At 41.5% G+C, this 72,089-nt stretch overlaps 1 protein-coding gene across 1 annotated transcript; it reads right to left on the bottom strand.

The window, feature by feature from the left end:
- Positions 1–34,688: 34,688 nt before the first annotated feature.
- Positions 34,689–61,256, bottom strand: TMEM47 (transmembrane protein 47). Its single transcript, XM_030020385.2, has 3 exons — positions 60,741–61,256; positions 47,026–47,166; positions 34,689–38,473 (listed from the first exon to the last, which is right to left on the bottom strand). Exons 1-3 carry the CDS (start codon positions 60,964–60,966, stop codon positions 38,295–38,297), a joined length of 546 nt encoding a protein of 181 aa, XP_029876245.1. The 5' UTR covers positions 60,967–61,256; the 3' UTR covers positions 34,689–38,294.
- Positions 61,257–72,089: the final 10,833 nt, after the last annotated feature.

The following is a 72,089-nucleotide window of genomic DNA, read 5'->3' as shown; positions in this document are numbered from 1 at the left end:
AAAGGGTTCATGCTGGGATATTGATCATTGTATAATCAAAGGGAAGACCCCAGTACGTTTATTTTTGGCAAGGATCACACCTTCATTTGTTGCCCAAGGAGCACTTTCCTCTCGTTTCCAGCCAAGCCAGCTCCGTTCAGCCGGGAGCTGCGGGGATGGGCTGCAACGGACGGTTTTGGCGTGCCACACCGGCCACCACTGTGTCCCCTGGCCGCTCCGTGACGGTGGCTGCAGCCCCGTCCCATCAGCGCTGCCCTCCATCCCTCCGTCCCACCGCCCGCCCATCGGCAAGCGCGCCAGACCCGTTTTGCTGGCACCACGACCTCCGGCAGCCCGGAGCCCGTCCACCGCAGCGTTACCAAACGGGCAAGCCCAGCCTAGCGCCGTGCGTGGGGGCACACGGGCTCCTGACAAAAGCTAAATACTGGGGCTAATGTGGGTGCAAGACGTCCTGGCGTGATTCAGGCGGCGCTGACCACAGCTGCGCTTTCTCCAACGCTGACAGCAGACTGAAAGGGTTTCCTTACCCGGCCGTCTCGGTTGCCAACCAGAGCTTTCTTATCCCAACCAGCCTGCTTTGAGCCACAAGCAACCTGCTTTCACAGGTAATTTAATTCCGAAAAGGGTGAGTTCTACTCTACTAAATAAAAATAGGAAGTAAATAGGAACTGTACCTCTCAGGGTCCACATGAGTCATTAGTTCATTGCTTAGCTCGGTTTTGGATGCTTACTTTAGCTTCCTCACATCTCAAGCTTAGCTTAGTTCAGTTTATTTCTTACCTCATTGATTCTTTGGTTAACATAACTTCACTTTGCAGATATTTTCTAGCACACTGAGGCATAAGAAGTGGTTCATTGCAATCGAATATGATTACCTACAGCAGACAGGATGGTAGGTCCTGAAAATATGTGTTTGCTTGTTTTTTAAGGGATTGAATTAAAGAATCATAGAATAGCCAAGACTGGAAGTGACTTCAAAAGATATCTGGTCCAACTTTTTATGGAGAAGGGAGCCTAGATGAGATTATCTAGCACCTTGTCCAGTTGTATCTTGAAAACCTCCACCATGTCCCAGCAGGGGTTGTTCCAGTGAATGATTGTTCTCACTGAAAAAAGTTCTTTCTTATACCAAGATGAAACCTATCCCAGTGCAACTTGTACCCATTGCCCCTTGTCCTCTCCATGTGGCTCCTTGTGAAGAGAGAGCCTCCATTCTCTTTGTAGATGCCCTTTAAGTACTAGAAAACTCTGATAAGGTTCCCCCTGAGCCTTCTCTTCTCCAGGGTGAAAAGATCAAACTCCTTCAGTCTTTCCTTACAGGGCAGGTTCTCCAGCCCTTTGATCATCTTTGTGGCCCCCCTTTGGACCCCCTCCAGTCTGTCCACATCTTTTTTGAATAGTGGGAACCAGAACTGGACACGGTACTCCAGGTGCAGCCTGACAAGTGCCGAGCAGAGGGGGACGATCGCATCTCTATCCCTGCTGGTAGTGCCCCTGCGGATGCAGCCCAGGATCTGTTTTGCCTTCCTTGGTGCAGCAGCGCACTGCTGGCTCACGTTCAGCTTCTTCTCCCCCAGGTCCCTTTCAGCAAGGCTGCTCCCCGGCCACATCAAACCCTCGCCTGTACTGGGCTCTGGGGTTATGTCGTCCCGCGTGGAGGACCTTGCGCTTGTCTTCGTTGAACTTCACGCAGTTCTTGCTGGCCCGCTCTTCCAGCCTCTCCAGGTCTCTCTGCAGTAGGAGGCTTTGCCCTGACAACAGAGAGGCTGCTCTGGATTCCAGTGCTAGAAGCAGGGAGCCGAGCTGGGATCCAGCCCCGCAGGGTAATATGGTTTTTTGGGGTAACTCTTGTTTTACATTGTGGTTAAGTAGCAAGATGAACTGTTCATGCCCTGCCTCGATGAGCCCTGCTGGGGTGCGGTATGTTTGCAGCCTCAGTCCACATAATGGAAAAGAGATTAATTTATCAAGCAAATGGCCACAGTGTAAATCAATGCCTGTATTATTTCAATTCCTTTCACAGTCTGGGACCTACAAAGGGAGGGTCTCTAAAGTATTGTGCTTTGTGGATCTCTCTTTGACAGTAGGTGTTTTGCAGGAAAGTTAAGGGTTAAGTCACCTTGCCTCTGCCTTATCTGAAGCATAAACAACACCTAAAAGAAAGGAGATCTGACATACCTGCTGCAAATAAAATAATTCTGTCACAACACTGCCCATCTTAAAACTTCTCTGCTCCTTCCAAATCATAGCAGGATCCAAAAGGAAACAAGTTTCAGACTCTGTAAAATTAAATTCATGACCTGTTTAATGGCATATAAAACTTATCAGATTTATGCTTTAAGTCAGAGTATAGAAAGAATAATGAACCTACAGTGAAACACACCATCCTCAGAAATAGTAAGATTCTTACTTGTCCTAAAAACTGGCAGGGTGTCATCTCATTTTTCCATTCTGGTAGAAGCAGGCAGAGGATTAAAACAAGGAGAAAAACAATCTTAAGTAAAACCGATATGACTCAGGTCTCAAACCAGAGACAGATCAGTTATCTTGTGACACCATGCTGGAAAGGCTGGTAAATAGAAACATGTTAAACCACTGTTTAGTGCATGAACCTTGGGCTTGCAAAAACTGTCAGTCTCCAAAAATTTCTGTCTCAGCCTAGTATCTTCCTCAGAATATCATTTATGCTATGCTTATCTTTGTTAGGCTTAGGAAAGCCAACAAATAGCTTAAAAGAAAATTTACAGGGCATCAAGGTAATCAATATAATTCATCATCAGTTTATGTACATGTACCCCTTTCATCCCAACTGGGAAGGCTAAATTCTTCTTCGTTAGTCAAATGGTTTGCAAGCGCTGACATCCTGTTTGCTGTTCAAGTCAGTTCAGATGCAGCCCTGAATTTTAGGATTAAATGTGTCCATTACAGAGGTTGCTGTGGCAACAGCTATGCTTTAAAACTGAAATGCTAGTTTCATTATAGCCTCCCTTTTCATTTTCTGGTTGTAGCCAGTAACCATTTCATCAGGCTGAATGTTTGGAATATGCCCAGAAGACTGATTTAATTTCAGTAGTTTACATAGCATCCCTCCAAGCATCCCTGAATTCTGTGCTTTGTTTTGAATATAATGCAATATACCCCTGGCCTGTGCATACCGACTTCATTTGTATTATATATTTTGATACAATGTTTCATGTAGAGTCCAAAATTTAAGCTCAGCTTGTTTTATAGATCTCAGTTCAAGCAGAAAGCTTGAAAAACTTTGGAAAAGAAACAAAACCAAACAGTTCTGAACGTATTTTTCTTCTGACTGTAATGTCCTGGCTGTTTCAGAGGCCCGTGAGAAAATCAGACAGGTAGCTACTGCTTGGACTTCAAACCTCGCCGATTACCTCTGCCTCCCGTTTCAGCGCTTTTGCTGCTTGAAAATCTCTTTGCGTTACTGGCACTCATACCATTAACGGTTCTCCTTTCCCTCCCAAATCACCTAAACGCAAACAACTTCCTTCGATTTCCACCTGCTAAGTCAAGCAGTTTCTCCAGGGTGGCTAGCTGGGAAACGCGACATTTAGTAGAGTTTAGCGGCATTTCAAACTAGCAAAATCTCGATGATGAAAATTGCAGCAACTCCCCCAGACCTTCCAAGTAAAGGCTGGCACAGGCAGTCCGTAGCGTGCCAGCAGGATTTGGTTATAACTATTCCTGTGTACATTTAGCTGTTTCCATTCGTTCTTTTCCTTTCCCCGTCTTCTTCCCTCCCTCTCCTACGGAAATCTGCCAAATACCGCAGCTCGCCGGCTGCCAGGAAGGCACGGCTAGCGCAGGCTGGTGAGCCCCAACCATCCCGGCCAGCTCTGCCACGGGCTGCTGCAGCTACCGGCAGCGTTCCCAGGGCCGACAAGGTGATGCGAAGATTTGTCACCTATCTAACAGGAGAGAGGCAGTGGCTCCAACACCTCGAGAGCCGAGCCGGCTCCGTAGGTGAGCTCCTGAGACCTCTCTGCCAGGACTCGTCTGCTGCCAGTACTCCTGTGGTCAAGACCTGGGAAGAGGGAGTGCCGATGACATTCCTTACCGTGTCCCCCCGAGCAACGTTCATGTCATTAATTCTTTGTCAATGCGAGGAACATTAAGAAAAATAATCCCACCCAGCCTCATTAATTTGCCAATCTTTGTATGAAATTATTAATCATACTCATTCCAAGTGCCTTTTATTTCAGATTGGACGTTATTTTTAAAACGCTCACATTCTGCTGATAAAAATATTACATTGTGTTTCTTCAAGATGACTGGTTCAGCAAATCTACGAATAACTTCTTAATGAAGTGATAGTTTTTTAATATGTCTTAATCTAAGCTGTGCTAACATTTCAGCGTGAGAAGAATTAATTCAGGAACTTCAGATACGGTTTTCATTTAAACAAGATGAAGTGAATGATCCAAGATTCATGCATCAACACGGTTTTCTACCTAAAGAAGAATTTTGCAAGATCAGATTTCACAATAGTAAGTTTCTATTTTATTGTTTATTTATGTTGAAGAAACAGAAGCTATCCATTAAAAGGATATATTCGCATTTTTTGTCAGGAGCTTGTTCACAATGTTCTCACTCTTCCGTTTCCTTCCCCTGAACAATGCTCTAGACGTTGCTGATACACAGCTATGGCATTCACAGGCATATTAAAGTTATTTACAAAATTGTTGGAGGCAGAGAAAGCCTGGAGTACAGGCCCCAGAATATATTGCCTTTAGAAACTCCAGTTATAAAGTCATTTCCTCTAGTTTAATCAGAGCCCTGAAATGTTTCGAATGGCATTGTATAAACAAAGCAAAATATTAAACAACATCCTCCCTGTTTCCCTCAGCAAGTGAATAACTGCGTATTTCCCAAGGGAGAAAAGCTCCGTAAGACCTGAAAGAAAATGAAGTTAAAGGATTACAGTATGACCTTGAAAGAATAACTGCAATCAGGGTATTGCCACATTTCATTTCAGCTTCAATTAAACACACCTTGAAAACTGAAAAAATAAGCTTTGTGCCTCACAGCTGAGTGCTTGCAACTTAAAAATACTGTTGCATCCCACTTTGACCTGTTCAATGGAAATATTATCACCACAGTCTATTAATTCAGATATCTGATCTGTATTGTGAGAGGAAAAACAGTTTCCTTTTTCCTTGTAAGATGGTTTTATCAGATGATAGAAGAAATGTCAAGGGAAGAAAAGAAAACTCTACAGATAAATAGAAAGAACCTTCCAGGAAAGCTCATGTGTAAAAATAGTTTTGGGAAACAGCAAACCTCACAGGTTTCAGCTCTGTTCGGTGGATCCAGCCTGACACACACTCTCTCATCAATGCAAACAAAAGAAAAAAAAAAACAGCAACAAAAATATTTAGCTCAGGTGTGAGCCATCAGTTCAATTTCTATGCAGCCAGTATGGTTCCAAAGCCATTTCTCTCATCAAGGAAATCCTGAGCATGTTGCTTTCATATTCTCGAGCGTAATTCTCATGTGTGTCAAAAATAGAAGGGAACTGGCCACATGGTGCAGCACAGCTGATACTAATGCAGCCTCTTAATGTTTATTTTTTTTTTTTTATTAAAGGAAAATCTGCCAGAAGATTACAAGGAAAATTGTAAAGGGAGGTTATCCTTTGCCAAAATGTATCTCCTCTTGTAGCGGCTGTGAATAAATTTACAACGGTGAAGTGGGAAAACAAAGGCAAAATATAAAAATACAATTCCTTGCTATTGTTGGAATTCCCTGCATTTCTTGTTCATGGCAGAGATAATCTTCTTTTAATACACAAAAATTAAATTAAGTATACTGTTAGAAACAGGTAAACAAATCAGTGTCAATAAAGAAAGCCCCAGCTTCAAGACCACTGATCTCAGTCAGTAAGCTTGATTTCAGGCAGTAGGCTTTTGTTCTCACCAGGAGTCAGTGAGGAGGTTGCAGTACACATAAAAGATAAACAAGCTAGGATGCAAGACCAGAGCTTTCTGACGACACACAATTTTCACCCACAATTACTACTGCGATTGCTGACAATTATTATTATTATTATTGCTCATGTCCTCAGAGATGAGCTGTATATTTACTCATATACGTCCCACCTAAGGATGTGTAAATGCAATGCAAGTATGCATATACTACCTTATTAAATGGTGTTTTCTGTTTGGGGGAATAGTAAACAGTCACCTTTTACAGTTCTCCTTCAAAAAAAAAGTATTTAAGAGAGGGCAATTATGCTTTTCTTTTTAGGAAAAACTGCCAAGTCCCTAATCCAAGATGAGCTGGATGTGAAGAAGTATAGTTTGTACAATTTCATACACAGACATCAATAGTATGAACCTACTTACTGCTTTCCTTACAGCCAGCTGAAAGGACTCCATGGTAAAGATGTCCTGTAATGCTTCTTGCGGGGTTTTATGACTGCCTTAAAGAAAGCGAGCAGGCACGCAACCTAAACACAGATGCTTTTTCAAAGGGAACAACTCTGAATGGCTTCTTCTGAACATGAGTAGGCACTCAAGAAACAGAAAGAGTAATCTGTGTTGCAGACTCCTGACTCAGATAACCCTGGACAGTTAAGTAAATGTTAACATTCTTTTATATCATTTAAAGAAAAATTATCTAGGATTCTACAGAGAAAAGCTCACCTTCCCCACTCCAGCTATCCATTCACATCTACAGAGACACCAGTGAGTCACACAGCAATTCCCTACATCATGCAGAGCGCCTCACAAAACCATTTAGCCCGGTTACAGGCAAAATGTTTTCTTCCTGCTGTCTAGAGAGAGGATAACTTATTTCAATATATTTGCACACATACAAGGCCTTTTCTGTGCTGTCATCTTCCCAAAAGCTTCTGCCCAGTGACACTTAACAAGCAAAGCATCGTAGAGTGACTGCCTGCGCATTCACAAACCGGTAACAGAGAACATCGTTAAGTGGTATTTACTAAGATAAACCTTTGTTTATGGTTTCAAGGAAACTTATTGTGTGTATGTCAAAGTTGTCTACGTCCTCACAGCTGTTTACTGGGCTTGGAACAGCAATGTGTTGGACGGATGTGAGCAGGGCTACCCTTCTTCTTAGTATTAACGAGCTGCCTTAGAAGTTATGCAGTGATGGGTGACTCACTCAGCACTTAGATGTCACAGGTGGGATGCGTCAGATTAAATGTAGAGCTTTACAGCTGAGCTTTTAGGCCATGAATTCTCAAGTAAATGTCTAAAGTAAGTGACAGCAATTGGCCCCCAAAAGCGTCACTTCTTTCCTTTGACTAAAAAGAGAATCTACTTTGTAAACCTCTAAAATAAGTAAGATGAATCCTGACCGATTGCAGTAAGGGTATGTTTCTTTTTATCATCTCACACTTGTCTTTACACTTGCAGATGACCTGAGTGTGATGCTTAGCTGCCTCTCAATACCTTTGTTTGAGTACTGGAGGCAGAGTAACTTCATTAGCCTTGCCCTCTACCAAAGGTAATTAGCCCAGGTGGTTCAAAACCACAAACTACAAACATAGCCCTTAGGTGAGCAGATTCAGTGGCTATTTCAGAATCTCTGAGGCAACTAAGAATTTCATAGATGCGGTCTTGAAGCCTCTTTAAATCCTTCTAGTTACTGCCAGAGTAAAATATTAACTTTTAATACAGTTACCTGAAAGGGGTGAGGGGAAGAAGTAGCTGCTTTTAATAAAACACTAAACAAGGAACCAATTTTTATTAATGTTTTGTGTGTGAAAATTATGATAGCATTGAAATGATCTTCTGCCTGCCTTTGAGGATAATAAAAAGCAGTACAACAATTGCAGAGTACTTGAGGTATTCTCTCTCTGCTCTGTGATTTTTCATTTCACAGACACTTATGAATTACCACAGTTATTTCACAGCTTCAGTACCTCTCCTCAACAACATTACAGAAGGAATATAATTTCTAACCCCTCTGGTATCATGGTGGGTGTGCACTTAGAGAGAAGGGGGTTCTAGGTATTCCTTAATATAGTGGTATAGGGTTAACCTGAAATACAAAAGAGTTTGAGAAAATATTGGTATGCGATAATGCAGCACAACAGTAGAGGTTGTCTTTCTCATCAGAAGTGGGCAAGTGTCAGACTCTCACCCAGAAATACAATAAAAAGATTTCTTCTCAAGTTAACCCAGACTACTAGGTTGCTACAGCAGTCTTTTGATGCAATTCTCAGCTAGAATAAATGGGCAGGATCTACCGCAATCCACACCTCCTGGTTTTTGCTCTCAGCAGTGGACCTGGCCCTCGTTTCTGGATTAATGTTATATTGTGTAATCAAATATTTTGTATCAGGTAATCCTTTACCCAAAGGGAATGTATAAATCTCACACCATAGCAATGCCATAAGGAGAAAACAAATTTTCCCATAACATCTCAAGCAGAACACCAGCATACCCGCACTAAGAGCAGGAGGGAGTTCACAGCAGGATAAGATACATAAAAAGGAGGAGTATTGCTAGGACTAGATTTCTGCCCAGGATTCACTTCTGCTAAATGAATGTATTGTAGCAAAACAGAAAGAAAGACTCGCTTATGTATTTGTAGGAATTTCTTTTTAATCTGTAGCGAGGGAGTCAATGGTCAAGTACCTTTCCACCAGCCTACATAAGGGGTTTTGGTAGCTCTGAAATTAGAGACTGACTGAGGTGAGAGAAGGGAAAGAGATCTATTCACCGGTGCTGGTTAAATGAAGACCCAAGAGCATGCTCTAGCTCACACGATGGAGTTTGTTTGTGGAGCTGCTCTTTTATTAGGTTGGATATCAATAAAACAAAACACATTCTGACTCAGAAGCCTCCCTAATGCTTGGAAGCTGGTTTCTCGGATGAATCCAATATTCATGAAAACATAACCGACACTGTGGCTTATGAAGTTTGCATTTTCAAAATGTTTAAATGGCTTTTCTTTCTTCTGGTGGACCAGATTTACAGACTTTTTCCTTCAGCTTCACTGCATTGTTCCTGTTACCAGTAATGGAACAGATCTTTAGTTAAATCCTTTTAAGAAGGTCTTTTCTTAGTCAGTTTTCTGTTAAATTTAGCATAGATGCTTTAAGGTAGCCATTTCCTTTGAAGGTCAGCAAAAATATTCCTAAATCTTTACTTTCTACAGGGCTCACAGTAATTATATTGAAGTTCTTATTTGGTAAGAAATAGTTGTGGGAATTTGATAGCTTAGGGCATACTCTTAGGTCTTCATTTAACCAACACTAGTTAATATACCTCCTGCTCCCACCACCTCAGACAACCTCTGATTTCAGCGCTACAAAAGACCCTAAGTAGATTGGTGAAAATATACTTGATCGTTGACTCACTGGCCACAAAGATACTGTTTGTAGCAGAAACTGTTTGTAGATGACTGGTAGGATGATACTTTTGAAAAAGACACCTGGAACTTCACAGCTGTGGGGGAAAAAAAAAAATCCACACAAGTCAGGGAAACTTTCAGCAATATACAGATGCATTAAATGAGCCTAGTTGTATACAGCCAAAATAAGTATTTTTCAGCTGCCTTGTTTTGAAACAGGTTTTACTTAAAAGTCATCAGGACAGACATTCCTAAATCTTTAAAAGAATGAGAAGTTAAAAAATTACAAAACCTAAAAGAAAGGCAAGAAATACCTAAAGCAAACAGTAAAATTGATGGAGCAATTAAAGCTTTCTGCCTATGTCAAATTATAGGCCAAGTTGAGACAATAAGATCTTGTTTGTAATATGGAAAAATGGGCACCCTGGAGCAAAGAAAATGGATTTTAGTTAGTTAATTGGAGCAAACATTCCCATATAGCATTCTTTGTTTTCTGTGATTTCTTTATGAAAAGATTCTGGAGCTAAAGATCTCCATATAGCATATCAAATTCAACTTTAGTAGGTATTGCCTGAGAATGGACCACTTGAGAAACATTTACCTCACATTTGATTGAAGCTTGGGAGAACTTTTGTTCATTAAAAGCTCAATTAATTTAGTAAAATATGACTTTTGCTTCAAAAGCACAACTACTTGTACTGGAATGAACAAGTTGTCAATTAAGTCCTTATACCTTTGTTAGTATAATGGTAGATTATGTTTTAGTTTTCTGACAAAGTGATATTTTCAATAAACATGGAAACAATCATACTAAGTACTATGAGAACATAATTCTGGAGAAAATTAGTTAATAAGTAATTATCAGAGCTAATTTTCTTTCCCGAACATGAACTCCACATATATTTATATTTACAAAAAGACAGCTGATTTGTACCAAAGCCTGAAAATTTTGAAAGCACGTGTCTTTTGATGATGCAGCTTCCTTCCATATCTAAGGTCTGATGATTTCCTACTGGGAAAGACTGGATCATGCCGATTCCCCCAAACACTTTGCTAGAACTGGAGGTACAGCAAATGTGAAGCAATTTTCATATTAAAACAAAGACCATGGAAAAGGGACAGGGTAGGGAGCACTCATACCTCTCCTCCTCCTCCACACCAACATCGCTTTCAGAGCTTCTCAAAGAAAGAACACCACACAAAAAAATGTCATCAGGGAAGCCACTGTGAACAGCTGGCAAACTAAAAAGCAACTATCATATGAATTATGGACTCTAGCTAAATCTCTACCACCAACCACTAGCAGAGAAACAACCAACTGAGTAACAGATACAGAGAGGGGGAAAAAACAAAGTGCAGTCTGGTTTTCTGCTTGTTTTTCCTACCATCAATGTGCATATGGGAACCACCTTTTTAGCAGTCTCCTAAAAGAAAACACCAAATTGTGAGCGCTAAGGTAGACTCTGTGCCATATTTAGTGCATTTAAATTACAGAAGCAAAGACGTCTGGGCTGTCGCTAGCTGATATTTTGTTCAACAGAAAGCTGAACACAAGAACATCTGCTGTCTAGAAACTGGCATCAGTCAGAGAACCTTGCAGACATGCAAGGACATGCAAATGACAGATAAGGCAAAGGGGGAAAAATTATGGTGGGAATTGGCACCACTTTGTGGCACTGACATTGCAGATTTTAGGGTAAGAAGCAGCAGTCTGCTGCAGCAGCCAAACAGATCCATTTTTCTCCATTTGGATAAAGTCACCCCCAAATGGCCACAATCCCATTGGAAACAGGTGATGTGCCAGAACACAGGGAGATAAAGGGCAACAAGTTTGTCATATTTGCTTGCAGGTAACCTCAGGCAGGCAAGAAGCAGAGCAAATTAGAGAGGGACATCTGGGGACACAGCAACGGCAGGTCCCAGGTGTCAACACTTCACAGTAATGGTTGTTGGTGTCCTGGAGCAGTTGGCAGTCTCAGGCGAGTCGCACAGTGTCACCTACTGCTTCTTTCGGTTTTCTTCACAATAGCTGGTCGCACCAGATCCGGTCATCGTTACTACTACCGCTACGTAGGCATGGCTGCGAAAAGGGTGAGTGCTCAGCAGGTGAGAACAATTCTTGTGCCGAGTTCAAGTCAGATACCAAACCCACAAAACAGACTCCCTGCTTCGGAATAATTTCTGCGCAATGTGTGGCTCACTTCAAGTCCGTGTCAACATCAGCTTCCAAAATTACCAAAATTACCAACAACAGCCAACAGTAACTGTTTGCAAAACTAGATGCAGTGGTTTGGGGACAGTAAAACTGAAATGTTCTTTGAAACTAAATAATGTAAACTTGACATGTTATAAATTGAACAATTCAGTGCTGTGACAAAAGTCTAATGTAAAGAGGGGGAAAGTTTGCTCTTTTCTTTCTCCCCCACTAGACTGGATTGCCAGTCTTGCTCTTGTTTTGTGCCCCTAATGCCCTAAGCAGGGCAGGTGAACAAAAGAGTGAAGTATCTGCAGCAGATAAAAGTTGGCTTGTAGGATGGTTTCAGGCTTAAGTGAATTATTTATCAGTGACTCAGCACATTCTTCTATGAGAAGGAATAGTGCAGCAATTACAATGGGTACTGGCTTATTTTTGCATCCAGGAAAAAACGTCTGATTAAGATAAGCAGTTAGAAACAAAGTTACCGCTTACCTCCAAAGCTATAAATAATGTCTGCAAATGAACATCTACTGGCAATGTTCCTTGAAGATATTTTTAGATGCCTTATACTATCACATTTAATCTGAAATGTATTATACTTCAGTCAAGAATACAAAAGGGTTAATAGTATTAGCTTCCCTTAAGTTTGCTGATGTCCTGTTTGTGTTTCTGGGTGAGGGTAGGACAGGGTAGGAATATCTTATATAATGTTTAGTGTGTTGTAGAAATAGCATGGGTAATCCCAAAATAAAAGTTACTTTGAATTTTGCTTTCCTTTCCCCCATAATACCAAGGCTGCTTGAACACAGGGCAGCATAGAAGGATACAGATACTCCAGCACAAGTCACTCCTTTTCTATGTTAAAATGGAAAGTCTTATTGTTAAGAATTATGGAGGCTTTTAACCATGGATCATACATGCTTTTATCTTCTATGATTGAATAAAATTATTCCCTAGGTACTGAGATACAGTACTTGGCCTCCCAGACCTAGAATTTACATGAGGTTTCCTTTCAAACGGGCAGAGCTTCTTCTGTATTATCATTTGCTTCAAGAGCAAAGCAAAAAAGCTCAAGGCATTGGCTTTGCATTTTTGAATCATATGACACAAGTACAGGACGGTTAAATGAGAACTCCAAGAGCCTCTTGTGCTACAGAATGGCAGGTAAGGAACTTGCCTACACTCAGACCAGTTTGCACTATGGGAGTCTTTTTCCACGGGTCAGGTAGTCAAGCAATGTGAGCCCATTTCTGCTGTCTTACCTCAGAAGGTGTTCAGATGAATTCACACGGTGGTACAAAAAGAACTGGACCTTATTTAGGAATGTTTGCTGAAGGGATCCCAAAGTTATTTGCAATACTGATTAACAAATAAGCTGCCCTGTGTCTAAAGGCTGAAGGGCCAGCTTCACTCCCCTCACTGGGATGCTGGATGTACCTGGTGCTGTCACTACAGCCATGACTGTAGATAACTAACACTGCTGCTGGTCTCCTGTGAGCCCCAGTAACGTGGAGCTTGGCACCACCCGCTAAATCTGCTTGGAAAAAAAGTGTTAAATCAGGCAGCAATAAACCTCATGTTCTCAGGGTGAAGACTACTACTGTATCCAACCAACTCATTTAAATTTACCTTGGGCATATCAACTATTGTGATTGTAATGTACGCATGCCTTTGTTTTTTCACCGTGCTCAGCAATCCAAGATCAGAAATTTTGCAGTCAGGAGCAAGAAAATTCCAGCAGTGCTTCTGACCACACACCACGTTCCCAAACTGACCATTTGACCAGCACAGTCAGATGGAAAATTCACCCGAAAGAGCCAGATGGCAGTTGATGCTCTGAGCAAGACTCAGATATTTGATATTTCCACCTAGCCTCTGACACCAGCTGCAGACATGCAGAACAAACTCCTGTTCTCAGGGAACAAAATGACAAAGAGAAAAATGCGGTGTAGGGAGGTGCCCACATCCTCTGTCACCATTCAAGAACAGCACTTCCTTGCAATAGGTTATACAAACATATAGGAAAAGCACACATCTTTTTCCTGAAAAGCTTATGACCTAAAAAGCCAAGACAAAGACAGGGAGAATAAAAAGATGCCGAGAGAGGTGAAGCGATTTATGTAAGGAAGTAGTAACAGTGTTGTTCCCAACATATTTTAAGCTTGCTGTTTTTGTTTTAGACCTGAAGAAACAATTGTATGCCCACAGTTTGCCCCTTTTCTGGTTTAGTAAAATCTATTTCTCTACATATAAGAAAACTTTTCCATATAAACCTTGCCCTAACCAATTAGCTAAAACAGTCCAGTAAAGTCAGGCAGGGATCAAAACCTTTTTTTGCGTATACTCTAACACCATATCCATAGCTTCCCACACTAATCGTGTCTTTCAAGACCCTGGAAAGATACTACCGGGGAATGAATTTATACTGGGACTTGGACCTCTTTTTCCAATGAAACCAACTGTTCAGGGGACTCTGGGTGTAGGGATGGGGGCTGTTTACAAGTGTTAGTATCTGAATTGTGGTGAATTATATGCCTAAAGCTACCCAAAATAGAAGGATTCAGCTGTGGACGTAAGCGAAAGCAGAGCTAAGCTCACACGTGAGAAACAAATAGATGAGTACGGCAGGCTCGAAGCAGGCAGCGATTACATCTGTTTTCAGCCTGGGCTTTCTCCCCCTGCTCTAGCGTATGGTGGTCCCACAGCTACTGTAGTGATGGAGATTGCGTAGGCACGCTTCAAACTAGCCAGTCGGGGCACTTGTTGGCACTGTAACCACAGCAGTACGGAGCGCAGCATGAGCTAATCTCCTTAGCATTTACCCAGCTTCTCAGGTGGGTTTTACAGCTAACTGTGCTCCTTCATCTACCAGCACAGAGCTATAAGCAGCAGGGAAACTAGTTTAAAGCTAGCTTAGCTATATCCTCTTGTACTGTCGTCATTGCTTCAGAGAGGTAACTCGAGACAAGCTCGACTGCAAAAGGTGTTCAGCAAAGTACTGTGAAAATCGGAGACCTTTTAGGAGCTCTAAATCAGGTCTCAAAAACCTGGAGTGTTGCAAAAAAACCAAGTTAGGGCCCCAGGAAGCAAGAGAAGTATACAGGGAAATTGCTGGTGGGATTTTGTGGAATTTCTTTAAAGCACAATGGTACCAAACCCCAAAACTGCCATGCTTGAAAACGATAAACTAACAGCAACAGAAGAGTTGAATCACCCAGACAGAAACTATGAAATACTACAGTAAATGCAAGGATTAAACAAATGAATCAATAACTTTGTAGATTACTTTGCACAGCCTAAAGAAAAATGAGAACAACAGGGAGAAATCACTACATTTCCTTTTAAGTAATACTTGGGGATAGAGCTGGTGAGGCAGGTATCCATAATAAGGTCAGCTCTTTAACTAAGAGCCCAGTAAGCCTTGCTAGCAGAAATACAAGACTTATAATCTAACACAGTGAATTTTGCAAGAATTGCTGGATAAAAGTCAAATTAAGTCAATCAATGGTGAAAAAGGGATTCCCAGGCAAAACAGTTTTTGGGGTGGGTTTTTCATTGTTGTTGTTTTTTAAGTGCAGGAGAACTAACACGCATCAGTGGGGGGAAAAAAAAAAGCGCCTATTAAGTGATCATGCCAAGTACCACTGGCTCAGAGGACAACATTGTGTTGTTATGGTGTATATTACCTTTTGGTTTATGAGCCAGCTTAAAAGAAGCTTTGCACAAAATGCTTTAGGATCTACACTGAATTAGGATTGACTTGTTTAATGGCCACAGCAGAGGAGAAAAAAAAGAATGAGTCAGATAAATGGAGGACCACACAACCAGAATTACATTTTACAATACCAGTTTGTACCTGTAGAGTACTCCAACTTGCAGGCAATGCCAGTATTAGGTTTCAATTGATTTTTACATGCTGACATGCCACTTAGCTACTAAGGGCACCAGACTGCACTGTACCAGACATATTCCCCTATGTGAGATTTGTAACGCTCACAATTAAGTGAACTATACTGCATAGAAAACTTCTGAGAAGTCATCACAAATCACCCATAAGCCAGAAGCCTTGAATAGTAAAAATGGTCCTTTCAAGATCATTCACTATGAGACATTAATTTACAACAAATCATAATTCCAGCATCATTAGGGAGCAAATATTCAGTAGGGACAAATAACTTACTTCATCTGACAAGGCACAGAAACACTACACCATAACTCTGGAATACACTTCCACATTCTCTCCTAAATCCCATTAAGTAGATAGGTTTCACAGGATGACTGGAAGACCAAAATATTCAAGGGCATGCAAGAAAATAATTAATATTTAAAAGAGGGAGGCAAGAAGAGAGCTTCTCTTTTAAAAGAAGAACTAGACAAAAAGGAAGCTGGACAAAGCTGAATTTACTTTGTTGTGTTCCATAGCCAGTGGCTGCAGTCTTTCAACATCATCCCCCTCTGTTTTAGGATTAAAAGGAGGAAAAAGTAAGCAAGCTCATTTCTTTCAGGCAAGTGATGTTTGTTCAGCATTTAGAAAAACTGCATCAGATAGGATCTGGCTTCTGTAGATCCAAATAAATGTCTTAAGAATGAAATTTTATCCCTGCAACCTCACGGCAAAAAGCAAAAAAGCTGGCAAAAGGAAAAAGCGCCCTTAAAAAAAAAGCTCTGCCTGGGGATCTTTTTTTGAGACAATGGAAGCTTTATCGCTGCCTTTAGGGAAACCAGAAGCAAGTCTGTCCTGCAGCATGAAAGCAGGATGCTGTACTAGGCTGAGAACACACTGGAAGACCACAGTCAACGCATTTCCCATGACTGAGGCGACACAGAGCATGCTGGAGGGATTGTAAGGTCTACAGTGGAGGAAGGCAGAGGGAGGATACGTGATAGAGAAGACTATAAGTAAAAGTGACATATAAAGACGTTCACAATGGAAATTTATACTAGCTAGCAAAGGTCCCTCTACACCTCTGTTACTACTTTCATCTTAAAACAAAGAGCTAGAGACTACACATTTAAATAAATTTACATAGAGTACTTCATCAAGTTGTCTCATAAGCAGCTATGCAGTTTTGTTTGTGGTTTTAATCTGATTGTCCAGACAACCCACATCCTTCTAGCAACACTTATAGTGTGCCTTACGTAGTTCCGATCTTTCAAAAAGGTTCCAGAATTCACAGTGTTAAAACACTACAGAATGACCAGAAGACCTCTGCCAGCAGTCATAAATATAAAAATCAAACCTTGTAGTTATTGAGGCAGCTGTGTAAAACTTTACCTGATACATAGAGAAGCTTGTAATGAATAATGGCCAGGTGTTTTCATTTTCAGCTCATTAGAGGAGCTTTCTCTTTCCACACTAGAGCTTTGCTAATGGTTTGTCAAGCCAGAGTGTTATTCTTGGCTATTACATCAACAGTAGCCCTTCTATATATCACTGCTTCTATAAAATACTTTACATCAAAACAAAGAGTTTTCACAGTGGCTAGTCCTAATACGCCTATGCTATTTTTGACACTCGGCTTGAGATCAGTCAGACAGTTTCTAAGAAAACCATCTATCACCTTCTAAAGAATAGGGTTTCTTCAGATCTCTTCAGTTGAGCTTCCAAGCTTTTATACCTGGAGTCACTTATGAAAAATTATCATCCTACATTTTGAAGAATGAGTACCTACAGAAAGGATCTAGCCATATTAACAGAGCCAGATAAGCAAATCTAGGAACTTTGTTGTTAATTCCTTAGACACAAAGAAAGATCACTTTCCTACAGGAGCAGACCATCACACCAGCCAACGTAGCTTAACAGTGACCAAGAAACACCAGCTGCACCTCTGAGAGGAGGGGGCATGGTTCACACTCCTGGATTACTCTCTTTGCTGAAACGTCTCTCCTTGCAGCTAAAGAAGGGGAGGGCAAAACAAGGAGATAGGATTTGCAGTTGTGGCAGCAATTTAATAATTTAACACCTGTTCACAGGAAACTAGGGAGTAGATGCATTCATTTTGCTGAGGCCACTGCAGAGCCATCTGAATGTAAAGATTTTATACCACCTCTGATTTGGGTCTAGCATAAACAGGTGACCTAGAACTGAATGGCTCTGCTTTACATTAATAAACCTTTGAAACATATAGATGTCTCACACCTGCATTTCCTTTCACTAAGTGGTAATTCCTTACTGTGAGTATTTGCATTCACAGTGGCATTTATTTATGATAACAAAGTTGTCACAGAAGATTAAAGATTTTCTACCTGGAGATGCTTAGAGAGATAGTAGCAGAGTTATTTTTACTTAAGAGAAATTCTAAAAATACATTAGGACAAAAGAAACAACAATCTAAAAAAAAAAAAAAAAATTTTCCAATAATGAAAGGAAACAATTGCTCCCTAACTACACATGCCTTGCTTATGAAAGAGCAGTGAGATTCTTCACTGCTATTTCCTAGGCAACAATTGTATAAACAGAAAGAAATCCCACTGAATTCTTGTGAAATAGCCTTAAAAAAATAGATTAAACATGAATATAATCCATAGCATAAGTCATGCAGGAGTAAAACTGGAGTGCAAAAACTGAAGGAATTAATAAGGTGTTCTTAGTACGTGATAAGTTGCAGCTGACAGCAGCCTGTACCACCTTAGCAATTTAAAGGGAAAAGGCAGGGTTTTTCCTTCCACTCAGTCTCCTTCAAATATGCCTGCTGAAGAAAGTGGGACTTGTTAACCTCGTAGCACTGACATTTAAAAAGTAGAGATAATTATAAACAAGGTGAGCAAACCCTACCAAGAAAATGGGTTTAAGTGGAATACTTATAGGGTCTTTTTCTTTTCTTTTCTTTTCCTTAAGAGCTAAATATGTGCTAGACAACTTTAATGAGGCAGTGCAAACAGGAATTATCTCAAAAGACATTCACCCAGAGATTACACTATCCAGTTTCTGTTTGGTTCAGAATTTCACTCACAGTCGCAAAAACTCATCCTGTTTAATTAAAAGAAACATTCATATAAGGAACACGAGGTTCTTGAATATGAATTTAAATATAACAGCCTAAGAAAGCAGTTAAGATTAATAATGGATTGTAATTCTAAATGAAATTATCTGTAATCCCTACGCTTCAGAAACTTCAATAGCTGTACAGCTATAATAAGTTTTGAATTCAAGGTATCAGATCTCAGCTAATGTAATCTGTTCAGATTAATTGATAGGATGGCAGTAACTGTGTGTATATAAGGAGCGTAAACTTATTCATATTGGAGTTGTTGCCAAAGCCTTCAACTACATCTGCTGTTATATGACTCCTTCCACCACAAGACAGCATGCAGTGTTGTTTTGGGTTTTTTTCACACTAGTTGGATAAGCCCGGGCAATGCTAAAAGCAAAGCATGGTTCTACTCTGAAATAGCTCAGTAGATTTGCTCTGTCAATATTCAGCCAGATTTTGTCACTTTGATACCAGCTTCTCAGATTTCACTAAAATTAAGGTGTAAAGCTTTAATTTCTTGTTTTCTTCCAAGCACATCAAGATCAAGAAGGTGACTGGGAATAGCCAGATGGAGTTATCAGGAATGAATTGCGCTTGACCAACCTGATTGCCTTCTACCAGTCATCTATTAGTTGTTATGACTGGTAGAATGGATGACAGGAGAGCTGTGAATGCTGTTTATGTTGGCTTTAGAAAGGTCTTTGATGTGTTTTCCTACAGCAGCCTTATAGCCAAATTAGGGACATATAGACTAGAAAAACACAGTAAATAGGGTTGAAAATTGGCTGGACAGCCTGCCTCAAAGGTTCACCACCAGGGTCAGTAGCACAAAGTCCATCTAGTGGCCAGTAACTAGTGGCATCCCTTGGGGACTAGCACTGCAACCAATAATGTTTAGTGTTTTTATTAATTACCCGGACTATAGGACAGAATGCACTCTCAGCAAGTTTGCAAATGACACCAAACTCATAAGAACAGTAAAATACACTGGAGGGCAGGGCTTCAATTCAGAAGGACCTCAATAGGCTAGAGCATCTCACCAAGTTCAACAAAATCAAAAGCTATGCCCTGTACCTGGGATGGGACAGCCCGCTGCACAGGCTTACAGGATGGGGAATGACTGGTCAGAGAGTGGCTTTGCTGAAAAAAACCTTTGGGTCCTGGTGGACAAATTCAACATGAGTCAGCAATGGGCCCTAGAAAGCCAACATCATCCCAGGCTAGTGGAAGTGCAACCAGCACGTCCAGGAGTTTGATCCTTCACCTCTACTTGGCACTTGTGAGACCACACCTGGAGCACTGTGCAGTTTTGGGCTCCCCAGTACAAGAAAGACATTGACATACCAGAGCAAGTCCAGCACAGGACAACCAGGGTGGTCCAGGGGCTGGAGCACTTGGCATATGGGACTAGCTGAGAGATCTGGGTTTGTTAAGCCCAGAGAGAAGATAGGTCAAGGGATATACTGCAGTCTACAGCTATTTAATGGCAGGATGGAGAGAAGACAGACTCTTCTCAAAGATGCACAGTGGAAAGATGAGGGGCACCAGGGACAAGTTGGAACACAGGAAATTAGACACAAAGAAAATGGGTGGTCAGACACTGGAACAGAGGTCCAGAGAGGCTGTGGGAACTCCATCCTTGGCATTATTCAAATCTCAGCTGGACAACCTTGTCTAGCTGATCCTTTTTTGAGTAAGGACTGGACCAGCTGGCCTCCAGAGGACCCTCCAAACTACATGATAACTATGATTCTGTGATTCTAGCTCTGCGGATTCAGCAAACATAGAAGATGTAAATGAGGTACCTCTGCAGATCTTCCAGGTGCCTCGGTGTTTCCACCTAAATGATCTACAGAGCTGTTTTCTAAAATTCTCTTTGGTTTTACTCTGAGAAATGGACTCTGTCTACTGAAATGATCACTGGATCCTCTTTAGTATGCTTATCTGATCATGTGGTGTATATCTTCTTACTGCTGGCTCCCAAACAAACCGTCGCCCCATCATAAGAACGAGGAAGACTAATATGAAAAGATTCAGAGATGCTCCCAGAATGACACATGAAGTTTTGGGGAGTCCACATATGCTGCGTGAATCTTAGGGTAACCCTAAACTTTAAGGTGTTCTTTCTTCTTTGTACTGAAGGAAGCAGACATAATTTTACAAAGGTAAAGCAACTTCTGAAAATCCCCCCGCTCTCTCAAATTACACTTAAAGAGGTAGTTTGGTGGCAGATTATTGCAGGTGGCAGCGTGTGACTGCCATGGCCAGGGTGCAAGCCTAGAAAATGGAAGGTAGAAACAGAAGTAATGCATAAGCAAAGTGAAAGAAACGCCATATGTCACTGCAAATGTGGAAAGTCCCCATACTATACTTTTATAGAATCAATTTCCAGAGTCTAGCCTCATTTTAAGCATTATACGTTGAAGCAGGCAACAAGCCAAGGGTGCCATGGACAGAGTGTAACTGGTTTAGAACAGAAGCCGTGGGTTTTGATTCTGCCTTTCAAAGGGATGAGCTGGCCTAGCCGAATGCACGTATAGCTCCATGCACAAGGCCGCATGCCTTTCACTACACAAGATGATGTGAAAAGCTATTTAACATATAACACAATAAGCTTCTAGCTGTTAACTAGCAATGATAAATGTTTTGACTGCATTACCTGGAATATATTATCCTCACCCTCTGATTGCCACAATAAATTAAAAACTTGATCTGTTTGAATTGTGTGTGTGGGGGGGAGAAAGCTCAAAATCAGCAAAGTGTGACTGTATTGTAAAGTTAAATGTGTAGGTAGTTCTCATCTTAAAGTTTTATGGGCTTGCAAAGATTAGATAATATGTCAGAACAGTTAGGAGGGGATTGTGAATCCTATTTGCAGTTCTTCTCCAGCAGGCTCACTTCTCAGGCTGACCTGCTAATAAAGGTAACCCCTGGACCATGGAAAGAACTACTGAAGCAGAGCAAGGTGTAATGGCCAGATGCAGTATTAATACCAATTGTGAATTACATATTATTTAGGGCAAGTGGTAATATAGAAAAGGGTATTTCCAGTGCTGGCTAAATGAGGAGAGAGAGGAGGAAATTGCTGACTTTAATCATGACTTAGTATCCTGAAGGAATGTTTCTCTTCCTATGAACAACAGGAAAAAAATACACATTTCTCACTTAAACTTATTGATATGAAAAAGCAGACCAAGATCTCAATAAATATCAGAGTGATACGTCAAAGACTGGTGAAGTATTTCAAACAAAATGATGTTTTACTAGGAGTTCAAGGAAAGAAAAACAGAGACAAGGAATGGTGGGATGTGGAACCAAGACAATGAGGACAAAACTTAGACCTGTATTCTTATTTAAATACCTGTAGCATCTGTAAACCACCTGTACCAAGCATGTGTGATGTTAAGGTTAGTCATCAGTGTGAGGGCTTCTAATGAGTCCCTGGCATTTATAGAGGGACCTGGCCTGTCCAGCTCGTGATTGGAGGCAAATGAAACATCAAAAAACAAGGCAATTCGCCTTAGTAGACTTTAGTGCTTCACTTCACCCAGGAAACGTAAGGCTCCTCTAAAGAGTATGGTCTTTGTACTATGCAGTATTAGTAAACTTACAAGATTCTGCCCATGTACAAAAAGGAATCTGCACCAGACTTTTATGAAAAAATATTTTCAGCTCTAAGCAAGCAAGATAGCAGAAAAGCTACGGGATAAAGATTTGAAACAGTGCACAAAGCAGCAAAAGCTATAAAATCCTAGTTAATATACATGAGAAAATAATTAGTATGCATTGAAGCCTTGGGAAGAAAGCAGATGCACAAGCATTTTTACTGTAGATAAATGCAGTGTGGCTGCTGCTGAATGTAAAATACAGAAGACAACTTTTTTCTTCCTATTCTTCGTCATGCTTGATGATCTTGCAGCAGTTTGGGATGGTAATTAAGTAGCAAACTCATGGAAATTAATGTTTTACCTAGTCCATTTAATCTCATTTCCAGGATGTGACGGTATGGGATGGAATAAAGTATCCCTGTGGTACCCCTGTTGGCTGAAAGATACTACTGCTATATGCTGAGAAAATCTGCAGACATAATGATTCTCCACATTTAGGATATGAGAAAATTGTGGGAAGGGTGTGGAGAGGTGTCCTGGTTTCAGCTGGGATAGAGTTAATTTTCTTCCTAGTAGCTGGTACAGTGTGTTTTGGATTTAGGATGAGAATAATGTTGATAACACACTGATGTTTTACTTGTTGCTAAGCAGTGTTTATACTAAGTGAAGGACTTTTCAGCTTTCTCATACTGCCCTGCCAGCAAGGGACCGGGGTGGGGGGTGAGAACAAGAAGCTGGGAGAGGACACAGCCAGGACAGCTGACCCAAACTGGCCAATGGGTTATTCCATACCATGTGACGTCATGCCCAGTATATAAACTGGGGGGGAGGGGGGGCCTGGGGGGATTGCTGCTCAATTTACTTACGGGGCATCAGTCGGCGAGTGGTGAGCAATTGCATTGTATATTGCAATTGTTTTGTATATTCCAATCCTTATTATTTCCCCTTCCTTTTCTGTCCTATTAAACTGTCTTTATCTCAACCCATGAATTTTACTTTTTTTTTTTCCGATTCTCTCCCCCATCCCACTGGAGAGGTAGGGAGAGAGTGAACGGCTGTGTGGTGTTTAGCTGCCTGCCAGGTTAAACACGACAAGAAGTTCTGTATTAAAGACCAATAACTAGCTCTGGCAGTCATCGTCATCATTATAAAAGGTAATAATAATAATTTCTTTCACTTTCCCTGCTTTCCTTGCTTTTACTGCTCCATTGTACACATTGTTCATTAGCACTGTTTTGAAGGTGGTTCAACATCTCACAGTCTTCTCGTCTTTTGAAAGGAAAGTGGATAAATCACTCTAGCACCACAAAAACCTATAGAGAAGACAATTTCCTTTCCCATTCCCAGAAAACTAATGTGCAGACTACACTGGGAATAGGTATTCCGAGCAGCTGCTGACATCTTGGTATTTAAGCTTGCTATAGATATTCACAATATCTGGGGTCAAATATAATCTCTCCCACTTCTCTTGACTGTAACTATTGGATCTATAACTAAAAAGGGGTTAAGCCATAGTAGCTTTCTTCTCATCTGGCACCTATAGAACATGCTAAGCAGAAGTAGGATTTGGCTTGTTTCAAGATTTGAAGTGCAAGAAATCCATTGTGTGCTGTAGTAGTGGGAAATTTTAAAAGTAGATATGGATCCAAAGATGCAGCCTATGACACAATGAAATACTCAAGAACTATTTAAAGCTGACTTTTCTGATATATAGCATTAAAGGGAATTAAAGGTTTGGTCTGTTCTTTGTCATTATGGAAGAGACACTAAAGGGAAAGTGAATTTTGGGCCAGACTTTAGCCTACACTGACAATTAACGGTGATTGATTTTATATCATTTGCAAGCGCTTATGTTTGAACCCCAAATTAAGTCTTGAGGTGAGGGGCTTTCACGGACTCTTTTCTTGTCTGATATCTAGCACACCAAGGGCTCAGCTTTTCCCCCCCGCATGACTGATGGCAGTGCGCTGGAAGAAAGGTACAAGTCAGCTGAGACAAAGGGTTTCTGCGTGGAGAAAAGAAAGTGATAGAATGCAGCTCTGTGACAGGTTGTATAAAGCTGACCATATTTCTAATTTCTTAGCAGCCCGCGCAAGGGGAGCAGCGTCAGAATCTGAATAGAGGATATTGCCCAGTCTTCCTGTGAAAAGCTTTCCCAGTGCCACCCGCAGTCCCGCTGAACACCAGCTCTGAAACGCTATCACTCATCTTGCCAAAAGCATCCTTTTCTCTGCAGTAGTCCAAACCTTCCTTCTCTCTCTCCTTGTCATTAAGCGAACATTACAAGCCCATTCAGCACTTTCTATTGTTCCCAGAAGTGCATTTCTACTACTGAGTTATACAGCAGAAGAAGTACAAGTAGCCACATGTTCATCAACCATCTTAATTTACACTCCCTCCAAAAATAGCACATATCTGAAACCTCATCAGTTTCTAAAACAAATTACACATCACTTCTGACTTATATCAAAATTGAAGCAAAGCTCAGCAGGACTCATCAATTCTCAGCAATGACTAAATAGCATAGTGAGAGGTTTCTAATGCCTATTTAAAGGTTTTTTTAAAATATGCATATGGACGCCTTTAACCAGCATATTTCATCAAGAGTAGCTAAAGGCAAACTGCAGTTGTCAAAATCAGAGAACAAAGAACATCTTTGTGATATATTAATGTTTTGTGATAAATTTGTCACTAGCACACAGCATGTGATATCTATCTTATCTTTCTGATATTTCAGGCCAAATTGTACCATATAGAAGCTGAATTCCACTGTCATTCTTTGAGCCCCTTCAAGTATCAGGAGAAATCCATCCTGCTGCTCTGGGGTACAAAGAATTTTCCAGTACCTTGAAATAAAAGTGGAAAAAAGGGGAAAGAGGAAAAGAGCTATCTCATGGTCTTTGTGCATGTATTGCAAAGAAGACTCTGCAATTTTGATTCAAGTTACTGCCTGTCAGAATCAGATGCAACTGAAAGTCAAGTTCAGTAGCTCTTCCAAACGTTACCTACTCTGCATTTGCTCTTTAAAAAAAAATATCTACCTTAAAATATCAGTGGAACAAAAAGATATAGAGCACACATATTTAAAATCAGTGTCTCTGCAGAGTCAGCATCCATTCCCCATTGTCTACACTTTGACATGGGAGGTCTTTATTTTCCTTCAGTTTTAGAGTTACCTTTAGACTCTTCAAACACTGATGGAGGAGGCTGAGAAGAAATTTCTGCCTGTTGGAGGTGTTCCAACCAGACTCAGTGATAGGGACAAAGGATACCCCTTCTGATGTCCCTCATCTCTTTCCCAGCATCTAGTGCTTGGTCTCCCAAAAAGGATGTTTTTCTCTTCAACTATACCCCTGAGTGCTGCTGCTCCAAGGCACAACCCATTGGGTACAATTCGGATTAGCATTTAAGGTTACAGTAATCTTAGGGTTACACCCATATCTGTGAAGTGTCATTCTAAGATGGTGGACAAAATTCCCATCTAGCATCTAACCATTTCTGTCCAAAATTTAGGGTTTTAAGCCCATATTCTATAGGCAGCCCTGAAAGTCTAGGTGGGAGGAAACATGCATGCACGTGCCTCTGTGGGCACACACAGGCTGGATGTAACCTCTCCTATCTGTTAAATTAAAGATTGTAGTTTTGTTCCGTGCGATCAGGCTCATAGAAGAAAAGGCTAGGAAGTAGCTACAGTTCAGTTGGGCCAGAGAGAAAATATTCTTCGCTTTGGTCCAGGATTGTGTAACCAATTTACATTGATTGTGCAACTTATACTTCACAGATGTAAGCTGCTCTAAAACCCCCGAAGTCAAAAGAAATCTTTCCATTGACTTTAGTGGCTTTGAATCCAGTTCATACTCTACAGTACAATCTGTATTTCTCCCTCAGATCAATAAAACGCAAACCAAAATATTCACTATGTAGTGTAATCCATTGTGCTCCAGCTCTGTAGCAGACAAATGAGATGCCCTTTATTGAAGCTCACAATATATAAATGAGACTTTCTGCAAGTTTTATATGTTCATCAATGTTCATTACTTCTCAATTGATTTTCTAAGGTCTGAAATATTCTTCTACCTGCATTTAATATATGCCCTTACTTTAGTTTCTTTGACTGCAATTGAAAGTCTCCTGGCTCTGATTCCAGGCTGAAAATTCCCTATTTGTTTATGACTATAAGATGAAGTAGTGCTAATTGCATCCTTCACTAAAGAAGGGTGGATACCTTGTATCTCATCAAGAATTTATAGGCCAGTGAATGACTTCGTTGAATTGAATATCTCTAGCAATGAAAATTTTCCAATTAATATTGCAGAATATTCACAGAAAACAAAACCTGAATCCAACCTTAGGGCTACATTTTAGAAATCCCTTTCTATGAATTATGTGCATTGAATCAGGGAATAAAAATGGCAGCACTGTGAGTCACACAAATAATTTAAATTATCTTGAAATTTCAAAGCCAAACGTCCAGGGTCGCTATCTGACTTGTGCTTTTCAGACCAACATTTGGTCGCAAGAATTATTAATTAATTATTTTGAAAGAGAAGCTCGTTTCCACATTTGCATCCACCGCACAGTTTGTGGAGGCCACTGGAACAATAGGATATCAGTAAGGAAAATGACAGTTTTCCAGATGAAGCTCGTGAACCTTTTGGGAGGGTACGTAGTGGCCTGCGGACAGTTAAGAGAGTCACGCCAGGTCTCCAAACGGGCGGCTCACACCGCCGTTCCTGCCACAAGTTGCACTACCTGAAGGCATCTTACAGACTCCCAACGCTGCTGCTTGCCGAGGATTGTGTTTCGGCCAGCCGCCCTCCCGAGAGTTTGCCCGAGGGAAGAACTCGCAAAACACGGGGCTCCTCACCGCGCCGTACGCCGCCGCTCCTGGTCCTCCTTTGGTTTGGCTGTGACAAAGCTCCAATCTTTAAGACACTTGGGACGTGGTTTCACGCTGACTCCGGGCCTTGCCTCATCGTCAACAGGAGCCCTCCTGAAATCTAATGACTCTGGGTTTCACCCTCTCTGGGATTAGCTGCCGCAAGCTCCCGAGTCCACAGGGGCACGGGTGCGAAAACGTGGGCACGCGAGAAGGTGACCGAACACGCGGCCACGTCTTGATGGGAACTGAGCCTTTGGCAGCAAATGGAGATTGAAGCTGATCAGGAGACTACAAGCAAGAAAGACGTTACAAGGTTGAGCCAAAGCCACTGGGAGCAATGCAGAGGCTGGCGGTACTGCTCAAAGAGAATTTAAGCAGTTGCTACAGAAATTATTGGGCGAGCCTCCTGGGCCTGTTAGGAGGTCAGACCGCATCAGAAATAGCCGATTCTTGCTTCAGAGTCTCTGATTTTTTTGCTTTTTAACATTCTCCAGGGCTTCTGATTCATCGCGCCTGAAAAGCAGATATTATTTGGGACTGACAACAGCAGCAATGAAGAGAATATCTGTTCTCTTAAGTAAGGGGTCGCAATACGGAGCCTGAGGGTGCGACAATGCGTTGGCTGCAGCAACGCAACTGGTGCCAGTTCTCCCCTGCCCACTGGCTGGTGCTCCCCCCCGCTAGTCTGTGGCTGAACTGGTCTGGGCTGAGAACGCTCACTTCCCAACGGCTTCATTGTGTAGTGAATCACTTCAGGGACTCAAATTTATTATGCAGTCCTGGAAAAATACGGTATTAGGACAACTGAGGTTGTGGACGTGGGTATGGTGAACAGGAACAAGAAGCCAAAGGTAAAGGGAGAACTCTCTGTCATTACACTCTTGGAAACAAAATCTGCCTCAAGAAATCAAGGAAGACGAGAGGCCCATTTTGTATATTTTCTCTTTTAGCCTGAAAGGATTTTTTCTCTCCAGATGGTAACTAATTAATACCAAGTAAATGTCAATAAAGGTAGCTAAAATGCTTTTTGGAGCAGTGAATCCACACACAAGTCACCCTTTTCATCCAGCAATGCTCTACTTAGAGAGCAAATCTCACTGCAATCTTAATTACGAAGCTTTGACTGGAAACTCCGCAGTATAGAGGGACTGGAAATTATCAGGGGCTCGCCTTTGGTGTTGGCTCAGTGCTAGCACACTGGAGTCCTAGTCTCGGTTGGAATTCCTAGCTATGATGAATATACAAGTAACTATAAAAATATTAATTTCAGTAATAATAGTACCCTTATTCTGATTGACCTCAATCCAAGAATACAAGTCCCAAAGATACCAGAGGAAAATTTAAACACTCTTTTTTTAAACACTGCTGTTTTGTCCTGAAAATAGACTCACACAGATGCTAAAAATACATTCAGCATAAGGCTGTGGCATAATGGTCAACAGTTTCTATCACTGCTTTGTGAATCATTTTAGCTATGCTGCTGACTCCTAAAAGTGGAACCAAATGAATTGTAATTTTAGTTCATTTTGCTTGGAAAGATTTTTCAATATAAGGTTTGGGGTTTTTCTTTTTTTTTTTTTTTAAAGCACTGCTGTTTCAGGTTTTGCTGGCAAATAGTGCTGAACTCATTCAGTCTATTTGCCAGAGTTAAGGTCACTGCAGCTTTAGTTTTACAAAGAACACCATTTTTCTGTTTCTCTGTTAATCTTGGCCTGAAAAGACCACACATTACCCTTCCCAATTGAACAGTTTAGCCTTTGTTCCTTTGTTTGGGTTATACTATTAATCTGCTAGGTCGATAGCAAAAATGTGTGAACTGCTAGTGTGCCAGATGATTGACAGGCAATTAGCAGCTTCTAGAGAACCCTGCTTTGAATTGCGCAGATATGTGACTACATTGGGAGGCAGAGGCTGCTGATCTGACTTTTTTGTAAATTTTTGCTGCAATACTAAAAATGGGATCTTTAAAAGAACTAGTGTAACTGTTCTCAGGAGCTTCAGCTGCAGGAGACCCGCAAAATTGAATCAGAGGTGTGAAGAGCTTTACTGTAAGCAAATAATTAACCTGTTATCTATTCAGATCCCTCAGAAAATAAAGTTTGCAAAGCAGTGTTAGCTTTAAACTTTACCTGAGGAGCAAGAAAACTTCCTTATTAAAATACAAATTTGAGAAAACATTCTTCTCCAGTTGCCAGTTTTTGTGGGAAAGATGTGGAGCCCAGGAATAATGATGCTTGCTTTCATGCTTGCTAGTTTTTTGTGAGGTTCTCATTTTTTTCTCCCTATTCTTAATTTCTTACTAAGATGGCCACCTACTTCTTCTTCTGTTAAGCTCTGCTAAAAAGTGATAGTGTGACCAGCATCCTAGAATGGTGTCCCTATACTCTCCAATGATATATATTCTGATTTTTTAAGTTTATACATTGAAAGCATGTATGTGTGTTTGATAGTGTTCCATTTCTCTGTATACAGAATAAGTCTGGGATATGAGAGTTACACATCCTTCCCTGCCAACATTATAATACATTTTATTTCCTGAGAAGATTTTGCCTGTGCAAAAAGCTTCATCGTCTTCAGTGTGTGAGTGTAGGTCATTTATTACAGACACACACGTGCACCAGAGCACTGCCCACTTAGTGACAATTTCAACTTTTTAAAAGAGCTTGGGACTTGGTCAGCCACCACCAGAATAGCTGGTTACACCTTTACTTATTCACGTTTTATGCACGCAAATCTTCACCGGCTGAAGCAGGGGAAAAATCAGATACTCCTTAGTTCACAGTTGCTGTGACAGCAGAACGCAGCTGGACTGCACACCCCTCTGATTTGGAGAGTCGTTGCCCACAGACATGCACGGGGCTGAATATGACTGCAGGGAGAGAGGGAGAATTTGTAAGAAAATTGAAACGGCTCCTTCCCAGCCCCCCTTCCTACATCTGCCGCAAAGGCTTCTTTTGAACAGACACAGAACAGTCAAAATCTTGGGGGTTTAGCTTTTGTCCACAGGATTCGAGAATCGCAAGCTGCAAATAGCATCAAATGTACTTTGCCAGGATGAAGGCATGAGCCGAGTGTAGTTTGGATTTGCACCTTCGGTTCCCAAGAGAACTGGCATTTTAAAACCTGAGGCCTAAACCACCATGTTGTCACACTCTTACAGCTTTAAAAACAGCCATAAAAATAAGTGTGTTAGAATTACAAGATGTTTGGTAGGGAGTATAATGGCATTGCACTTCAGTCAGGTAAGGGTTGTTTTCAAACAAATGGAGTGCAATCTGTTCACACTTATGCTTCTCAGAATATCTTTGCCTGTTCCTTTTGCAAGTTGCATGACCTTTTATGTTAAAATGTCCATGTGTTAAAAAAATCAGAATAATTCAGTAGTTTTTGTTTTAATCCAACAGCTGCAAAGCTTTTCAGATGTTCTGCAGTGAAAATAATTTTCTCCAGCTAGGACTTCCTATTTCATTACATGAATCCCTTTTGGCTTCCCCTCAAGCAAATTTTATTGATGTAATAATTTAAGTTGCTTCCAATTAGGCCTTGGAAATTAGGTATTCTAAACATTTCCATTAGAAATTCTTGATATTAGTTTAACAAGTACTTTGTTATACAGCTTTACAGCAGGCATACTTACTTCAGAAGATGATAACCAGGACAAATCCTGAAATAAATGTTTCTCTTCTTGTAGCATCAAGGGAAGAAATGGGAGCAGATAGAAACAAAGTTTGTGTGTGTAGGAAAGAGGGGCCATATTTCTCAGTTGCTGTTCATTTCATTTTTTCTCAGACATTTTCATTACTGAGCTATCAGCTGATAGAGCTGAAATTAGTCCCCCCCAGTCCTGTTATTCCAAGATAAGTATAACGTTCAGCCTTGCTTTCCTATTCTCTTAACTTCCAAGCAGCTCAAATGTTTCAGCTTTCTTTTTCCTATTGATGACAAAAATAGATAAGCAGTTGAAAGGGGAAAAAAAAAAAAACAAACCCAAAACCTAAAACAGACATAGCAGCTAAGAAATTAATTTAAAATAGTTGATGTTTCACAACCCAAATACATTCAAGTATTTTAAATAATTCTAATATTATAAGATTCTCTACAAAAACCCCATGACTTGCTCTCTGTGAAAAAAATTTAAGATAATGGCTCTGATTCTGCCTCCTGTGATAGCTCTTAGAACAGCAACCTGGAGACAAAGGTAAGTATTTAGGCCCACAGCAGCTCTGAGTCACTCAGAAAATATTCCTCTTATTTAGGAAGGCATTTATGAATCCATTCATCATTGTTATATACCAAGGCTTGTCTGCTACTGCAGAAATCCTTTCGTACCCCACTGTAGCATTATGATTTATCTTAGTTACAGCTAGTTTCGTATTCACCAAGAGACACAGCTGTCTGCATCTAATCTTGAACTGTGGCAGGACTGAGGACCATCCCAAATCCCAACGTGTCCTGCCCAGCTTAAGTTTCATCGCACAGCGGGCCACATCTCCCTTCAGGACAGGGGTTCAGTTCTGGTGCCCAGTACCGTACACAGAGATGCTCAGAAGGTACGCAGTGACCAAACGCGCCTACAAGGGCAAAAGCATCGCAGGAAGCTTACATTCCGTGGGAACGTGTTCAGGGCTGACAAAAGCCTCCAAACGTGGCTGCTTTGCAGTCCAGCACCTCTCAGGGAATTGAAACGTGACTCTACAGACCTTTTGCGAGTCTTGTAGTATTTGTCACCCTTAAAGCTTGGCTCTGGGTCCGTTTCTTCTGCAGACGGGAAGGTCACTTACTTCTCCCAGGTGTCTCTCACCTTGACGTGGGACAAGGGGCTCCCTGTTTACCGCTCACTCCTGCTCTCGCTCTGTCTGTTTGACCCTGAACTCCATAACCTTATCCATGTCAAGCGTGCCTAGTCGACCCCAGGGAAGGGCAGTCTCCTTTCAGAAGAGGGTTAGATCCCATCCAGAGTGCAAAAGGTAAACAGACAACTCCTCTCCCTGCTGTACAACCTCTTCAGTGTGACATAACATACGTGGTACCACTACAGTAACCACAGTCAGATACATAAAACTGTTCTGCTGCCTGTCCCAATACTCACACTTCAGGTATTTCAGCCATATCACTCCTCAGCATCTTTGACAGAAAGGTGCCGCATTATTATATATTTCCCTCTCATAGGTGAGGGGGAGGAGGCTGCTGGGCAGAGGAGCTGCAATGCAGTCAGGAACCGAACCCAAATCAGATATCGCTCCTGAAACACAGAAGTCACCGTTCATCTGTCCGAGGATACGCTGCTTCCACCAAGATGAGCCCATCATCAGCGATAACACGCTCCTGGCTCCCGTCTGCCACGAACACCTGCTGTCTAGCTGCGTGCGCTTAGATATTCTCTTGCAGTGGCAGGCCTAACATACTCACTCCTTTATATATCAAATCTTACAGTTCAATAATATGATATCATGGGCCTGAAAAAGCAAAAGAAAATGGACCGAGAAAGGAAGGCAGGAGAAGTAAAATAAGCAATAGCAGATATTGTTGAATATACCTTTTGTGATTTTGCTATTACAATTCAAAACTTGGTTGAGTACCTGTATTTCACTCACTAACAATTTCATACATTCCTCATAGAAATTATGAGTTTCTATACACCAATCAAACCAGTTGCTCCAAGAGTAGGCAACGGCCTACTGGATTGCAGACCCATTTGGTTTATTGTGGGGGAACTATGTACAAACCATGCTCTTAATAAGACACTGAACTACTGTTTTCCGCCTAGTTGCCTGCATCCAGTGTTTCTCCTCACAAATCAAAAAACTTGGTGTAAGTATTAATTGGACGAAAGAAAAATCACAAAACTCAGCCTTCCTGTAGGTTGCAACGCTTGTCGTGTCAAATTCCAGACAAACACACAGCTTTTTTAGATACCTAGAAGATTTAAAGTCCTCTTTGAAGCTACTGCCTGTTGGGAAAGCCCAGGAGTACTGTCTTCCATCAAGAGAGTGCCAGGAAGTCACTAACACAGCAGAAAAATCTTCTGTATCTCCAAAATCCCACCGCACCTATACATTTAACACAAAAATGTTGACTTGGGTCAAGGTCCTTCAAGGTACAGAAACAAGCAAGCATTACAAGTCCCCGTCCACAGACAAAACATCAAAATACCAACTTCAAAGAAGATTTCGTAAACTTCCAAAGAGTTTTGCTTTGGGTATGTTTGCCCGAGTTTATACATGGGAGTTTTCAGCATCACTTGCAGACCTCAAACCATTTATTTCCACCAAGCGCTCCGTGGCTCACTCATGTTCAAACTGCATTTTGGGAGGAACAAACTTGGGCTCGTACACCATCTTCCACACGTTTCCTCTTGTTCACAACATGCCGTACATCCAGCCGCACTTCATCTGGTTCAGCAGCAGAGCGCAGCCCTGCTTTTACGGTGGATACCAAACACACCGTGACACTGTCAAGTCTGCTGGGACGTCTTTGGCACACCGAGGGCGTGCCAGCTCGTGCCAGGCCAGCGCTCCTATCGTTCAGCATGTTTGGGTAGACAAGGTTTGAGCAAGGCACCCTCACCCCGTGCTTAATTTCTTCCGCTGGTAAGCCAACGGGCCCCTCTGACCTCGCGCCAACACGTAGGCACACAGATGACCTAAAATTTGGGCATTAAGCTCAGGTCAAACCCTTGAGGAATACGCCCTCTAAAGCCACACGCGCTACAACCAGAATTTTAATGCAGATTTCAAGAAATACGCCTTCCACCACCTCTCGCTTGCTCCCTCGCTCCCCAGTGGCTGTGGATTCACAGTTCCCTATGAACTTCCTCCTTCAGTTGTGCTCGCATTTCAAAAGAAAACAAATCTTCAGACACCCCCTCATCCTCCACCCCTATCATACTGGCTCCCTGCTCTGAATTCCTTTTCCACGACTCGATTTCCACCCTGGGCACCCCACCCTCGTGCCTATACTTGCCCGTTGCAGTAGCCCACGGCAGCCAAGGCTCTGCCCTCCGTTCCCCCTCCTATCGCTTTCTGCTGGCGGCCCCTTCTTCACGCTGCCGCCCGCTCACACGAGAGGTACCCAGCGATGCAGAGGATGACAGCGTGTTACCGAACAGTAGAAACACCACAGTGTAATGTCTTCAGTGTTTTAAACGTGCTTTTCCATTTTTGCACCACCACGTTTCAGGTTCAAAACCAGTATGTGGGTTTTTTTTCAGGATGGAAAGTAACCTGGCTTTCAGAATCACAATGGGAAAAAGTGTTAGTTATTGGAAACGTGAAAAAGAAACCTGTATATCATGAATAAATTCCCCCACTGGAACAAGGTGCTCAGTATAGATTCCCATTTCAACACATGGCCTTGTTGTTTACCACATTAAAAGCAATTTGGCTTTCTGATGTTATAATACTTGCATTTTTATAAAGGCAGTATGGGCTCTGTGACACCCAGACACCTACCCAGTGCTACTGGTTCTATGGCCAGGTGAGATGGAGGGGTTACACTGGCAAGATCCGGCATCTCTCCCTCTCTCCCCCTGTGTATTTTGGTAAGACTCCCTTAGTATGGCAACCGAATACCAGGCATATTCACTAGCCTAAGCAGACTCTTCCTTCTGAGCCTGCCCAACAGAAAACCACGCCATTTCAGCTGCGTACATATTCCACTCAGAGCAAAACAGGCACATTTGGTTAGTGTAACAATTTTTTTATTTCAGTTACTTTTTCACATAAAACTTTATGTAAGCTACAAAAATCGTGAAATGCAGGAATGGTATTAAAACTGCAAACTTAAAAGTTTTGATAAAAAACCACGTGTCTTTCCCTGCTAACAATGACCATTTAAAACGAACCGTATTTTGATGGATTCATTTAATAAACATACCATACACTTCTCAAAAATAAATAAAGAACAACATCAGAAAAACCAATACCATCAACAACATGAAGCATTTAGTTGTCTTTTTTTTTTTTCCTTTAAAGACAGAAATGAAATTTCTAGGCACAGTTTTAGGCATTATAGAGGACACAGAGGCAATAGGTTAGTGTGCACTGCTCTGTACAAAAATACAGTCTGAATAAATTACATTGCTAGCCATAAGATTAGACTTCACTTACCAGTCAGTTCATTGCATGTTTAATAATATACAGTTACATGCTAATCCATATATATCATTTATATTTCAAACACATAGGTCTCTCTATATTTGTTTTTAAAATTTACAAAAGCTAAACGAAGTTGTGCAAGAAATCCAGAAGAGGTGCTAGGTACTTGTCAGCACCGGACGGTATACTTTAAGCTTAAAAAATACAAATAACTAGCCCTGCTTGCAAGTTTGCTATATATGTATTTATTCATAAATATTTAGAAGAAAAACAATGGATTTGTTGTGTGAGAGAATCATCCTGCCAGTGAGATAAAGCCAAATAACTGAAATAATGGTGGCATGACACAAGCACAACATACAGAATGATTCATTTGTCGTATGTACACTCAAGACACAGATATGTAGCCTTTTTGTGGCCAGAAAAAAAATCAGCATAATGTTGTATTTACTTTTAGTTCAGTGCTGAAAAACAGAATGCTTGCCAAAATTGGCAACGGTAAGGGGGGAAAAGAAGGAACGGCAGTAGCAACATAAGCTAAAAGCAGGTACCTAAACCCATATACTAGATGCCCAAACGCAAAGGACCTGAGGAGTTTGAGAGGTGGGCCCTAATAGACTGCATCACCTTCAAGAGGAAAAGCAGGCGTTGAGACTGAAAATCAGATCTCTGACCCAAATATGAATGAAGAACCTTGTCTTCAGGCATTCACGTTTGTAAATTTTTTGCCTGAACACCTTTCATATTAACAGCCGGGTGACTTTCAGAGCGCATGCCATTAATTTGCATATGCCTTAGGCCTGACAGTTGTTTTCACTCAAACTCTACATAAAGAAAAATGATTGGATAAATTAGTGGATACGATACGGGTTCAGCACTGTACCTTTTTGTCAGCACAGGTGAAGTGCCACGCAACGTCAGCACCAAAACACCGTCCTCCTGGAAAGGTACAGACATCTCACAGTGGGCTTCTCTACGTTAACCTAATTCCCATGCCAAACTACAATGTTCTCCATGCTGCTAAATAAAAGCAGAACTACACAGCTGTTCAGAAAGATACAGAGTTAACTATATACTGAATATCCGCCTTAAGTCAGTCTCAGGAAAAAAAGCAGAGTTACAAACGCTCTCTGGTGCCTGTGAAACAAGTGGACATAATTTTTCCTGCCATCCTTTTTGTTCGCCAGGCATCGCCATATAATCCCTTCAAAGTCAAACTATCATTTTGCTCCATCTAATCTAATTAATCACCACTGGTCCTGGAAAGACTGCTGATATGGAATATTCTGCCACGGTAGTAAAGATTTAACTCCAGAGAGCCCCAGAGTTTTATAAACCATCTCTTTACGTCAGCAATACCTTCACGACAGCCTCCTGAAGGCAGCCCTGTGGTCCCTCTGCGCCCTGCAAACGGTGGCACAGGCATTAACACTGTAGATGTGGTCTTAACATTGAGTAATTCAGCAGTCCCTTCCATGGCACCAGGAAAACCATTTGTAGAGAGGTGGATGTGCAACCCCAGCATACCTGATTTTGCAGAGGTCCACATAGAATATATTTTAAATTTCTCCATTAAAAAAAATAGTTATTTCTAAAGATTAGAATTGTATAAAAATATGTTCATAATTAATCGAAAATATCCAAATAAGCAAATCGTAAACAAAAATAAAAGTGATGCGGATTAAATTCATGTAAAAGTTCTCCCTATTTTATCTTGGGTTTTATTTCATGTGTACAGTCTCTGGATGTTTTTAAGTGGGAAACATACTAAGGAAGGAGTAATTAGATGTACATAATCATCAGCCAGTCCATTATAAACTCAGCCTTTAGAAACAAGATATTACCTCCTGCGGTGCTAATGTTTTAAGATGGACACAGTGGGGTCTCAGCTGTATTCTTGATGATCAGATACACTCACAACCTAACTAGATTAAAAAAAAAAATGGCAGTTTTTTCTTTGCAACAGCCTTAGAAAACAATTTTTAGTTAAGTACTAGATTACACGTGGAATAGCGAGTACTTATTTCGTCCAGTTCTACCTTAACTTGGTGTGAACTTTTAAGCATTTCCCATAACATAGAGTCTATACAAGGGCATATACAGAAGACAAACCATTTTATGTTTATTTTGTAACACCAACCAAAATTGGGGGTACCAATCCAAGACTCTCAAGAACGTGTACAAAGTTAGTATTTTAACCACTGCATCACGGCTCATATTACAATTTTAAGATGAATAGTCTCTCTCCCTCTGCATTTATACTTGTACTATATATTTTCATTTGTACTAACAAATACCTTTCAAAAATATAACTAAACTTGTTCCATATGCATTCTTGTCATGATGACGTTCAAAAGTTAAATGGGTACTTAGGACAACTGCAATTCATTCATGCATTTTAAATGCCTCAGGGACAGACGAGGTCTTTTTCCACTCCCCCTTACCTCCACCCTCCCAGCAAAATACTCAGAGCTGAGACAACTTCCAACTACACAGCCAGAAGCACATGTCTCCGCGTTTGGACTTCCTTCAACAATCTGCTACAGCTGGCATGGTGAAGTTGATTACCAATTCATGAAATCCTGTGTGGTTGGTGGCTTGGTTTTGGTTTTGTTTCTTTTTTTTTTTATTATTATTCTCCCAGAAGACTGTTGAATGCAGATATTAGACAAGTCATTAACCAGTTACATTCACTGCCCTCAACACAGTCACTTGCAACTAATTCCTTAAGAGCTTTTTTGAGCAAGTAACAAGGGGCCAACACAGCCTATTGTACAAGATGCCATTGCCTGCTTATCAGACATCTGAATCCTCTATGATACAGGGAAACTTCTAAATGGAGCCTATACCAGCTGCTCCCCTGAAGGCAATAGCAGATGCTGGCATTGCATTCTCATTCCAACTGGTTTTCTCACAATGATCGTTGTCACGTAGATCCTTTTGCTTGTTGTCAGGAAAAATGAAGCTTATGTATCAGCAGCTTGCAGCATCTGCCTATGTAAGATCAGCAATCCTAGTGTTTGCAGTTCTTTTAAATGGTTGTAAAAGCTGGTTATAGTGTTCACACCCAAAAGGCAAAGGCTATTTTATCAACAGAGCAGACTGTTTGGTGCTCCACAAGTGTTCTAAAAAAACTGTGAGTTAGAAAAGATGGGGTAATCCTTTTGTTATTTTTCTTTTCATTAAATGATTCTAGTAATAGTCTTCATAGTTCTTAGGGTTCAGGCAATAAAGAATGGCACCCCCAAATGAAAATATAGTTGCACCCCAAGCCAGGCCATAGCCCCAGTTGAACTCATGGTATATTTTCAAGCTGACTGTTTCGATGAACTTGATTGGGTAAAGGACTAAGCTGCACACCTGAAGAACAACTGAAAGAGAAAAAAACCCACATGTCAGAAGCAGCCTTAATTAATTTCCATAAAACAAGGAAAACATCACATAACTGAAATTCATATTTAAAATGCTCTTGGTGCATTTTTAGCTTGTAAGTACTGCTCTTTTTGAAAAAAATATCACCTTCATTTCATTCACAGAGAACAGATTCTTCCATATTCCCTCGTTAATGAACAAATGCTATTGCTATGGTATAACAATGATCCTTCAGATGTCCACGAAATAAACAGTGAAAGCAATCTTTTCCCAATTCTTTTCTGTCTCTCCTTTGTGTTTTAGTTTGCAGCCATTACTCCCTCCATAATAACAAAACTAAGATCACTTGTTCTACAGCTATTATAAATAAGTCAAAACAAGAAGCAAGAATAAATGAATATTAAGAAATATAGCTCAGAATCAAATCGTTTACTTAGCCTAGAAATAATTCGTTGTAGTAGGTGATACATATTTATGTTCAGTAGAGACTCACTGAATTACATATTTCATATGCATTACTGTGTACTGTAATCAGAATTAATGATATTGTTACACAGAATACCAAGGAATCTATAAAGTTTGATCAGTCACTGAACTTCCAACTGGCAAAACATTGCCTTGTATTATGAATTTAGGGGGTGTGTCAGAAATGCTTCATGATGAAAAAAAAGCTAATAAAACAGACCAAATCCAAGGCAGTAAAAAGCTTAAAAATCATTACTTTCTACAGCATTGTCTCTGAGAGCCAGATCTGCAGCCCGATCCACGTGTCTGCAGCGGAATTCAGCAAACCTGTTAATTACTGTGCTACATCAAAAAAACCCCACATACAGTAACCTGAAAAAGAAAACGTACAGATGAAGAACCCCAATTTTCACAAGAAGGCTTCAGTTTCACTGGCATCTTTTAAATCCAGGCACACTGTTAACAGAAAATTGGGACAACAGTTTCCAAAGTAAGGTGAAAATTGCACTTGGTTTGAAGACAAGAACAAGCTGTATGATGTATTGATTCTTCAGGCCTCTTGTTCTGCCACCCACAAAAGACTAAACATCACCGGAATGTACAAAACATCCTTTCTGCCCCTCAGATATATGATGCGACCTTACGGCAATGCTCCCTTCCAGCATTTAACCCTAGCAATTTTTGAAGACTTTGGCATGTGAGTGCCTCTGCAAACTACCCCAGCCCCTGATTCCAGGCAGGGTGGGCACATCGACACAGTGAAGCATGTGCTTAAGTATTTGCAGGCCTGAGACATACTCTGATGAAAGTTCAATGGTACGCAATGTAATGCCATAATAACTACTTCCTTTAACATTGACTGGGTCATTTTTTACAGTTTATTAGCTATTGTAAGAAGAACGAACACTATTTAGAGAATTGTTACAAAGCCAGAGCCAATATAAAATGCCAGCGGATAACAGAGAGGAAGACTACTTTGGGCTACAGAAGCCCTTCTGAAATTACACTGAGAAATTACAGGAAAATAAAATAAAGTTAATTATATTCTCCTACTGCTTGAACATTTTGCGCACTCCAAGTCTGTCATTTGCCTTTTCATTCTGACATGCACTCTGGTTGGGACTGGTATGGGGAGATGATTTCCAATGTTCATTACACCCTCGGTGATAACACTTTACAAAACACTCATTGGAAATTTCTCCCCGCCCCCCCCCCCCCCCCCCCCCCCAGCCTACAGACTAGTCTTTGGATTCTTACTTGAGACTAACAATCTGAATAATGTGAATAATGTTTGGATAATGGATTTTCTGATGTGGATACCAAAATCCACAGGATTTTTTTAATCCTGAAGTTATTGAAGTGTTACTTTGTGTTATTCCATTTTAATGTAATTTTTGTCCGCCAGCTCACAAAACACTCCGCAACACTGGAGAAATTTTGACAGGGTACACTAGGGGAAGCACCTACTCTTATGAAAAGATTATGCATTCCAATTCCTTATAACGAGAGCATCATTATACCCAAAACCACCTGAACATATGCTCAGCTTTCAGAGACATCTTTAAGATCATCCAAAGTCAAAAAGGATTTCCTAAGATGAATGGAAATAAGCAAGTTTTTTAGTGGCTTCCTGAACTGGGGATGCGGCATCTGCTGAGTCAATACAGAAACTGCCTGTGTCAAGTGCCAACCAAGGAAGCTCTCCACCTTCCCTCCATCTAACATACGAAGTATGCTGAATTTTAATCTACAGATTGGACTTGTCAAAACAAAAACAGTGATTCTTTTGGAAGCAGAACATGTTGCTAAAGCAGCAACACCCACGACAGGTATTTTAGACATTTTTACAGTGAGGGTTCCTGCTTTTGCTACTACTGGTCCAGCTACACTGTTGTAAAACTCGAAGTGCTGGCAGCAACTAGCCAGTGGAAACAACCACACTGCGTAACACTGTCATCACTTTGCACTATTTTTGCCTCCCGTCACTGTTTCTCCCTGTAGAGTGGGAAGGGACCTGTTTAGGCTAGAAACAACAGTTAATGGAGTTACGAAAAATGACCAGTATGACCCCAAAAGATGTTAAAACCACTGCTTGCAACTACTGATCTGCTTCCGATGAATTTAAAGGAACTCCGTCCTATGTTGACCTATGTCAGGAAAGGTGTGTACTACCTGTCTTCAGAAGCGCTAGTCTTTTCCCGTAGAAAAAAAGGCTGCAAAAGAAATCTTAAAAAAAAAAAATTCCACTTCAAAATGCTACTCAAAAAAGACTAGTCATCTCAAACTAGACTATTCACTTTCAATTTAGACCCATTTTTATGAGTAGCACTACAATGCTTGCAAGACAATTGCCCAGGAACAGGAATACTAGTTTTATTCTACTTACATGAAATATATGCAGTTATATGTACTCACCATATTAAACATGCAGAAATCACAACAAATGCTTTAAAACTAGGAAAATACAATTTCAGTCATCTTTTTTCCTTGTTCAAATGTTTGACTATAAGAGTTTTGCTGTCAAAACCACCCCTTATGGTGTGGCTAACTGGTCTATATTTACAAAAATGGTGTTGCTGGCTAGTAATTTCTGTATTTCTGCTCTCTACGCCATCCCTCCTGCTCATTCACATGAGTAAAGCACTTCATTAATAACCAATGGGTGTTGCAGTTTCAAAGATTAACACACATGCAACCGCTCTCTAGGAAGCTGTTTGTACTTAATACAACCTGTGCCATTAATTGGGAAGCAGCATGAAGAGAAAGGGGGTCCATGCTGATTTTTAAAATATTGCTAGCTCAGGAAGGGGCCACCCCGCTACACAGGAAGATCAGGAATTTCAGCAGAAGGCCCAGTTGATCAAACAGGGAGTTTCTCAATGAAAGTGCAAGAAAGGGGCACACACAAGCAGGAAACAAATATAGACAATGAGAGGAGTATAAAAGCACTGTTTTGGTACTTAGATACAAAATCAGGAAGGTTGAAGCCCAGCTGGAGACCAACATTAACCTAGGAAATGGCAAAAAGGGTAATAAAAAAGAATTTCCACAGGTGCATCAGTTGCAAAACGAAGTTCAGAAAACATATTCATACAATGATGGACAGGAAAGCCAGTCTAGTGACAGATGATGCATCATGACGCCTTCTCTAAGACCTCCAAGTGACATGGTTTGGGAGGGTGTTAGCAGTGCAGGAACAAGTTAGGGAAGACTTAGAGTTGCATGCTTATCTACAGGGACAGATGGGATTGACCCAAGGATGATGAAAGAGTTGGCCAATGCGATCGCGAGCCCTCTACCATCTATGAAAAAAAACCACAGTAATAGGGAGATATTTAGATGACTGGGAAAAGGTTAATGTTGTGTTCATCTTTAAAAAGTCTAGAAGTGAAAAATCGACAAAATTGTAGGCTGGTGAGCCTCAACTCAATCCCTGGAAACACTATGGAGTACATTCTCTTGGAGTCCACCTCCAAGCGCATGCAGAACAAAGTGGCAAGCAGTAATGAACATGGATGCACCAACCAAAGGACAAGGGTCCAGAGGGCTGCCAAGATCATCAGAATCCTGGAGCAAATCATCCTTAAGAGGAGGATCAGGAAGCTAGGTTTATTTAGACTCATGAAGAGGCAGCTAAGGAGTAATTCCAAACCAGCCTACCGTTACCTGAAAATGTAGCTGCAACGGTGATAGAAGAAACCCTCTTCTTTGTAGTGCTGGGCAACCTAAGATAATGGCAATGGACACAAGGCTCGGTTTCAGAGATTCAGGATGGACATCAGGAAAGAAAAAAAATATTATAAGGAGGCTAGTATGGCACCAGGACAACATGCTTGAAGAGGTTGTGGAATCCTCATCCTTGGAGTTCTTCAAGACTGATCCAGATAAAGCCGCAGCTGATTGACCTCGTGTTAGTGATTGTCCTGCCTCAACAAGAAGGTTGGACTACATGACCTACAGAGTATCTTTCCCATCAATATTTCTTTGATGCTATGACTCTTTTTGCTGTCCTGTAGCAACATGCACTACATCCTACTGAAGTCAGTCCTACTTCTTCAGACCATTCCATCAATTTCTCAAGATCAAGTTCTGTCCTCCAATGTATCTGCAACTTTTTTCTAGCTTCACTGTAAAATTTGACAAGTAGACTTTTACTCTATCTTCCACATCATTATGAAAATAGGTAATAGCACCGAACTCAGGATGCAGAGCAGCCAGACTTAAACATCCTTTAAGTATTCTCCAAATACTATCTGCCGTCTTTTTTTTTTTACTCTCTCACCTATAATACTTTCACTTAGCCACTGTTTCCCTAGCTTACATGCAAAAGCATCCTGTGAAATGTGTTAAAAGCTTACTAACCTCAACAGGTTATTCTTCTAAACATTGTTAAAATTGTTAAAACATAGCCCCAGAAGGCAAACGCCTTTTAAATTACGTTTTTTGTTTGCTTTTATGGACTTCCAACAATAACACCTTCTCTTTCTACCCCAAATTAAGGCTCTGTTAGCAGTCAGTTATCTGGTAACCATATCATGAGACTCCTACATTGTCAAGTTTGTGAGCTTGTACTTTGAGGATGCAGCTTTCAGGGCCAGTTTGGTTCATGAGCACTAAGACGCTCCCATCAAGTACATAAACTAGTGACCTCTACTAGATCAAAAATGCTGGGAAGAAGTGTATGAGCCAAGGTGGCTGCACGCAAGAGTGTCCTGCAACTGCCTCTCTCTATGCTCCACGTTTTTCCATTACCTGAGGTATTCCTGTTCCTCTCCCCGTTACACAGAGCTGACAGTATATATTTTAAACGCATTCACATCTGTTGATCACTTGCTGGATTATTCTCAGTATCTAGGCTGAATTACTTTTTTTGTCCTTTCGTTTTCTCATCTCTTCCAGACCTAGTGAGTCAATCTTCTTCCTCACCTACAGAGTCGCTAACTGAAACCTGAAGCTGAGAAAAAAAGAAAAATAAATCAAAATAAATCAAAACTAGAAGAAAAAAATGCCTGGAGCCAACTGTTCAGACTCTAAAGTGCCTGGAAACCATTCTTCCATTTTGTCCTTTCTCCCACATAGTGACGTTTTCTACCTGACACCCACACAGATCATTAAATGTCTCTGAGCAATTCATCCTGTGTCCTTCTTCAGGATGCAGCTGGTAGACTCCTAACCAGAGTCATACAGAATATTTGGTCTTGTTGGCAGATTCACAGGTCAGGGCAGGGTTTATCCTCAAAGATCTTCTGTGAAATCCACAGGTGAAGGTTTAAATCCATGGACAGTTGCATAAGGCACAAACTCCACTGCGCTGCAATTTTATCGTTCCCCTCTTCAGTAGGGGATTCTTTCCATAATTATTTCAAGATATGCCAGTACATATTCACCTCTAAAAATCGCTGACAACAAAGATAAAATCTGTAGGAAATGACACTAACAATGCCAGCATCAAATCCCCAAAGGATTCTCCTCAGATTTGCCAGAAAGTGTAGAAGAATGGGGCAGGCTGTCTTGGCCTCACCACCTCTCTACTTACATGCTTCAGGTCATGGCTATTTAAAATGCACGTGCACACACACACAGAAGCAAAGGAAAGAGGTGAACACCACTCATGAGCTAAAGCACCAATATCATAGAATCATATAGAATCATAGCACGGTTTGGGTTGGAAGGGACCTTAAAGATCATCTAGTTCCAACCCCCCTGCCATGGGCAGGGACACCTTCCACTAGACCAGGTTGCTCCAAGCCCCATCCAACCTGGCCTTGAACACTGCCAGGGATGGGGCATCCACAACCTCTCTGGACAACCTGTGCCAGTGCCTCACCACCCTCCCACTAAAGAACTTCTTCCTTACATCTAATCTAAATCTACCCTCTTTCAGTTTAAAGCCATTACCCCTTGTCCTATCACTACATGCCCTTCCAAAAAGTCCCTCCCCATCTTTCCTGTAGGCGCCCTTTAGGTACTGGAAGGCTGCTATAAGGTCTCCCTGGAACCTTCTCTTCTCCAGGCTGAACAACCCCAACTCTCTCAGCCTGTCTTCATCGGAGAGGTGTTCCAGCCCCCTGATCATTTTTGTGGCCCTCCTCTGGACTCACTCCAACAGCTCCATGTCTTTCTGATGTTGGGGTCCCCAGAGCTGGATGCAGTACTGCAGTGGGGTCTCACCAGAGCAGAGTAGAGAGAGGGAGAATCACCTCCCTCGACCTGCTGGCCACGCTTCTTTTGATGCAGCCCAGGATACGGTTGGCTTTCTGGGCTGCTATTGCACATTGCTGGCTCATATTCAGTTTTTCATCCACTAATACCCCCAAGTCCTCCTCCGCAGGGCTGCTCTCAATCCACTCATCGCCCGACCCACATGCAGGACCTTGCACTTGGCCTTGTCGAACTTCATGAGGTTGGCACGGGCCCACCTCTCAAGCCTGTCCAGGTCCCTCTGGATGGCATCCCTTCCCTCCGGCACGTCGACCGTGCCACACAGCTTGGCGTTGTCGGCAAACTTGCTGAGGGTGCACTCGACCCCAGGAAAATATATTTTTCCTCTTTGATGCAAGCACGCATTAAACCCCCCTACCCCCAAACTTTTGCAGTAAAGACTAGAACTAATTTTATGCAGAGAAGAATAGATTAAACTTTAAGCTCAATAGCAGGATTTGGGGAAATTTTTTCTTGGGGAAAGTTGTTTATTTTTTTAGTACAAACTTAACTATATACTAAATGAGCAATATGGCAAGATAGGCAGTGTATGGCTGAATAATTGCTAAGTTACTACACAATATTATGAGAAATTAAGTCAAAAGCCAAATAAGAAACCACTACAGAAATTCAATAATCCTATTTCCTTCAAAGTTAACTGCCCAGCATGCTTTATAACCTCAGAATTAATACTAAATTTTAAAATAGTGGCACCAGGGCCTTTACTCATCCAACCAAGCAAGCAATCCGACACACAGAACAAAAAGATACAATTTCCGCTCAGGAAATCTGATCCTAGGTTGCATTCATTTCCTAAAAGCAAATGAAACATCACCTATCAGTATCTCTTGAGCAAATAAAAGTGCATCCTGACGCGCTGCGGCTCAGTCCAGGTACCGTTATCAGCAGGGGGCAGCAGGAGCTTTCCCTGGAGCTTTGTTTCATTCCCGAATTCCCTGCAAATTCCGCGCTCTTATCTTTTCATATCCTTGTAAAGTGGCTTTTTTTTTTTTTTTTTAATACATCCTGAAGACTAGGTTCTGTCATCCTCTTCATTATGGGCTATCAGAAAGGGGCTTAAGCTGCTGGCTCTGATGCAGATATGAGTGACAGGATGAAGGCAAACCAGGATGAAGGTTTGGTGAATCTCAGGAGGAACAGAAACATCCGTGCTGACTAAGCCCCAAAACACCAGAATGTATAAAAAGGACATGATTTGATATTGTAATTACACCTCACTGGACCAGTCTTACGGACAATTCAGATTCATAGGTCTCCCTTAAGATTTTGTGATAGTTTGTATAAACTGTTCCATTTTCATGTTTTTAAAACCAAACAGGGACTACACTGTGACAGCTTGTTAAATTAATAACTAAGTAAGCAAGCTGACACAATGAAATTAATTCCTCATGGCACAGGGACATATATAAACACCTTGCAACCTAATCCTATTTATTTTCACACGTAGGGCTTCAAGGGTTCACATTCGGGCATTAATTTTCCTGTTTTAAAACTGTGAAAGGAAGAACATTAAAATAACAGAAATGGCTTTGCATGAAGAATAAAAACGGGGACATCAAGCAGCATAAAGTCACAGATTTAAAATGGTACTTTTGAGATTTATCTTCTGTAGTTTTCCCCACTGCATGTACTTCACAAAACAATAAATATAATGCCAATAAATAATTGTTTATGAAGTAAGAATAGTGCAACTGCAAAAATTATTAATGCTGTGCAGAACCGGTATCCTGAAAAACCTCACAGGAGTTAACACAGAAGTAAACCAAATGCCTCTGAATTAGTATGCAGAACAAGGCATGTCTTCCTTCACAAAAGTGAAGCGGCTCTCATGAAATTTTTGTGATGGTGCTGGTAATCTGCTTACCTGCAGCAAAGAGCATGACTGCAACCGGTCTGTAGAACCGCCTCCGAGATCCCACGCAGATAGAGATCAACCCAACCAGGAAAGCTATGAGAATAATGGCAGCACCACCCAACAGCAAAGCAAGAGTAGCTATCTGCCAGTCTAGGGGGGAAAAAAAAAAAAAAAAAAAAAAAAAGAGAGAGAGGAAAAAAATAATACAATTTCAGTAAAACAAGCCTATCGGCCCGACAGGAAGAGCAGAATATGAGGAACACAGAGGCTGCATCAAGTCTCGGGTAAATAAACAACTGTGCTTTGGATTTCTTTTCTCCTAATTAGCGAAACACCTTTATACAACAGATGCAACTCAGGAGCAAAGTGCCGCAACCTCCCACACTTTTTCAAGGCTTAGTTGGCCTCATTGGGATTTTGGCTCGAGTAAGACGGAATAATTTGGTCCCCTGGTTGTTGTCCAATTGAGAATGAGAAATTGAGGCTGGGTCAGGATTAGCTAGCGTGTTAGCTGACCCCCCCCCCCCCCCCCCCCCGGTCTGTCATAACTTTCTCACAGAAGAAAGTCAAACCCGTGCTTGAGCTGATTAGGATGACATAGGAAGGGAAACGCATGGAGGCTCATCATATACACCTGTCACTGGGGAATTACCAAGGCCACATAATATGAATAACAATAATAAGGTAGAGGAAGGAGATGCTCAAAGGGGAAAAAAAAAATCAACACCAAAAAAAAAAAAAAAGTGGAAGTCAAGCCCTTATAAAGGCAGTAACGATCATTACATGCAGAACGAGTCAAATCTGAAGTCCATTTTAGAACGTCAGTTATCCTGAAGTGCCAGTTTTTCTTTTCTTTCCCCAACAGCAACTTCTGGATTTGGCCCAGTGTATTTCCCAGTTATTTTCATACACAATGGATGCAGTTATAAACAACATCCTTGCAGCCTTACATCACAAAACAAAACCCATTTGCAAGCTGATGGCCATCAGGGGTCCATACAACATCCAAGATCTAACTTAAGAGCTTCTGTAGGATTTTAGAAAGGCACAGGCTTTGTGCTGTCTCTCTCTGTGAAAGAGTACGTAAGACCTTGTCTCTCTCCAATAATGGGCATCAAGAAGAAGAATCAGATCACTATTTACTGTTTATCACGACTATTTAGTAGTTCAAGGAAGATGAGCCAAAATCAGCTTGTGGGAAAAGGACTTATGGATCCAATATATCTCTCATTACTTTGAAAATACTAGCACTCACACGATATTCAGAATAAAATGTCCAAATGCATTACAGAGTTCAAAGAAAATAAGATTATTTCCAAAATAAATTTAGAGATCTTAAGGTTACTAAAATAAGAACAAAACCCAAAAATCCACATTCTTTTTTTAAAAGAGCAAAAGTTAATGTTTTAAAAAACAGTACATCCAGTTTCAAGAGGGATCTAATCTGCTGAAGATACTGACAGTGCAGCTGTGGAGTTTAGGAATGGAAGGCTGGCAGCTATTATCACCAAAAAGCCTTCATATATTATATGGAAAAGGATGAAGGAGATTAAAAGAAGAAAGTGAATAGAAGAGCTATAAAAGCATTGCTAAAAAAGAAAGTTATTTTAAAGGTGTGTTTGTGCAAGTACACACATTTATTTTCATTCTTTTTAGAAATACAGGCATGTTGTTTACTAATACTTTAATTACTAAGTACTCAACCTTCCAAGCTATTTTACTCCTTGTTTTCTTACTGGACCAAAACCCAAGGCTGGGAACAATCTCTCATTCTCCTCCCATCAGCATGCAATCTCTAATGTCAGTTTTCTGTGTGTCCCACTGCTTTACTATTAGTGGGATGGAAATATGATTTTAGTTACGGATGGGAACGTTATGAAGAGTGGGTTTTAACGTTGATGTGATCCTTCAGAAACACCAAGTGGTTATTGTACTGATGATTTAGGAAGTATTCTTCCAATAACAGAGTGCATTACAGATATAAAATACAGAAATAAACAAACAGAATGGACCACTTTGGAACAACATGAAAGGAATCCTTGCACTAGAAAATTACACAGATACAAAGACTAGACACATAAATCCATATCGCCCCAAAGTTAAAAGCCATACAAAATTGATGAAATAAATCAAAGTGCCAGATGGGAAAACTCAGAAACTAAGATTCTTGAAAGCCACTACAAATAATAAAATATTAAATGTTATCTTTGCATTGATCAGATGCCAAAGTCTAATGCAAACGGAAGGTGTGCAACATTGGAGTAGCAACTAAATGGAAAAAAAGTTGAGAATCCTATTGCTTTCCAAAACCACATTGGCAAGACCACCAAACAAGTGAAAATAACTAAGGCAAAGAAGATATAAGCGTGGGGTTAGAATATAGTTTAACTTCCAGGACAGATATATGTATGGATTTTGGAAAGGTTAAAAAATAAACAAACTACCTTACTATAGTACTGGCGTGGGAGGTAAAAGGACAAATGAGTGTTGGAAGACACCTACACTCCCAACTAAAAAAGAACTGACTTAGTTAAACAAAATTAATTTCTTGAGAAAGAGATACGATGTTGACAGTAGGACAAAACCAAGACTCTTAAAAGTTCCTCACTACTAGCTGAGGATCAGGTATTGAACGTTGTGCTCTGGGCCACAATGTCTGGAATTGCCTCTTTATTTTAGCTCCAGCCTCCATTCACAGGAGCATACAATGCTACCAGCCTTTGCCTTGAGCTGCAGCCGAGAGGGTTTCTGGCTAAAGAACATCATGAAGGTCAGACATTAGTGCACAAAGAATACTGGACTGCATTTTCCTCTACTGCCTACCATGGAGACTACATGTTTAAGTCTCCTTGTCATCTTAGAAAAACCTTAACTTGCAATTCTGGAGGCCATTTGATCTGGTGACAAAATAAAGCTTACGTTGGATTAAGGAAGTAAAATCTTCTGCATGGGCCTTCTACTTAACAGCAATTATTTTTTAAGAAAAAATCCAGGCCACTGGACTTTATACAAAAGAAAAGAAACATCCAAAGAAAACTGAATCACTACCACTGAAGGAAGAACATCTTGTAAGTTAGATAGCTGCAACAATATAACCGCATACAGCAAACAGTTTTCTACAATAAAAACCTGTAGTATTCCTTGGGCTACCCAGGAGTGATTTATAACACACAGCATCAAAATGGGAATAGCAGATTGCTCTGTTACATAGTGTTACTGGTACACAGAACATAAACATCATAAGCCTACTTTAGAGCATCCAAAATATGCTTGCGCCATTTCTAGGCACGCACCAATCTTGCAAATAAGTTACTATACTCGGTTCAGGAGCCTCAGCAGTTCAGTGAGACTGCTTGTTCTCATAGAGATAGAAACATGCATAAACATGAGCAAAATGGGACCGTATAGATGATAATTATTAGTTTCCTGGATTCAAAACACAATTTGGTTACACTTTAAGAATGCACATCAGTATTTTTCAGCGTACATCACTACAGTTTATTTACACTACACTTCCACTATCTAAGAAAAATGTTAGGAACAAGTAAAATCACACTCCCACAAATCTTAATAAACTTTTAGATTTTAAAAAGCACTGTCATCTCACAGTCATGCCCAAATTAAGTTGCTTTGTTGGTTTGTAACTGTAGAGCCAACAGAAAGCATAACTTCAGATATTTTGAGTGTTCCATCATTTTAGAGTATGTTACAAATTACACTGATAATACCACCTATCCCATCCAAACAACTAGAATTAACACATTTTTGACAATCGTTAAGTCACTCGAGACTGATTTCTTAAGAAAAGCTTCACTTAATGTATATTATTTTTAGGTCTGAAAATCCAAACATGTTTTTGCACTGCACAAGAAGTATCACAACGTCTATAACCATGGGAAATATATCCTGCAGTTCTGATGGTATGATAGTGTTTGCATAACAATCTGCCTATTAGTTTAGGGATGTGGATTTCAATATTTGGAAATATATATAAATATGAACCTAGGTACTTAACACATATTTTCAAAACATATATGGTGTAAAATTTATTACAGTTACAATCTTCAATAAACAAACAAACAAACCAACCCCCAAACCATGATGATAATGTTTCTTTTCAGTTAATTCCTCATATGTAAGTCAGTGCCTTTTTGTAAGGACAGCTTGGTCTCATTGGCAATTCTGCCTGTTTCTTAAGGATACTGAAGCACAGTGTTAATGGCACACTGCAATGTGTGATTCTCCTCCCTTCTTCCCCCCAGATGAAATTACCTAAGGCTTTAAGCTGTATATTCATTTTTAACTAAGAGCAGCTCGCTCTGCTCTATTTCTTGGACAAAATAATACTTCAGTGCTAGGATAAAACCCAGAAAAGCCACAAAAGAAGGAGAAAACATCTCAAAGTTCTGAAATGTTTATTTTAATAACTAGGTCATTTTTTAACACAAGAAAGAGCAATGCAAAAGGCTAGCATTGTCGCAGATTTCATGTTTTCAGCAAGTTCCCCCCAAATTAAACCCTACCTACATTGTATTCTACAGTAAAAGAAGTGGTGGACATAAAAACATACTGTGGAATATGTGAAACATTTGTGTATAGGGCTCTTTCAGATACTGCAAGTGAACTGAATTAATCTCTTAAGAAACAATCACGTATTCCTTTCTTTCATATAATGGTTGTCCACCTAGTTCTCTCCTCATAGAGGCTGAAGTAAGAAAATGCATGCAGCTGTTACATGATGAAGGTAAAGACTGACCACCTTCTAGCACTAAACAAAGCTTGGTAAGAAACAAAACACAATAACACTCTTAAGTAAGTTTTTCTGATTCACTGAAAAGCTTCCACTTATCACGTACCTGCCCTCAGCCAATAAATATTCTTTTCTTAGAAATTGTAATATAGCATTTAAATTCAAGAATAATGAATTTGAAAGAACATGTCAAGTAAAGCATAGAAAGTTGAGGTACCCACGCATAACAAATTAAATATAACCCACTGAATGTCATAACAATCAACTAAGATAAATAAGATAGCAAGAGATATTCCCAATTGCTTCATATTCAAAACTATTTCTAAGTTTATAAACACCCATCAATTTAGCCATCAAACAGACAACAAAAGTTTAAAAAGTGTAATGATTATATAAAAACACAAAGGTAGGATCTAGTTTCTAGAAGTGCATTTGACACACGATCAGTAAGATCTCTTCTTTCTTCAGCACAATCAGGTGCACAGACTTCTGTGGAAGGCCAAGCTCCGTGGAATTCAGCAGAAATACCAAGGTAAAATAAGGACTGCAGCGGCCATTAAGTTCTCACATAAAATTATTCCATGGAGAAGTCAGTCCTTTGGAACCTCACCTGAGCCAAAATGATGGGTTTTAAGGAGCTGCTCAGACGAATTCTGCTCCGGATGAAGGGGATATTGGCTAAAGCTGGGAAGCCCAGTGTTCATAAATTACTCAGTCCATACTCCTCCGCTCTTGTACAGCCAGCACAAATACAGTCTTTTCAGACTCCATAGCATATATTTCTGCACACCACAGAGAGAAGCGCTTTCTGGCAGGATCCATACCAAACTTCCAGTAAGTTGCTCTAGCCACAGCTTTCCACAGTGGAGCCTTATACAAAAATCACAATAAATAAATAAATAGTTTCTGGTCATTGTCTGTTTGTATAGTATGCTTATTACTGCCAGCTGCTGCACGGACATACTCTGGCTTTTACCTTTTCTTTTTATTTTATGGATTGAGAATAAGATATTTCTAAAGTATGAAAATGACTGTGTGTGGATCCTCAAGTCACTTCGACACTTAAAAAGCGTTGCCAGAGCTGTGGGAACCAGCCCGCTGTGGCTGAATGCATAATTTCCTTAAGACAGAACTGAAACACTCCACACCACGTCTTTCTTCTGAAAGCCATGAATTTGAACACATGAAATAACTACATGAGGTCACATGTATGTTAAAAAGCAGCTGTTTGTGGAAGAGACAAAAGTATTTTCTACTTCTTCTTCAACAGGAGATTTACATACTGAGCGATTCCCTAAGAAATTGGTCTTCATCCACACGCAGCAGCACATGGGACAAAGCCCTCAATAACCCAAGTCTTAGCCTCACTGCTAAGCCCACCTGTGTTGTGTTTCTCACAGCTCTAATTCACCAGGATTTTGACAACACCCAAACAGAAATTTGAGCATTTTATGCTGGGTGTCAAGATCCATAAGCGCCTCCTAAGGATAATTCAGAGGCTCCACATAAGGCATCAGCCGCTTTCCATTTACTGTTTGAGATGCTTGGAGGATGATTTAGTGTTCCTGACGCTGAGCGGACAGTCATTTAGAGCCAGTCAAAGAAAGAGAGAACAAGCAGAGAGACATGTCCAAAAACCAGCTAACTGGAGCAAGCCCAGGTATGCCTGTGTCTTGCCAAGATGCGGAATGCTAACGGCTAATGATGGCAGCTGACTAACGAAGGAAGAAAGGCAGACGGCTCCTTAGCTGCAATACACCACGGGCTAGACGGCTTCTCAGAAACTGCAAGGTCTTTGCTTCCCAGCTCTGGCTCCAGACTTGAACGTCTGCTCCCATTTCGCAGAAGAACTTCTTAACTACTAGGGTAGACTGAAACTACTCTGCTCTTCTGTCTGCTGGAAAAAGCTAAGCGTGAGATCTATGGGGTCCGTGAACAAATAGATATGAGGGAATCCAAATCTGAGCCTTGCTATGAAGTGCCCCTTACCTAACTGCTCCCTTCCAACTTTCCGGTGCTGTTTCCGCACCTTTCCACCAACGTACAAAAATGCTGAGAGTTACTGTAAGGCAGCCCAGACTCAGGGCTCTCTCACCTTTGAAGGAAAACGTCCTTAGCAGTCACCTACAGGGTTGCTTGACCTCCTCCTCCTTTTTCCTTTTCTCCACAGCAAGGTAACCATCATCAGTGGGGAAGAGGCCAGCTCCGTTCCAGGCAAGGTAAGGGCCCGCTGGCAGGACACTCTGGGCAGTGGCTGCTCTACCACCTACCCTCCTCAGGGAATGACGTGCTTGCTAAGTCTGGAAAATAATTAGGCAGCCATTGTGCAGACTCCGCTCACCTTTCAATGGCAAGCAGAGCTCCCCTGCCTTCCACCCGAAGATGCCACTGAGCGTGGAGGGCAGAGTTTTGTTCACAGAGAAGCGAGCAGCACTCAAAGCAGAAATGGTCTCAGTTTCTCAGGATGGCATCTACAGCAGTTTTGCATAAAATACAGACTGCATTAACCTGCCCGATGTCTCCGTTTCAGTTGCTGTGTTCATCAGGCTATGTGTGGCCCCGAGACTGCTAGACTCGAACTTTCTGTGTGCTTCGACATCACCGCAAGTTTTATTTCTCCTCTCTACAGGAGATCAGGCTGAATAACAAAACCAATAAAAATATGGTAAACAACTCTGCTGTTGTGCAGAGGAGAGATTTTGCAAGACAACAAGACGGTTTTATGCCCGGGGGGGTTACAGATGTATGAGCAACTTGAAACATAGCAGGTGCTTGCTCATCTGCCCACTGACACACAACTCTCCTGAAGATTAAAGCTTACGTTCCTTATTTATACAAAATATATACACTTTGGGGAGGGTGTTGTACAGCTGCTGAGCCATGGCCTGCCTTTATTTCTAAAATCACGGAGTAAAATCCTTTAAATGCAGTGCATCTTCAAATAAAGAGTTAAATGGTGCCATTATATAGATCTTTATTTTATCGTTTAAAGGCAACATGCATTGCACATCACTTTTGCCAACAGAGGACTTCCAAGACAAGCACAGCATTACAGAAAATCATGTAATCTATAATTCATTCACAGAATAGTACAGCATGTACTCAGGCATTTCATCCATTGGATACACGGCATTCTTCTGAGATTAGCTCACTACTATGCCACTTTAATTACTGGATATTCATTCATTCATTCAATAAAAAAAAAAAAAAAAAAAACAAAATGAACACACCCACAACTCCAAGAACCTCACAAAACCCTGGAAATCTTAGAATTATGTCATTAGGAGAGAAGTGTGGGAGATGTGTTATACAAGCTTTTCAAGAAAAGCTCACCTTTTCTGACCTCTTCTACATACACTATCACATTTTAGCAATCTGAAGAAGTACGCTTTGCGTTGGAACAGGAATGTAATTATTTCCCACAGTTACCGATGTTCTTCAAGCAAACTGGCAATCTTTTGCAATTTTCAAAACTCATTCCATTGTTCCTTGAGAAAAACAATTAGCATTTAAAATAGTTCAAGGAGTACTTCCCATCAAAATGATGGCCTTTATGTTACAGAACTGGAACAAGGAAAAACACATGAAGCAATAGAGCTGGATAGACTTTACCCCACCTCCTGCTTGTTACCTTGAATCTTGTGTGGTCACAACTCAGTAACGGAGGCAAGGTTACTCTCTGCATGTTTCTAAATATAAAATCTCATCAAATATTTAAACCACTTATAGTAGCCCTAACACAAGGAACATCTTTTAACTTACTGGTGCAAGACTTCTTTAATTAATAAACAAGACTTAAAGCAACGGCATACGTTACTGATTTTACAGTGGCAATGAACAACAGCAGTAACAACAACCCACTAAGGCTAGAAGTCTTCCTTCCCGTATTACTTTTTTTAAAGAGTATTATCAACGATAAGGTGTATGGTGCTCTTGACCTGATCAGATAAACTCACACAAACTTCATGTATTACACACAAATGTGCTGTAACCACGTCTCTTAGCCGGCTGGAGAAGGGTGGCTGAAATGGTAGCCTCCATCACACTAAAAGATGCAGACTACTTGAAGAGGAGTCTTAGATCTGCTGCTCCCACATGGCCTTGGGAAGTCTGAGGCTAAAGTAACTGGTCCATTTGTAAAAGAGGGAGCATACCTTAGAATATTCTATCTGGGACTACTGTGAGGGGTAGTTAACAAATTCAAGGCATTTTGAACACACTGAAGGAGTCAGGTAGACATCAGGCATAAACTGAGTCTCAGTCACCATAGAATCACAGAGTAATTTAGGTTGGGAAGGACCTCTGGAGGTCATCTAGTCCAGCTCCCCCCAGAACGCAGGGCCAATCTCCAAGTCAGACTCAACTTCCAGTTAGATCAGCTTGCTCAGGGTCTTAGATGCTGAGCTTGAAGTAGTATGGCTTTTGATTTTATACCCACCTTCAGATAAAGCGTTGGGGATGATTATTAAAGAGACTAATATGCAAAATGACAGAGTACGGTTTTCAAAACCAGAAGGAAGGTTTTATTAATTCCTCCTTACGTCATACAAGCCACTTTCTTCAGACTTAGAAAAATTACATTTGTTGTTCTTATGTTATTTTACAGCAAACTATCAGCCTTGCTGAGCTTTTTACAAATATGTATCAGCATCAACTCTGAGCAGTGATCCAGATCTTCTAATGAGGAAGCTGCTTTTGAGCTAGCAATTTCCCCTTGGAACAACTCCTTAGATTCAAAACAAGCAGGTACCATCCAAGACTATTGAGCCATGTCAATTCAGATATCTGCATCTAATGTATAATTAAGGTTAAACCCCTTCAAATGCTACTGAAAGAGCAGCCTCTGCTGCTTTTCTTAAAATAAGAATGCATTAGAACAGAACTGTAAGCATAAAACCAGACTCAAGTTGTTCTACTGCACTATGCTGTAGGTTAAGCTTACCTTTATGCCTTGTTCACCACTAAGTTTAAACATGTACAGAGACCCTGTTGCTCTTACTTCCTTGAGAATGTTTTGTCTTTCAAGCATTCATGGACAGTTCTTAACCAGTATAATATTCTTAAAGAAAACTGAACGTTGCATGAACACATATACAGGTTGTTAAGCAACAAAGCCATATACCCCCCATTCACCAGAATGAATACAGTTAATCAAGATGAAACCATTCAAACGTATTTTTATATACGCTGTTTTCACAATAAACTGAAATGCTGCAAAGGAGCCACTGTTTCCTACAAACAGCGTACACATGTATTGAAAGCAAAATACACAATGTTTACCTGCAGATCAGATTCTATGGAACCATACATGTCTTCCACGTCATATTTGTGTATCTTTGATTTAAAGAACTATAATGGCTGCAGTCTATTGCACAAATTCAAATTTACTGTTATTAATTCTGCAGGAAGAAGGCAACTACCTGTCCAGGTACAGACAAACCAGGCAGTTGCACATCAGATGCATTTAATTTTAGGCGGATGCTGTGACAGAAATAAATATTCATACATAACTCTTAACTGTTGATAAATCTGTAAATGAACCATCACAAGTGAGACATAATCCACTTCAAATGAGGTCTGAAAAAAAATTTTGTTTAAAGACACCAAAGGAACACTCCAAACCCTGTAAGTTTTTTTTTCAGTTTAGCACATGAGTTTAAAATACAGCTGACTTAAAGACAACTTGTGCATTAGCCAAGTTAAGCTTTGATCATAGAAAATAATTTTATGCCCAGACAGCTGGTGAAACTGTAAAGCAGCATTGCTGGATCTCAAGATTTTATCATGAAGCCTTCCATACTGGCAACTTTGTTAGTTTTTCAGCTCCTGAAGTTGCTATTAGTGGGAATTTTAGAATTTCATCAAGGGATGAGGGAGACGAGGGATATGCAAGAATACCTTCGTAGCTCTTGCAATTACAGGAAAAAAATTGAACAGGTGATTTACATAGACTCTAAAGACTAAAAAAGAAGAAAAGCAAATTAAGATGAGGTATTTTATAATCTTCAGGTTTCTAAAAATTAATTTGACTCACTACTTTACATACTTGAACCATCAATATCGTGAAGTACTTGCACAACTTTCAAAGCAGTATGAGAGCAAAGGATTGCTTGCAAGCTATAAAAAAAGCCCTCAAAACAGTGAATGAATGCAGGAACACACACTCTAAGCACTAGCAACGCTCAAGGAAAACTGAGGGATTATTTCCTGCTGTAACAGCCAATGTAATCACGCTCTGTACATTTCCTTCTGCTCTCCACTAAGTTGCCCTTTTGATAGCAGTCAGGGGTCCTACATCTAATTACAACAAAGGTTTTTAATTAAACCTCGAATATGCTTTAACAGCTTCTAGCATGAGCTTGCCCTTGATGGTGCCACTTGAGGTGCTCTCCTTCAAGGGATGATGAAGTAAATCTCTTAAAACCATGGGTGAAGATGCCTTTTTCCTGTGCGTACTACTGCTTTTCACAGCTAGCTAGCTACAAAGCTGCTTGCACCGGTATCAAGCTAAAAGAGCTTTCCCTGTGGGAGCTCTCCCTGTGGGAGCTCTCCACTATCTCCAAAATATACCGCTTGCTAGGTTCTCGAGGTAGGAGGAAAACGCACTGAAAATATTAAGGCAAGCACACAAAATAGTCTCAAAAATGAGCCCAGTCCAACTTGGTGAACTTACTGGGAGCATTCCTAGTGACTTTAAGGGGAATTGTAACACACTAGCAGAAGGCAAAGGCAGAACAGTACAGTTTCTCATATTTCAGGTCTCCTCAGCGTGCAGCATTGTGTGCCAAACATGAGGAAAGCGAAGGGTTTATTCCAGTCACCTCAAATAAAACAATCATTCACTTCTTCCCCAGTAGCTTGTGAAACCTGGCTCCACTAGACTGGAAAGTATCCGAGGAAAATGAGTAAAGCTCATTCAAGGAACTTGAATAAAACTGAACAGACAGGAATTTTTGCACAGGATAGAAGAATGCACCAGGAGAGGACAAATTTTCAACACACAGCATCCAACAAAACTACATTTCATTCCCGTCCGTCCTCACCCATTCATCTTCCACCTTCTCATAAACAGGCAGGTGACCAATAAAGCAACGAGAGAGATTCGTGTCCTTTTATGCTATTCCATAAGCTGCCCTGCTTTTCTTAATGTTTCACTGTGTGTGTGTGTGCGTGTGTACACACGCATGCGTGGCGGGGAGATGGATCGAGGGGGGAGCCCAATAAAGTGTGTGCGGAGATGGGGCGGGGGGGGGATCTGAAGCAGGTTCTCATTCAAGCCATCTGAAAAGTCTTTCTGCAGTCAAGGGGATACTATTTCAGGAGACAGGGAGAAGGGGCAAAGGATTCACGTTGCTAAGGAGACACGTACAAGCTGACATTCCTACATAAATTTCCATTTATACTGGGGAAGGAAAAGAAAGCTCTCCGAAGTTTGTGTAGATACCCTGGTAACTGATTGAAACCGACATTTCTTTACAATTGGTTTTGGCATCACATGATTCAAAACAAAACCCCAAACAACATTTGAACCCTCAAATATTACTCCACACAATGACAGAAAAAAAAAAAAATAAGCCCAGCAGCAAAGGAACCTGTGCAATTTCTACTCAAGCAGAGATCAGTTATTTCCCAGAACCTATACAAGGATTTCAGAGAAGCAAGGAAAAAGGAAAGCATCTAGAATATACAGTCAGCCCCTTGCCTTCTTTCCCAAAACAAACATCTTGTGCCTGTACGATTTACCCAGCCGGAGAGCCCAGTGATCCAAATGGATGATTTAGCAATGCAAGCGTGTGTGTGGGGAAAACAGGGACAGGGAAGAAAACAGGGAGGGAGGGGGGGAAACAGGCTGGCTTCATTTTTCAGTGTTTCTGTTGGGACTCCAGAAGTTGCTATCAGGCATAAAGTAAATAAAACAACCCGTGAAAACCAAAACAATTGTGATACTACAAAAGAATTTACTGAAAAATATTCAACAGGCAGCTTGTTTATATCATTCACAACCCGCTTTTTAAGTACTCCAGGCAATAGTGAAATGACATTTAAAAAAAAAAAAAATCTATGACCAAAGACCTAGAAAGCTGAAGAACGAATGAGCATCAAGAAATCAAAGCAGGGAGTGTGGCAAGAAGGCAAAGGAGTATGAAAGATGACGGGAAGCTCAGTACCTGCTAGAGAAAGACACACGCAAGCACAGGCAGGGGGACGGAGAGTCCAGGCGTCCCCACTCGGGACAAAATAACACTCGGTTTGGGTTTAGGAAGCCCAAACTTTTCAAGACTAGTGACTTCGGGGGATGGGGACGCGCTGGGGGGGTGGTGGAATTATAGGATACTTGATCCCCAACAGCTTCTCACTCTACGAGAGCTGCCGCCACACGGAAAAATAACCGAAACTAGTCCAAACTCGGCATCTTTTTGTGCAAGCACAGTCAAAGGCGGATCCGAAATCAGTCGCCCGTTTCGCTCACACAAGCCAACCTCACACACCTCTCCCGCACCCTCGGCGATCTCGCAGGCAGAGGGACGAGCCGAGCACGGACCCTCCGTGTCCGTGTCGTGTCCCCCCCGTCCCCAGCACAGGCTATTCACGGACAGGGACCCCCCGGTGGGGACGGACGAAGCGGCTCGGAGGGCGGGAGGACAAAGGTGCCGGGGACTTTTCCCGGTGGCCGGAGCGGGGAGTAGGGGCGGCAGCGGGCGAGGAGGGGGAGCCCGGGCACGGCTCCGGTGCGGGGAAGGGGGGACTGGGACACAGTCCCGGGGGAGAGAAGGGTGAAGGAGAGGCGGCTGGGGGGGGGGGCACCCAGGGCACTGGGGGGGGGGTTAAGTCTCAGTGCCCGGGGTGCGGCCGAGGTGGGGGGGGGGGATAAGGCAGCAAGGGCCGAAGGAGGGACGGGGCAGGGGCCAGGCGGAGGGGAGCGAAGCCGGGCGGGGGGACGACGACGGGGACACCCGGGGCGGCCGTATCTCACCGCTGTGCAGCGTCGACTCGCAGAGCCAGCTGTCCAAGTTGCCGGGCTTGCGGCAGGACTCCCAGAGGGACAGGTAGTACTGGTGGTCCGCCGTCACCCAGGCGGGGCTCAGCACGGCTCCCAGGTCCAGGCACAACGCCAGGAAGATGCACACCAGCCCCACCAGCTTCAGCGGGGTCAGCACCGAGACGCGCACCTCCTCCATGCCGCTGCCGGCCGAAGCCATGGGGCCCGGGGGGGGGAAGAAGAAGAAGAAGAAGAAGGAGGAGGAGGAGGAGGAAGAAGGAGGACGCGCTGCCGCCGGCCCCGAGGGGAACAGGAGCGAGAGCCCAGCTCCGCGCAGAAGGGGCGGGAGGAGGGAGAAGCAGCGAGACCAGCGCTGACTAACGGCGGGGAGAGGCTTTCGCAGGCGGCGGGCAGCGCCGCTCCCTCCTCCCCTCCTCCTCCTCTTCCTCCTCCCTCGCCGCGCTCCCGCCCCGGTGTATCAGGTGCAGCAGCTCCCCCTAGTCCCCCCGCCGTCGCCCGGCCCGGTCCGTCCCGACGCGCTCCTCCCCCTAGCCCGCCCCTACCAAGAGCGGAGGGCGGGGGGGAGGCCACCGCCCGGCCCGGCCCGGCCCGGCCCGCACTCCGCCGGGGAAGGAGGAGGCGGGAGCCGCCGACGCCCGTGTAGCGCCAGAGCGGGGCGGGGGCGCGGCCCCTGACGGCTCCGCCCCGTCGGGGCGAAGTTTGGGGAACTTCCCCCCCCCCCCCCCGCCGCCGCCGCCGCCGCGACCCCTCGCCTCACGCCCCGCCACGCCCCCCCCCCCCGTTGCCGTCCTCTGAGGTAACGCGCCGCTACGGCGTGAGAGGAGAAGGCGGGAGAAAGGGGAAAGGCCGCCCCGGAGTCAGGATTAGTGGTGTGTGACCTTGATTCCTTTTTTTTTTTCTTTCTTTCTGAAGTGACCTTTAAAGCACAAGTTGTTAGGGGAAGGTTTAAAAAATAATTCGGCGTTTCAGCGTTCGTGCGCGGACGTTGTTGCAGTTCCCGCTCCCCTCTCCCGTCAGCGGCGTTGCTGATCCCAAATTAAATCTCGAGGAAGGATAAGTACTTTGCCTGGGTTTCATTTCATCTCTGTTTATTTTGCTTAATTAGCATTACGGTGCTGAGAATGTCAAGGGCAAATGTTTTGGTTAGTTATTAAACGTGGGTGCTAGTGTAATTCGCTGCCTAAAGCAGCTCTCCCTCATAAGATAGAAACACACGCAGACACAAAGATAGAGTATAATATCCATTAAGGATTATTAAAAAAGAAGAGGAGGAAGATTCAACCCGCAGATTTTCAAGTGAATGCTGCTAGTTACATTTGAGGAAGAACTGTAAAATGGGAAGAGAAAAATCAAGCCAGAAAAGCCATCACCTAGTGAAGAAACAGAAAAAAATCTGTTCCATAAGTGCTAATTATCCCTATTAATATTATTTAGCTTTTTTCCCGCCAAAGCTTCAGTTTTCTTTCTAAGATCCTGATCTTTCTTTCTTCTTACTATAGGAATGTTCTCGTTAATTTCAAAAGGATTAAATCCTCATGGTTTACACAACTTTCTTCCAAGTTTTGTTTCACTCTGTTCATAGTCCTTTAAGGCTGAAACGGAGAGAAAGAATATTATTTACATTGCAAGCTCCTCGGAGCACAAACAGCTTTGCTCTTAACAGCTGTTCCTAGGAGTTAGCATATGAGGTCTAGTCCTGGTTTCCCAGTGGTATCATGTTAGAGAGCACTCACATGTATTGCAATAATTTCTCCTTAAGTATTTAGGTGCCTCCTCTGTTAAAAAGAGAACAAGAAAAGCTCAGTACCCTGATAGAGTGCATATACAAACAAAGTGTGATGTTAGCAGAAGTGAGGTGTATTTCTAAGGGCTCTTAGCCATAGGTATCTGTGAATCAACGAACACCAGTCTGTCATTAATCCCGGAGAAGAAATGCATTTCCTTGACCTGTTACTGCTAGAACTTGGAAGGAAATTAGATGTTTGGGTTTCGGGTTTTGTGGGGGTTTGGGGTTTTGGGTTGGTTTTTTTTTTTTCATGTCTGGTATTAGTTCAGTAGGTATGTACCAGACATTAATATGTTAGCCAGTTAGTTTGTTTGAGTCATGTTTTTATTGCCTCCCAATAGTAAAATGTTAATTATTGGAAGAACATAAGAAATATAATTAAAAAAATGAGAAAGGATTTAAAAATTGATAAAGAGCATAGGTGTGCCAAGCTAAACACTCTATCTCAAAACTGTATGAAATGCAGAATCATGGTTCTGTTCTAGTGTTTCATAAAAAGGAGGAGAAAATGTCAACAGTTTACTAGTATATACAAAAACTTGGGATATTACATAGAGAAATAGCACTGGTGCCTATAGCTAATGTTGCCAGTACTTTCTGTACAACACTCAATTTGTTTTTACTTTATTAAACCTTTGCTCTTTGGGCTGGAGTTGCTTCTGCAAGATACCTGCCTCAGGTTGATTATTTTTTTTTTAAGTTCCATCTAAAGTTCAGTCATATGTAGCCTGAAAAATAGATACTTTCACTGTCTACAAAAAACAAAGACTTCAACAGGTTACTCAGTGAAAAGCAGAAGGTTGAAAGCCCCCCAAACCACAAACCCACCCGCAACCTGCACAGTGCACTGCAGTTTGCTATGCTGAAGAGAGGTGTGTTTGCATCTTAAATTCTCCAAAGATTTCATCCGTAGCAAGTGCGCTGCATCCATTTACAGCTTCTGTGTCAGAACGAATGGTGTATCAGCAAATGGATGCTTGGACGTGCTCCAGCCTCTGCCTCCTGGCCACCCGCTCTTCCTGAAGGACCTGGGAGAGCCTGCTCTGGGCGTGAAAAGGAACAGGGAGATGTCCGTCCCCCCACCTCAGAGATGTTCTGCACAAGGAGCACGGGAGAAACAGCCCACGTGGCGGGACCGCTCGGTCTTACGGCACCATCAGGCGATCAAGGGTTTAAGGGTTAGGAAGGCAGCCCGGGCTTCACAGAGGGCAAGGAGGGCTGGAGAGAAGGAGCCAGAGACGGTGTAAATGTACAAGCAATGATTAAGTGAACAGAGGCAAAATGGGAAAAGACAGCGAGGAAAAAACCGAAATGGCAGAGTTCGTAACAAAGTAACAAGCTCCATTGCCTCTGAAATTTGTCTTTGACTTAAGGAGTACTGTGACTATCTTTTTTCCTTTAGTGGATGGATATGAAATCAACTGGAAAAGTCTCTGCCCTGCCTCCCTGGGCGGCCAGTCCATGGAAGGAACAGCGACTGAAACTATTAGTTCAAGTGATAAGGATGTCCTCTGTGTCACTATGAAGACCTGACCTTTGCTGATGACATAAGTTGTGGGTCAGTGTAATTTCACACAACATGCATTTCCACTGTACAAATTACTCATTTTTGAAATGTCTGAATGACTTACCTGGATTCAGGTTTGGAGCTCATGTTGACAAATGAAATTGATTACAAGGATGTTTTTTAACAGGGAAGATATTACAAGCTAGTTAAATAGTCCCAAATATCAGGTGAAAAGCACCCAAATTTCTCTTACCATCAGTGGGCATTTTCAGTGAATCTCCATCAGTCTGTACATGAAATCCCTCTTAGGAAAAAATGTACTGTCTCCAAATCTGACAGAGATGTTCATTACTGTTTATGAGAACCCATATGCTAAAGTCAGAAAGACCAAAGAGGTATCCCAAGAGAATTAATATGGTTGTATTCAATAAAAAGTCAGTATGGAGGTAAAATGCAATAAATAAATAGTAAAGCTTCTAAGAAGTAATGACTGTCTGCTTCATTTCCTTGGAGAGGCAGGGATCCTCTGGAAACATAGCTCATGCTCATGTATTAAGTTAGTATGCCACCATTAACATTATTCAGTACATATGTAGAAACAGCTGAATTAAATCAGTCTAAATCTTGTCATTTCCAGACTTATAAGTGCTACACTTTGGAACAACAATATCTTTTCAAATACAATATGTTATTCTACATGTAACTTAAAATAGAATAATTCTAATTTAAAGCATTTTCAATGAGTAGTATTTTTTAAGATACTTAAGGATGTTATAAAAGCGAACATTGTAGTAGTTAATTTCTAAAATGATACCCTGTTTCTCAACAGAGGGTTTTTTTCTTAGGGTATCACTACAGCATCAGCATTTACCCTTTCTCTGTTGTTTTTTCTCCAGTTTTTGTTTTGACTATTACAACTTTTTTTTTTCCCTTCCTTTCTCTCTGACTTCTCTGTTTTTCTTTTGGCACTCTGTCTCTCTCGTTCATTGTACCACTACATCCATAGGCTATAGACTCAAAGAATAATTTAGTCGGGAAGGTGACCTTCAGTGGCCATCTAGCCCAACCTGCTGCTCAAACCCAAGTCTAATCAGATCAGGTTGCTCAGGGCTGTGTCCACTCGAGGCTTGGAACATCTCCAAGGATGGAAATCCCACAGCCTCTCTGGGCCCTGGTGCCATGGTGTTTGAATGCCCTCCTGGTAAAAAAGCTCCTAATATCTAATCAGAATTTACAGTGTTCCAACTTTTCCCTATTGCCTCGTGTCCCATCACCATGCACCTCTGTGAAGAGTCTGGCACCATGATTTTTGTGTCCTCTGGTAAGGAGGTACTAAGATCTCCTTGAGCCTTTACTTCTCTAGGCTCAGCAAACCCATCTCTCTCAGCTTCTTCTCATACATAGAGTGCCCTGACCATCCTCGTTGCCCGGTGCAGGACTCACTCCAGTATGTCAGTATCTTTCCTCCACTGGGGAGCTGAAATTCAGGACAGAGCACTCCAGAAATGGGTCTACTCCAGAAGAGGTCTCACAAGTGCTGAATGGAGGTTGTGGATCACCCTCCTGGACTTGCTGGTTATATTCTTGCTAAGACAGACCAGGATGCTGTGAGCCTTCTTTGCTGCAAGGGCGCATTCCTGGCTCTTGTTCGGCTTGCTGCCCACCTTGACCACCAGGTCATTTTGTGCAGAGCTGCTTCCTAGCCAGTCATACCCCAGCCTGTGCTGGTGCGGGGGATAATCGCCCCACCCCAGACCCCGCAAGGTGCAAGATTTGGATTTGCTTTCTTGAACTTTGTGAGGTTCCTGCCAGACCATTACTTCAGCCTGACCAGGTCCTTCAGAAGCCCAGTCCTGCCCTCCAGTGCCTTGGCTGCTCCCCCTCCAGGTCAGTGTTCTCTGCAAATTTGCAGAGAATACCTCTCCTGCTGTCATCAGTCACAGCTGCAACAACTGTATGCCTAGTCAAGGGTCCTTCCAAGTCAAAGAGCTGAAGAGATTGGCCTGAACATGATAGACACTGCAAAAGCAAAACTGAGGGAACAAGCCTTTGCCCCCTTCAGTCACGAACCAGACTCTTCCATGAGACCAGTAACAAGCCGTCGAAGCCCAGTCCCATATGTACCAAGCTGCCTACTGCCTTTATTATCAATTCTTTTCAGTCAATAGGAAGAGCTGTGTGGCAGAGGTCCCCTGAGAAGGTTCCAGCCCTGCAACCTTTAAACAAGTATCCATGCAAGCAATACGTTGATTTCTGTGGTGCTTCTTCCATTATGCATAGTACGTTAGGACTAGACCCTGCGATAATAGCAGTAGTACTGAGGCAGCAGTTCAGTTATCTTTCCCTGAAGTGGGTTAGGGTCTGAATTATGCATGGGTTGAGGTCGCTGCTGCTAGTATGCTTGGGTTTAAATTGGATTTTAAAGCCAAATAGCACCCAAACTGGGAAGTACATCACCACCTAAGAGCTGCTGCATTTTCCTTAATCACGGTGAAACTGTCACTATTCAGCAGAAGAAAACCTTTCGTTTCTCAGTAGTGGCTTAGTACTGGCTGTGCCACAAAGTGCGCAGTCAGAGGAAAAAACGAGGCAATACTGAAAAAGCATGGGAAAAGTTTATCTTAGTAGGAACAGAAAATAGTGTTATTTCCATACAAGAAAACAAAGTGTCATTTGAAGACTGTGATGAAGCTGAATATGACATATTAAAGAAAATAAAAAAGGTAAGTAGAAACTACTCTTTGCAACAGGTGGTAGATATACCAAGGGAAAAAGTGTGGTTAAGCTAGTGACACACAGAAAATTCCATCTGACTGATTGATCCAAAACTAAGATGATGAGCATCATTATGGCAAATTTTAATATCCCTTTTTTCTGTAGAGGCTGGGATTGTAAAAATGTTATCTTCTGATATATTGTCACCTCATATGGTCAAATGAGCTACTGCGAAACCTCCCAGACATCATATCTGAGAAAGTGTATTTGTTCTGCTTGTTGATGCCTGTTGGAATTTCTTTCACAATGTTTTGAATCTTTCCCCAAATCGTTGTCATTTGTACATCTGACTGAGTGCATTTCCTCACTCATATATTTTAACACTTCTCATATGCCCTCGAGCATCAACAGAAATGCATTTTTCATTGGCTGAATTGATGTTGCTGGTTTTTTCATTGCATTTGTAACGTGACATTCGTTTTTGTTTTGTTTTGTGGGTTTTTTTCTCCTGGTACTCCACTTAAAATGGCAAAGTATTTAGAGAGAGCAAGCTGGTTCATTTTATTTTGCTATATTAAGAGAATGCCTCTAACTGCAATGTTAGAGCTAATCTAATTAAAATTAATGACAAAAATCAGCATTTCAAAAAAAGGAATATATGGGAATTTACAAAACACAGCAAGAAGTCAGGAATTGTGCTCTATCTATGTACGTTGATTACTTTGGTTAATGTGAAGGTCACCTGGAAAGCCATTCCTACCCGTGGGAAGGACAGCCAAGGCTGGAAGTTTTGCTGCTATTCCAGGTGTGAGACCAATCCCAGGTCTGTGCTCCCTCAGGCTTTTACCTTCCTGTGGTCCATTTGGCACGACAAATACCAGGCACAAGACGTCCCCCAGCAGCAGTCCTGCAGTTCCCTCAGCTCCAGCCCTTTCGTCTCCTTACGTTTCCTCTCCTTCTGTGTTGCCCTTAAGTAGAAATGCAGATGAGGAAGGGCAGCTAATTAACGCTTGTTGAGGACAATCCTGGAGGCGAATTCTAAATATCCTTTTTTTTTTTTTTTAACTATTAATTGTCTAGCAAAGCTATTGTTTTTTTATTATATGGGAGAATTACAGTCATACTCTTTGCGCTGCCTTCAAGCAAATTGTTCAGATCTTTCTCCTAAATGAAGGAAAGGACAGTCTCCTGGCTGTTGGTTTTTTTTGATACCCTGGCTGGTTTTTTGGATACCCTGAGAATCTATAACACTTGTTTTAGACCCATCCTATTTCTTGTAATCTCCTATCAGATTACTGTCGTGCATGTTTAACATGTAAGAGAAAGAAAACTGAGACCTAGCAGTTCCCTTTTCTCCTGCTCCCTCCTCCACATTGTACACTCACCACTTGTTTTTAGCAAAGAAGTGGTGCTCTACAGCTCCAGTTGCTTTGTTGTTCATATTAAGACTGCCAGCAAAAGATTTTCATTTGGCTTCTTTCAGTCATAAAAAGTAGTAAAAATAAAAGTAAAGGGAAGCTTGCAGTCAGAAACACAGCCAAGAAAGGCTTGCAGTGAGCAGTCTTAAGTACTTAAAATAATTCTTAAGAGAATTGAATACAAAGCTTCAGCAAATAGGGCAAATTTTTAGAAGGCTGAGAAAATAGTGGATGTTAATTAGGACATTTCTCTAGATCTATTTTTAAGACTCTTGTTCATCAAAATCCTTCATTTTCATAAAGAAACAATACGCACAAAATCAAGTTTCAAAATTACTTTAAAACCAGAAAAATGAGTTTAAGTCTGAGCCAAAAAATTGGTTTGAGCCAAAACAAACAAACAAAAAACCCTCTCATGGAAGATGACTGTTACACTTTCTTTTAACGTGTGCATCTCTGCTAGCTGGTTAGGTAAATTGCTCAATCCCCTAGTCCACTTAATCTGGGCAATGAAAATCCGCTGGTAACATCACTGAAAAAACAGTGAGTCACTTTTCCTAAGTCTGTTTACCACAGTCCTGTGTTTCGTCTTTGACTGGATGTCTCCGCATTAAGAAATACGGAGAATGAAGGAGGCTGTCGTGGTCTGTTGAGAGATGTCAAGGCACCTTTGATGTCTTCAAGATCCTTGTTCACTTGAAGTAAAACATTAGTTATGAAACGAGGGACCAAAGAGCTGGTGAAGAATGTGAAATTAGTAGAAACAATAGTACAATACAACTTACAAAAATTAAGTTTGTCATTCAAAAGACAAAAATAGCTCACGCCGATGTCCAGTGTATTAAATCTACCTTCACTGGAGCACAAAGCATGTACCAGTCAATTACTGATTGAGAGAAAAGCCCTATGTCAAATACAGTATATAATATATTGAAGAAAAATCACTTTGACTAGCATGAAAATTAAACCCAGTCCCAGATTCTTTGCATACCCCAAACTCTTATTGATTTGAGTAGATGAATACGTTAGGAATGCAGACTAGGTGCAGAACAAGGACGGGTAATAAATATCCCATACCTTTTTGCAGTATCATTTCATTCCCCTTTCTCCCCTTTGCAGCCCCTTGAAACATTCGTGGTTTGGTATTGCTTTTTAAAAATCAATCAATAAAAAAATTCAAGTTCCTTTTCAATTTCAGGAGTACAGGGGTGCGCTGAGATTTTCCCTTTTCTTCTATCACTTACAGAAACGTTATATAATCCCCACAGCTTTATGTCCTTCTGGGACCACAGTGGGATGACAGCCAACTGCTGGCACCAGCGCTGCTGGTTTTGCCCTGCTGCTGGAGTCTTGGCTGTAGGCAGCGTATGCAGAGAGGCACACTAAGAACAGATGTCTGTGGTACGCTGCTCTTTTTGAGATGAACCGTTACAGGTCTTTTGCGCTGTGCATCCCTCCATCTCCAAAATGTAGGTTAGGAATTGCTTTTCTGGTTTGAGTAGGATTCAACTGTTTGAAGAGCCCCATCAGTGTGAAGAACGAAGGAACCAATGCACAAGTGGATGCAGCCTGAATGTAGCAGGAGCATTAGGAAGCAGGGGAGCCGTGTGCTGGATGCTTGCCTTTGCATGAAGACAGCTGCAGGTTGGCAGTGCAGGTCTGGGGTCTGAGAAGAGCAGATTCCTTGGCCGTGTTGCATCTTATGTCTGGCTCTCTAAAAATGGTATTTGGGATCCAAAAACTGACTAGAAACAGTGGCACTATACCAAAAACCAGTTAATTCCCAGCACTGTGAAAGAAGGGTGTGAGACAGGAGTTGGTTGGAAGAGTTGGTTCTTCTTTTTAGCCTACAGCAACTCTTACCCCACTACCCTGCCTCCCCCCTGAAATAGTGTGCCTGACAGGGAAGTTCTCTGTGTGAATGTCAATGATTTTACAGCAGTGTTGGGTCAGCCTCTCATCTATAGCAATTCACTTGACATTGTTTTGGTAGAGCGCAGTGGCATAACGGTATCCTGCTGCAAAAGAAAATAATGTCTGGCCTCTTTTGTGCTTAATAGCACCAATTCCCACTCTGGAAGGAGTATTCGCATACTTTAGGTTAGACATGTCTTCAGTGCCCTGGCAGATAGAGGTGGATGTTTCCCTCTTTGTGCTGCATCTGGCAGAGAACAGGGCTGGAACCAGCCTCGCAGCCTGCCAGAAGAAAGTTAGCAAAGAGCAGAAACTTTTAAACACTGCAGAATTTGGCCTGACTATTACCAATGAAAATAGAAATTAATTTCAAAGTATTTACCCATAATTCTCTGCTCCTTGCTATTTTAAGTGACTTACTCCGTTTTGTTGTCTAGAACCACCCAAAGTTTTAAATTTATGGGGGTTTTTGCTTGGGGGTTTTTTTAAGTTTCAGCTTTATGGAAATTCTGTGACATCCTTGAGGGTTGGGATCAGATCCAGGCTGTCTGTGCCATAATTATTTTCAAACCTTGCTGAATTGTGTGACAACTTTAGCTTAACGCCAGTATTTCTGTTTAGCACATAAGCATCAGATGGTGCTATGTATGAAGAAGTGTACATGGACATGATAAACTAGCATCTCTGTATTGACTTGGAGTGACTCCATGTCCCTGGCTTCATAACTATGCAAATTATGGTTTGTCATACTGAATTTGTCTCCTCTTCCCACTCCAAGAAAGAAGCAAGAAGAATGTGAATTTCAAAATGTGGGGTTTTTTTCAAATTGATTTCTTAATTAAAATTAATGAATTCTGTGGCAACAATAGTACTTCCTAGTGGGGGGAGGACACAAAGGACTGTTGTGAGAATTAGAAATAGCCATGCAATTTGGAGACAATAATTTCTGTCAAATATTCATCAGCCTTCCTATCTCAAAGCACTTTAAAATGATGACTCTGACCTCCACTCTATGCATTGGTTTATTTCTTGTATTAATGAGCCATATGCATTTGTTCTTGCTTTTGGTGGCTGTTACATTTGCATTTGGGAACTTTAAAAGACAATGTAATGTGTAGCAGGAGTTTAATAAGGTTTTCTGAAAGCTCGTGGATCAGGCTGACCTTTCATACTTAGGAGGCTGGGAACTCTGCCTTTTCCTTGCTTCTATGTGTTTTTTCTTCAGAAAGAGAGTACAGGGAAATTAAAAAAAAAAATACAACAGCCTTCCAAATCCCTTTGCACTGCTAGCTATGAGGAAAGCTGATGAAAAGTTGGGGAGGTAATAGGGAGAAATGCAATGGAAAGTTAAGAAGGCTGGAGTGGAAGCTGAATAAGGGTGGCAATTAAATGTCAAGGATCCTGAACAGAAATTGTGAAAATAATAATAATAAAAAAAAGAACACCAGGAATGTCTACAAAATGATGAAAAGAATCATTATGTACAAGGAGATATTCAGAACGTGCAAGAAGCAGCAGCAAGGTTGAACTGCTAAACTGAAACTGCTGAAGTGTCAATGCAGTACAATGAGATTTGTAGTCCCTATGACAATATTAAGAGTAATCAGTTGTGGAAACTCAGATACATTCATGTACTACTGAATTCAAAGGTTTGGATACCTGATAGTCTACGTGCTATCTGTGACTGACATGGAAAAGATGGATTACACATACAGATGCAAAAAATTGATGCTCATTTAATAGGCATATTGTATTAAAAAAGTCACATTTAAAGGAGAATGGAAAGAGCAAAAGGAAACGTGGAGTTTATTTTTGATGCAGTTCATGGTGTGATCAAACTGTGAGTATAAGGCTTTAATAAGAATATAGGCTAGGATAGATAATAGATGCAAGGCATCCTAAGTTGTCAGAGAAAAGTCTAATACTAGTGAAAGCTATAACTCAATTCAAAGCATAAAAAAACCCCAAACCATAAAAAAGCA

Source organism: Aquila chrysaetos, chromosome 7 (genome assembly GCF_900496995.4).
Source record: "Aquila chrysaetos chrysaetos chromosome 7, bAquChr1.4, whole genome shotgun sequence".
NCBI lineage: Eukaryota > Metazoa > Chordata > Aves > Accipitriformes > Accipitridae > Aquila > Aquila chrysaetos.
This window is presented reverse-complemented; position numbering and strand designations above follow the sequence as displayed.

Coding starts and splice junctions, on each gene's coding strand:
- TMEM47 (XM_030020385.2), bottom strand. CDS start 60,966: ATGGCTTCGGCCGGCAGCGGCATGGAGGAGGTGCGCGTCTCGGTGCTG. Junction 47,167..60,740: donor CGAGTCGACGCTGCACAGCG/GTGAGATACGGC, acceptor TTTCCCCCCTAG/ACTGGCAGATAGCTACTCTT. Junction 38,474..47,025: donor AGTCATGCTCTTTGCTGCAG/GTAAGCAGATTA, acceptor TTTCTCTTTCAG/TTGTTCTTCAGGTGTGCAGC.